Below are 72,089 nucleotides of genomic sequence, written 5' to 3'. Positions count from 1 at the left end.
GATTTAGACAGACACATCTGCCTACAAACTGCTTCATATTTCTAATGATGTTATGACACCCTCTGCGGATTATATTTACTCTGTGGTCCACAAGTAAAGTTGCCATTTGGATCACATGAGCCAAGTGACACCATTCCTGATGCCCAGTTGTCTGTAAGTTACTATGAATCAAAGGCTTTCAAGGTTCAAGTGCTTCCTGAAAAGATATTTTAACTTCACTTTTGAGAGTATTGAACATGGAACAAAGACTTTTTTCATGTAAAAGTTCCTACTCAAAAAAGGATTGCAAAAATTAGGTAAATATAAGTCAAACACATCTAAGAAAACCTTTTTTTCACATGCATCTGGGATTTTTTTTCCCTAAAGTATTTACTCAGCTTTTCTGTTTTTTTTTTCCTGATAAGTCTGAAGGAAAAATATTTTTTTTTTTGCTTTGCTAATTCTACAGTTTACCCACTTTTGTATTCACACCAGATCACTGTCACAGTAGCTACCTTTGAGAAACACATGTGAGCATTCTAGGATTTGTTTCCTTTGACTTCCCTAGCAGGAACAACCAGATGAGAAGGGTGCTCACAGCAGCTCCATGCTTCTGTCCTTCAAAAGGAACACAGCAGAGTATTTTGGATGCCAAGATTCTCACAAGTGCAGTGGAGGTAATGACCACCTCTCCCTGACCTTCTGTAGTGACTGGAGAGAGAGCAGGAAGCGGCAGACCCTAAAACAACAGCTATATAAATTCAGGCATACTACAAATCCATTCCTTATGCAAGTGCTCTCCATACACAGAACCTCTCTAGCTTGGACACAACAGCACAGAGTTTAGCTTATTTGCCTTAGCAGGAGCAGGGGATAAAGCTGACTAAGTACAATTTATCAGAGACTATTACAACCACTCTACCACATACGTACAGGCTAGGTCCACTCACGTACCATTGTATTCCAGACTTTTCTTCTGAGTCTATTGTGCATCCCAAAAGGACTAAGAAGAGTTAACAGCTCACAGAACAGCTTAGCCAGTCTCAGGACAAAGAAGGAAAGTGGCTAAATGAAGTTGCTTTTATTCCAGGGAGCCTAACTGGGGAGAAGAAACTCAGGTGCAGACAACTTGACTTAATTTCACAGTGAAGGCAAGTCCTCAAAGAAATGATGCACAGGTGCAGATGTTTCCCTAATGTCACACTTTTCAGGAGGCTATTCAAAGGCTCTTTGCACTTAAGATTGACTTTAGAAGATTAGCAGCACACAAGATCAGATATTTGCCTATAGTACACATACACTGGGATAATCATGTAATCTCTTTTCTTTGTTTTTTGAGGCAGATATGACTGTACCTGAAGGAGATACTGATCTGTCTACCTAGTAATCACAAATACCTTATAAAATATGTCTGAAATTAATCCATTGTGAAGGTAAGAAGGGAATACAGAAATATCCTCATTAACTCATACATACATACACAAAACTTTACATAACATACGGACTAGTTGGAAAGATGCCCACTGACATAATTGCATCTCTGTGTGAAGAGCATTTACACTCTCTCATCTCTGCTTTCCCCATTCATTTTAGTAATTACATGGAGAGAAGCAGCTAACACGCTTGTAATTAAAACCAGCAGTGAAGGATTTTTAGGTGTTTCGATACAAGAGAATTGACATGGAAAGCAAGCAGAGCTAGCAGGAGAGGATTGCTACAGTCATATACAACAACTCAGCCCCAGGAACAGTCTGCACTAGAGTGCCCACATGGTGCTCATGAGTACAGTGGGTGCAGGCAAAGCCCGGACCACGCACATTCTCCACATTCTGTGTTTGCTGAAAGATATTTGATCGCAAGACCTGGAGCTGCTTTTTGCTGCTGGAGACCTCTTGTTTCTGTCTGCTAAATTCAGACTGGAAAACAGTCACCTCGCACAATCTACATTGCTTCATTTTCTATCCATTTCATTTGGCATTTTATTGGCAAAGGCTGTAACAGTTATTTCGGTTTGGTGGGTGGAGCTGCGATGAAGACTCCAGGTCTTCTCATTTTAATGATGAATATTCATGACTCAAGAAATCTGCACCAGGCAGATTTTGTTATCCTTTCTTTCCCTTCCCTACCAACCCAAGTAATAGCTGTGCAGAATGTTATATTTGATGTGCAAATAATATTCTCTTTAATTTTAGAATGAAAACTGGACAATGTCTATGCTTAAGCTGGAAGGTCCTTGTATTAAACTAAAGCATGGCACACTTGCAGCCCAAGTACCAAGAACTCACACGAAGAACTAGATGGACGGCAGAAAGTGGGAACAATAATTGAGGAGTCAGATCTTTCCCTGGGAGCTTCTGCCTCAACATAATCCAGAAACTAGTTTTTGAAAATGTGTTCTCTGGGGCGATTTACGAAAAAAATCCCGTTTCCTCTAGGCTGTTTCTATGGTCATCTGAGCATTTCTGCAGCTTCCTGCCAACTAAACATGCAGGGAAAGATCTAAATCACATTAACACTTGGTGTTCTTCTAACAAGAACAGAAGCATTCATTCCAGAAGAGAGACACTTGACCAATACAAGCTGTCAGTGATATTATGCAGATGGTAATAGAAATATTATCCTGTGGTAAGTCACAACTGCAGGATGAACGCCGTGATAGGTGAGTGATTCTCGAGTATTTTTTGTGAAGTCTGTAAAATAATCTGTAGAATATCCAGCTGTATACAAAGCACTGAATAGAGAGAATTCCCCATTTTGTGTTCAGAGTTGCCATCATGAAGGGCAAGGGACCAACATTCTTTAGTATACCACACCATTTCGTATGCTGGATTTTAGAGTTCAAATATATTCTACTAGTAAAGGAAGAAGCATTCCACCCTACAACATTTCAAAGAAATGTGGCATGGCAGTTTGCACCCTATGAAATGACAATGCACTATACACTTGCATGTCAGTCCTGCAAAATTATACCTCTAATATTCTCGTAGAGGAACTCCACTCGCCTACTGATAGCTGTACAAAACTCTGAGATGTGGATCAGAGGGTGTATGCCAGGACAGAGACACTGAAAATTTTTTTTATCAAAACAGTTATACTAAGATAGATCTACATTAAGCCTGAACTGTAATAAACCCTTTAATGCTGCTCTGATGATCTGTTCAGCTAAACTGACCTTCATGGCTTTGTGAACTTCAGCTTGGTCAGACACTGTACGGAGAGAAAATTTGTCAGGAGGGACATATTGAACAGCATGATCAAGTCCTTACCTCAGATAAATATACTGAGACAAACGGAAGCTTATAAATACATCCAGTTTACCTGGTCGGCACAGCCCAAAGCAGCGGTTTTGGCTAGTATTCTTCCCATACAACTTTGTCAGAATAACTCTCCTTCCCTGAACTCTCAAGTACAACACATTTTGTACTTTGGACTGACCACAGAGCAATCAGATCTCCCATGTAGTGCTGGAAGGTTTTGGAGTGTGTATGGGTGTGGGGTGGGTTTTGTACAGATTCTTCTTAGCTAAGAAAAGCTTACCTTGCTGCCAATGTCTACAGAGGCTGGCTCTCATGATCCATATGTGGCACCAAGGCATCTGTAAGTGCACACCTGGATCACACCAGTGCAGGAAGGATCAAAATCGATGGCTATTTTCACCTGCTAGAAGTACCTGGTTGACCTGGATGTCCTTCAGCTGAACCCTCTTGGGGACTGGGAACAAGAACCCTTTAAAAAGATTTCTTTTAGTTGCCATCCACAGCCTGGCCATCTTTTCTGTCTTCTCAGTATGCTTGTTGCATACAGAAAGTTTCAGCCTGTTCTCTGACTGTGGAAATGATGCAGGCTGACCTGTCTCTTCCTCTGAGCTCTGGGCTAGCTAGCGCTTGAGCAAAGCACCAACCACCCTAAGGAAAGAGTAACCAACAGTCTTTTCTTTCTATTAAAAGTGATCTTTGATAACCAGTTTTATGGTTCTATTGTTGCCTTGCAAAAAGTTTGAGTAACTGCCACAGCAGGCTTATGTAATTAAAATAGCTAATGATCATTTTAAACATGAGCTCTCAGAAACAGGATTTCTATGGATACAGGGCTGCATCATCCTGACGAAGTACAAGATTTCATTTTGCATACTGAACTAGTTCACCTCCAAATCGTAGCACAAAGGGGAAAGAAGCCCCTGTGGCTTCAGCATGCCAGTACTGCTGAGAACATTCACAAGTGAGCATGCACCATACTGCATCACTGAACATGTTGGCAATGGGCGGCATGGACTGGAGCCCCTGCCTCAGCAGGAATGCATTTAACATACATTCTATGCAGCTACATAGGTGGGTAACATTTAAGCACAGAAAATATCTTTTAGCCGGAGAAGCAGCTCTTACATGGCTTTCGGTGGATTCAGTAAAATATCAGTTGGACCAATGTTCTTTAAGTCATGTCCCATGTTCTTTAAGTCATTCCACCACTTTAGATTTTTTTTGATAGCAGATGGCAAACAATCATGGAGCAGTTTTTGCCATAGGCTTCCTCACAATGGTTCAGAGCTGCCAAAAGGGTCACAAATGAACATCTTGCAACAAAAGCAAGGACCCAGCCCTTCTCCAAGTTCCTTGCCCAATTCCCTGATCCATTTCTCCCCTAGCTCCTCACCTTCCCTGCTCTCCCCTGTCAGCTTTCTTAGCTCTCCTTGCAAAACTAATACTGATGGGAACTGACAAAAATATTTTGTGTCGAGGACCACAGCAAGCATGAGAAGAAGAACAAGATCTGAGGATATTGTGAGAGCCATGTGAGAGTTGCTTTTGCAGGCTACACTGTATGAGGCCCAGTGCCCACTCCCAGCTTTTTTCTTGCCAGTTCTACAAGGTCAGAATAGATATTCCAATTAGTGCTTGCTATCTGGATACATAGGAGGGCACTGCTGAGGTGGGCCCAAAGCAGAGGCACTCAGCAATTATTCCTTAGAGACCAGCTAAAGAGGTTTATTCGATGGCCCGACCAGATGAGAGGAACAAATTGAAAGTGGGAAAAGAATATGGGAATTCCTACAGCTGCAGTAGGTATAGAAAACCCATAGAAAGGCCTACAAACACCAGAGAGAGATAACAAAAGGTGAGGTAATATGTGCTTTAGCAAATGTGGCTTCAGTGACCATTTTCCTTCACCAGATTTGTGGCTTGTTTACCCCTAGTTCTTTCACTAAAATATATAATTGGCAGTTCAATTAAAAGGAAAAGAAAAGTGTGTGCTGTGGCAGAGCCTCAGGGTACTCTAGCCTGTGCACTAACAAGGTTAGGGAGCATATTTATTGTACTATTCAATAGAGAAAAATGGAGGGGAAACTACCCTACACCACATACAGCACATCACACAAGGCACGGTGCCTCGTGACACACACTTGCTCAGACGCACGCACCCCAGCAGCAGCAGGCCACTGCAGACCTGTTTGTTCATTTATCTGCGAATTCACATTTTGGAAAGGGGTGCAACTGGGACAATTAAAGAGCAGTTCCAGCTTTCTAACTTTTCTGACAGAACCTTGAAAATACTCACCAAAGAAAGGATTTTTATCCTTTGATGCCCTTTTTAGTGCTCTTCCCAGAACAGGGCAGCTGTCTCTGGTGACGAGACCGGGCGAAAAAACAGCCCCCAGTAAGCATGTCTTTCCAGCCCCAGTCCTGCAGAAAATCGAGGCCAGCAGCTGCCTCGTTGTGCTGCTTCAGGAGCTCCACCGTCCTCTGCCCTACCTGCAGCAAAGCCATTGCTGCGGAGCTGCAAGGAAGAGGCAGGAAACCTCAGCGATTGTGCTCTGTCCTTGCAGACCCCGAGCTTCGACCCACAGACGCTGCCAAGGATGGGCAAAGCCAGGGGAGATGGCCCACGCTGTGCTGTGCTCAGAATGGCACCTGATGTGCACAGCCAAGCTGCCCAGCCCCGGAGCAGGACCTGACCGCATATCGCCCCAACAGAGAGGCTCCTCTTTGTCCCCATCTCCCTTCGCTGCTTCTGCCCTGCTTCCCCTGAGGCAAAACTGCCGATGGGGACAAACTTGCCTTCACTTCTGCGACTGGAGCTGCTGGCAGAGTTTGAATCCAGGCCTCCACGGAAGAAAGGTCAGATCATAGCTCACTGCCACCTTGCCATTGAGACCAAAGTCTATTTTTTTGCTGCAGAATCCTGCTGCACAGAAGTGCTGTGCTAATTTCCTTGGCCAACACAGAAGACAGGCTGCTACAAACTTATTTTGGCCTCTTGCCACTGCAGAGTGTGAAAGAGTGACTGAAACAAGCAGCATATAAATCGAGCGTGGGAAACATGGGGCAGAGAGAAATCCTTGTTTGCGTCACAGGCTGGTAGATGGACACTACGAAAACACACAAATCTTGAACTGAAATGCTGTATCTGAAAGGAAGAACGTGCCTTGCGGCTGCGAGAGTAGGTGACCTTCCCAGGCACATGGTCCCTACGGAGAGTCGAGGCAAAAGAGCAGTGCAGTTGTTATGTATGTGAAACGATGCTCTGAGTGCTGACAAAGCTGAAAACACTGCGGGGAGGAGGGCTTGTGATTTTATAATTCAGGTGATAGATATCCAGTAGGGAATTCATGAGTGTGGTTTGAAAGGGACCACTATGGTGATGGGAGGGTGCTCCCTGGGCTTTCTTTGCCAAACAAATTTTAAATTAGAATTTGGGATTGTTGTTTATTTTTCTCCAACAATGGAGGAAGAAAGGTTTTTTTTGTCCATTTTCAGTCTCTCTCCAACCATGCTGTAGTGTAATCTACCTGTCTACACTGCTGAATTTTCCATTCTTAAGGATTGTCCACCCAAGCCTAGTGCTGACCGGATAGGACAAAATTACTTGTCCACTATTTACTTGAATTTAAAGATCACTGTCGCAATACCATCAAGCCTGTAGTTTTGCGGCATATTCGTTTTCTGCAGATATCTGAGCCAAGATCTATAAAGTAGTTTTCATAGATTTTAAATGGGAATGCATGAGTAGGCGAATTAATTCATGGACCGTCACCAAGTTCTAAGCTGAGTATTTGGCAAAGAATTGGCATTTGCACTTCATATTGTGCTGCTGACTTGCATTCGTCTGCCCAGTCATGGAACAGGTATACTCTACAAAAGTTAAATAATCAATTAATACAAAGTAAATTTGAAAAGTTCACATAAAAAATTTACTACGAAGTATTCACAAACTGTTTTTGCAATACAAAAATATCAAGCGGGAACCTCATGAATAAATCTAAATAATGAGGGCATTTGAAATCTAACATTTACTTGGCAATATTTTTTTTAAAAAAAAGCAGAAAACAGTGAGACAGAGACAGAGAGAAAACATGGCAAAAAGTGAAGAGCTGTGATTACTTGTTTTGGTGCAGTGAAAACAAGAGCCTCACGGCTCTGACTCGAGCCTTACCCACACCACTGCAGACTGGCATCCGCTCTGCACACACGCACTCGTACACGTAGAGGCAGGCATCAACGTTTCTCAAAGCTCATTAGTTTCCCCGTGTCAGCAGCCAGCGCTCAGCAGATTCCCTGATAGCACCATGGAAAACACCAGCGCCAAGGCAGCGGACCTCGCACATCCCCATGCCAGCTGCGAGCACCCTCCCTCCTGCTCCGCAGGCCCGTGCTCTCCCTGGCCCACACACCTCTCCTCAGCCCCGTCCCTCCGACCCCTGCCAGCTCCGGCGCCGCACGGCGGGATGCAGCTGCTGCCCGGCCTCCGGCTGCCACAGGCTCGCCGGCTGCCACAGGCTCGCAGCCCTCCTCACCGGCCAGGGCAGGAGGCTCGGGCGGGAGAGCGGCCCTGGCTGTGCGGGGCTGGCCCAAGGGCAGCGCAGGGGCTGCCAGCTGCCGTGCAGAGCAAGAGGGCGACCACGGGAGAGCGGGAAACTTCTCTCAGCGGGTGACGAGCCTCCTCGGGGCGGGCAGCGGCATGCAGGCCTCAGCCAGCGCAGCAAGCCGTGCGGCACCAGCCCGTAACTGTGGACTCGAGAGTCGTAAACTCTCCAGGGACAAGGGTGCTGGGCGCCTCAGAAAGCCAGGCTCAGCCCTTCGGTTTCCAACACCGTCCTGGGCGGCCGGTGCTCTGCGTGCGCCGACTCCTGCTGCAACGATGGAGCAAGTGGGCCCCAGGCTTTCCACAGCTCACAAGACTCAAAAATATCTGCTGTATTATGACAACGTAGTTGCTGTTGAAAGAGAAATAATGTAAGAGTAGAGGACACAGAAGAGCTCTGCCCAAGGCAGCATGAAAATAAGCAATAGCAGGTCTCTCTGATGAGTTTCTCCAGTGTGCCCTGCCCCTCTCAGGAGACACATCAAAGGGAGACAGGGAAATCAGTCCACGGCAGCAAGCCTGCTGGAGCCCGCTTGCTCAGCACAGGCAAAATTAATTAAGAGAGAGGGAGAAAAAGAGCCAATACGAGCCTGATTCTGTCAGGGAGCACAGCACTGACAAACAGCAAATGCTAATTCAGGAGTTTTCCATCTCTCTCACACCTGCCAGTGAGAAAGAGGAGCACAATTCAGATTTGAAATAGACTGGATTTGGATAACTCTGATACATTGCACAATGCCACATCTACCCCTGCTTCCTGGAAGCCTACAAAAACTAAAAGTAGCTCAAGAGAAACTCAGCCCCTGTAATACAAGGTTTAAGGAAAACACATCAATGTGTTGGTTATGGCTGTTACAGGAAACAAAGCAAAGGTAAGGCCTCACACACAACAGGAGAAGCCACAAACAGGGACTTCTTAGCGTGCTATCAGTGAGCGTACCATCAGAACAAGACAAACATAACCAACAAACAATTCAGGAGGAATTAGTTCAATTTCATTTGACATAATAAGCACTAAGCCTTATTAATACTGCTTTTCTATGTACCAAACACTACAGGGTTGGAAACATGAGACACACACTAGCAGGAAGAAACAAAATATCAAATGGAAAACTCTTTAAACCCAGGATTTCCAGGCATTCAGGTGCTGTAGTAGGGAGTCCCTGGAAATGCTCATCAATTAATTAAAGACGTAAAGCTATCACTCCAGGGGTATTGTTGCTCTACTATTTTTTTCTTGCTCATAATTCAAAAAGGAGATGAAGCATCTGAGCCCAGTTTGGGACTAATAATTTCTAAATAAAAGATAAATACGACAAGGTTTCATAAATAGAAAGGAGAGCATGGCACTATAAATAAGCTTTAATATTTGTTTCATTGTAAAGTTTATCTGGATGAGCTCCTGCCTTTTACAGAATGCTCCTATTATACATCCGGGTGCATCAAAAAATTCCACTGAAAAAGGGACTTGCTTTATGTCCCGAAGAACTCCTGAACCACTGTTTATGGAGTACTCTCTGCAGCCCTGCAGCACAGCTCCACTGAGCCAACTGCCCATGAACATCGAGCAAACAGCCGTTGTGCTGCATCTGTTCCAAGCAGTTTTTCTGGACTGCGCAACAGGTGTGTTAATCTTTGTGTGTTGCCTTCTTTTTTTTTCCTGTTCATGGATATTATGACTATAGTCCTCAAATCTATACAATACAGTTAGTCTGAAGAGCTCCCATGATACCTTCTAAACTCACGGCCAAAGATGCGTGAGAACGATATCCCAACTGCTGGCAGTCCACTAGTGCTGTGCTTTCTAGGGGCAGACGAATGACTATCAGGCTACCATCTGCCCAGTAGTTAAGCATAGTAATGCCTGTTTCACCTAGAGTGTAAAAGGTGCTTTGTTCGAGTCAAATAGAATCATATATCAGCAACATACATTAATAACTGATAACACATAAATATCCAGTGCATTTAATACTATCAAACTAATTAGGTGTTGGTTTGCCAGGAATAAAGGCGAGGTTTAAAAATCCAAGATAACATGATTACCACTGAGTAAGACATTCTTGCTCATCCTGAACACAGGCTAAAAGCATAGGTGACTGAGACAAGTCACCAGGCTGGAAGCCAAACTTATTTCATGCACTAAATTTGCAATGAAAATTCTAATGAAGCCATCTTGACAAGCTAAAACAGTGCTACTCTGGCCAGAGGTCTCCAGCTCACTCTGAGGTAGATCTGGAAGCATTAACTTGCTGAAGGGTCACTCAGTGCATGGAGCACATGCTACTGCTAAAGCCAGCATTGCAAAAATGTCAAGACTGCCATGAAAACTTGGCAGTCCAGATGCAAAAAAAAAAAAAATCACTTGCCACCCTTACTGTAATTGTACTGAAGAAAGTGCTTATTAAACACATGTACCTGCTCCACTTGGGCAGAGAAGTTGTTCTTCTATGAGCCTGAAACACTGCATGTACTAGCCTTTCATTCTGTGTGAGAGAGCTGGTGTTAAATAGGGTCAGAACTACATTTGCTCTGGGGAGAAGAAAGGCTCACTTTGAAGACAGGCTGGTTACCTTGTTTTTCTCCCTACACCACAGCTTTCAGATTGCAGCTAGAACTTGAAGGGAGTTGTTCCCACAAGCTCTCCAGCCCAATGTCTCCACCCGAGAGGCTTGAGTAAATACCAGAAGCTCTGGATATGAATCAGATGGAAAAGATTCAGCCCTCTCTGCTAGGTCTGAGTTCAAAGGCACCCATGGCTGAACAGCTAAATCAAGATCACTATCTGCATGTGAGGGCAGAATGGAGCACTCAGTAATAATGAACTGCTCACCCTTACATGCTCGTTTTTAGATGTAGTGTAGCAGGTTGTAAGTGGAATCCAGTTGAAGACGTCCATGTACATAACACTGAGAGGTGGGGAAGTCTGATTGTTTTAGGAGGCCTTCTTTCCTGTTTCCCTTCTGCTCTTCTTCAGCTGCCTCCAGCTGAAATCTTGGACCTCACCTCTCAATATCAGCGCTCAGCCGCACTGCCAGAGGAAGACCACAGATGCCGCAGAACATATCACAGAGCAGAGAGCTCAGTCTACAGCACTCAGGTCCATGACAGACCTCCTCCTCCTTGTATGTGCTAAGACCCAGAGCAGCCTGTCATCACGAAGTGTGCAAGATCCATTCCCCATATGCACACATCAGACCTGAGTTTTGTTACATGACATTGTGCTCCAACACACAGGTTAGACCTATGCAGCGGTTGGCACCTGAGCAGGTACACTCAAGCAAATTCAAGTAAATATACCCATGCTGCAGCTACATCTCGCTGCATTACGCTTACAGAAAGCAAGTCATGCCATGATGAGCTTATGTATATATGGGCAGAAGTCAGGGACAAAGAGGATGCACAGAGGGAAGGATGTGTCCAGAGACAACAAAGCAGCTCAGTGTCAGCGCTTGGCTGAGAACACAGGTGCCTCTGAAGACCTACTGCTCAGTGACAAATATGTTCACCTGTGCCATTTCTGCAGGTGATAGCATCCATGTCTGTGTTCCCTTGTATACGCAGGCACAGCCCTAACTCCTCACCAGCAAGGGTACCCCACTTGTTAGCCGATGCTGGAATATGCCCGGACCCCACAGCTAGGGTGTGCCTGTACCTCCCTCTGTGAAGTTGCCTGGTTTATTATCTGTAGAACAGCACACCTGAGAAGATGAGCCAAATAAGTATTAGATATAATCAGATACTTTCTGTCTTCAGGTGCCACCCATGTGCACACCTTCCCTACAAGCTGTGGAATGAACCTGCTAACGATTCTATTAATAACGAGCAGTATAAGTAGGTGAACTGGATGAACTTGTGTGAAAGCAAAACCTCAGAGGTAGATCAGTTGCTCTGTTCAAAGCAAACAGATAACTATCCCAGGCTGCAGGCAACTCTCCCCCTCCCCCTTTCCCACCTCCTCCTTTGGGACATCTCCAGGCATGTCCAGGGTGGTGCAGCCTGGCAAACAGACATATAAATCAGTGATTTATACATTTTTAAAAAGAATCACAAAGCCACCAACGACCCCAGGAAATGCCGAGTGCCAGAACGTCCTCTGAGGACTCTCCTTTGTATTCATCTTCACTGTACATGACACTGTTAATGCACAAAAGTAAAATTGTTTGTTCCTCAGAGGGTTGTGTCCCCCTGCTTGTCACCTGCTATCTGAAGTCCCAATCTACCTGCAGTATCACAGCCAGCTGACTGCGATATCACACAGAGGGGACTCGGTTCAACTGAGAATAGAGCAGCAGGGGTGGTGAGCAATGCCTTCTTGCAGGCAAAGCTAGTCGCTGACCGCAGAGAAGAATACCACATCACGCTGCGGAGTGTCCACCGTTCCCTGGGGCCCTTTCACTTCTGATGCAAAGCCTGAGTTTCGTGTCAGTGCAGCGAAGAGCAAGTGACAGACTCTGGAGGCAGAGAAGCTGGCCTCAGGACCACAAGGACCAAGGAAGGACAGTCTCCTCAGCAAGATTTCAGGTAGCTTGAGCTACTGGTATGCTTCTGAAATGCATACACTTTGCCTGCCTCTCCTCCCTTCTTCAGATCTAAGGACAGGACTCAAAGGCACAGGCAGGGCTGCCTGAAGAAAATGTGGCATAACCTCTAGTACTGCAAGGAATGTTTATGATGAGGTACCTGATCTGAAATTCACTTGCACAAAGACCCTGCAAACAGCCTCTTAGGCAGGAACAAATTTAAGTGTTTGAAACCTAGTAGAAACAACTGGCTTTTTTGTCCTCTGGTATTTAGAATGCCTTTTTTGTGCAGCTTTTTGCTTGGCTGCACAAATCCAACACAAAGTGCAAAGTTCTGTAATATCCCAGAATTTTATTGAAAGGACCAGTTCAGTGACAGGAACTGGTCAAACATAATACTGGGAACATGTCATAACATGAGAAAAGGCTTCAGAGCCAGCTGACAAATTTAGTCCTCACTGTATATAAACAAGGATTCCCATTCCTCTTCTACAACAGATTAAGGTGTCCTTACAGTTTTTTTCTGAAGTCCTCTTCAAATGCGGATGCTACACTAGGGTCTCTCACTGAGATTCTTATGTCAAGCATGTTAAAAAAGGACAAATATTATACATGATATATATAAAGTCATTTAATAACACAGCTCTATTAATAATGTTAGTGACAGTAAACCCTTCAAAATTATAAGAATATTTTTCTTTCCAAGCAGGAGAAGAAAAAAACTGCTGCAATACTGGATGCTGAGGCTGGGGCATTGAAATGGAAAGGATAAATGATGCAACATTAGAGATACAGTTCTATTGAAAAGTGTTTTCATTCTCCAAATGGAGCTTTGTATTAAAATTCCAGATTCACCTGGTAATAAATTATGTTGTTTAAAGACAAATATTACACCTTTTGCAAACTCTGAAGGGAAAGGAAGTAAGGCTGGACAGGCAAACGCCTACTGAGTGCTGCTCTGGCTCTGTGCCGTTCGCTGACTGACAGCTGATAATTATCTTTGATTTAATGTCACTTAATGTTCTTCCTCAACCCTGCAAAACCTTGGCTATTCTCCTCCTGTACTGACATATACTAGAAAAAGGAGGGTCTTGGAAGAAAAGGCAAAAAGGAATATGCTGCTTCAGTAAACTATGGAGAAAAATGCCAATTTTATTTATTCCTTAAAAATGTTAAACAATCTGCCATCTAAGAAAGCTATAATTAAATTTTTAAACTTCAGAGAAGAGTGTAAAACATGAGTAAAATGACTAGCCCTAGATATAAATGAATTTAGGCAGGTTTTTTTTATCTGCAGAGCAGCGGCACTGAGCATTCCTAAGGACACGTTCGGGTGCTCTCCCACTTAGCTGGCTTCCCAGGTACTATTCCAAAGTCACAGATAAGAAGTACTGAAAAATCTTAAACCAATGCAATAAATATTATTGCTGTTTAGTACATACATATCGGGGTAACCAGAGAGAAGAGAGCAAAATTCATAGAAATGTAGCTTGAAAATAAGTTCCTTTGCTTTGGGAACTCTCAGAGAACACAAAGGAAATGAATGTAAAACCAGAGCTGTATTTCCTCTGTGAAAAAGGGACAGATTAAGGTACCATTCAGAGTATTTAAGTACTATTAAGTGCATTAGGAAAGGAAGGCAGGACAGACCAGTATAAAGCCATGTAGAGGGATCCCTTAATACTGCAGTAAAGCAAACGTAATTTGATTTCTCCCTTGGTATGCAAACCTCCTCCTTCCTTTCCCAGTCTCCTACCCTCATCTAACAGCAGTTTCACCTGGGGAAATGTTTGTGTTACTGCAATGAAGATGCTGCGCTCTTGCACTGCGAGGTGACACTCCATAAGGTTGATCAACCTCAGTCCTCACATATCCCTCACAATGCAGTTGGCAACAGCACTCACAGTGCTTTCGCCACCTATACTAAGCTCTTCAAAATAGTGTCTCTTCTCAGTGCAGGGTTTAGCATTCCTCTCTTATGTTAGGAAGTGATAACTTCTGACTCCATTTTCAGTGTTTTCCTGATCTCACCATTACACCACAACTCTGTCTTCTTATGCCAAAGCCCACATGGTGCCATAGTGCCGTCCTATAGCCCATTTATCTCTCATGCTATTCCGAGAAGCGTCCAGAAAAAAAAATTTCTTGTGTCTGTGCACTAAAAAAAGTGGAAGGCATGCCTGATTCTTCCTTTGCATGAGGATATATATTCACTGATGGCATCTTTTATAAACACATCATGTATTCCACCTAAAGGTGCTGTGTGCTCCGAAAGAGCCAAATATATTAGCATTCTTCATAACTTTTGAAGTCAGCATTTGACTATTTTTGCATTTCTTCCAGGTTGTAGTTAGACAACTCCAAATTCTATGGGGAAAGCAAAGACTATAAAATGCCAGAGCTCCACTCTGCTGAAATAACATTAGCAAAATATCAAGTCCTTTATGATGTCATGAGGGATTCCTTAATGTGACTATGGCCTCCTAATGACATCATAAAAAACAACTCCAACATCAGAAAACAGCCAAGGGTCATCAATCAGCCTATCTTCTCTCCTACTCACCAGGGGCAGCAGCCCAACTTGCTCCTATCTGCTTTTTATGAGTGGTGCTGTCCGCTGAATAGCACACAGAGAAGAGACTAATAATCATACAAATATCAGCGAGAGCGGTCAATCATCACCTGAAATGTTCAGCACACCTGAGGGAAATTCGGGTGCTGTAGCCTGAAGAGTCTGCAAGTTTTGCATGTAGAAGAGACAACATTACAACCTTAGAGGTCACCTGGCATTCTCTGAGCAACAGGCAACACCATCTGAGTAGACGACGCTGTCTCCGTCCCTTTTTTCAGCCCAAGCCAATTCTCTGGTCAGAAGGTCCCCAGCACGTGTCTCAGGAGAAAGTGGTCTCAATGGAGTCAACTGAACATGGGCTAACCACTGATGAGCCAAGCCCAGGGGACTGGCTGACCCCTGACTATAAATTTTTCACTTTATTTTTTTATGCCTTGCCATTAGCATTCTCTTAGTTTCAGTATTGTAGGACCAATGCAACTGCCAACCCACAAAGCCTGATGAGGTCAAATACTTTCAGTATTGCTGCTGCACGAACTCTTTTCCTCAAGGTTTCTTTCAGTTTCTCTCTCTTTTGTTCCTAACAGCAGTCGGTGCCCTCAGACAGTTCATTAGTTTAAGGACACCAGAGCCCAAGCAGATCGTTTACAAGTCAGCATGAAGTACAGAGAAAAGGAGGAGGCAGTGCTGCTGCCATTTTGGATAAATAAGACATTCAATAATTTTAATCTCAGTGTAAGTCTACTATTTCCAGATTATATAATCCCACTCTTGAAAGAGGGTTATTTGAGCAGACTGTCACACTAAATAAATGCATTTGCCGCATATGTTAATTGCAGTAGAAAGCTGTTAAGCAAATAAGCTTGTTGCACCAAAATGTTATTCTTTTAGCAGGTCTGTTTCTTTCATGGACCTCCAATTCACAAGCCATGATCTTTGAGAATGCACTTTTCAGTTTAAGGCAAAGAAATGTGTTCACTGAACTGATCAATTTTTTTATGATGTTGACTTTTGGTTAAATTTTAAGACATGCTGTGCCACAGAAGTAAATTTGTTTAAGCAGGTTTATTTCTACAGCAAGATTTCAATGGAAAGATTTGAAACTATATGTGGAGAAGGACTAACAAAAAATGTATTTTCTTAACAGACATTAGCATTAAAAAATCCTGCAGTGTACTGCTCGACACACCCCACTCTAATACTATCCATTTACTAAGTTCTTTTTATCACTTACTTCAGGGTCTATATTTTGTGGAAAAGCACCGGTGTTACAATCTAAGCACTGATCGTATTTATTGTTAGGTAATAAAAACCCCTTAGCTGCATGTTATTCTTAAAAAATGTCTGGGTTTTTGATCATGTATTTCTGATTCAGTGAAAAGAGGAGTATATATTATATGCAGGGAGGGAATACTGGTATCATGGTGCTTCTGAATTCACACATTTTAGTTTCTTTAGGCAAATGAAGAAGGCTGAAATGAAGGAGAAGCCTACACAAATCGAAATACACACAATCTTCTGACAATCAGAGTCTGCATCCTTCTTTTGTGAAATCTAGTAACAGCTCGTTCATTTCACATGCAAGGTAGGACACCAGTGGTGGAAGTAGAGAGCAGATTGGAAATGGACTGGTTCTAAAATGGTCATCAGCCTCTCTTCCTTCAGAGAGGTAGAGAGTATCAGCTTTTTACATACAAACCTAAACACTAATCAACAATTCAAGTGATACATTTCCAAGCCAAGAGCCATTCTGAGGTAGCTGATTGGCAGTTTTCAAGGAGAAAAGGAAGTTCTTCTAATAACCTCCGATTTTTGAAAAAACAAATCTCATCTTTGTAAGCCTAAATTTGCACATTCAAACTCATGCCCAAATTTTAAAAATAAACAAAAAATGTGGCCAAACACACGTCCCTAGGATTCTTCATGGGATTAGAAAAAAATTCAGAGGTGTATGTATGTGCACCACGCATCCAGACACATAAGAAATTACACGCTATTCTTACCTGTAACAGGTGCCAAAGCATTCTCAGTCCGTGTTTACCAAAGTTTTGTTCCATCTGTCACCCCAGCAAAATTCTCTTAGTTCTGTTTTTGGTAAACTTTTGCATCCATGTCATTTCACTTGCTTATCAGGATCTCAGTCACATTTGTGCAGTGCTGTCAACGATATCCTGAAGGCACAGGAGTGCTTGAGGTATTCCTGCAATTAGAATTTACAGGGAAAAAAATAATCTACTGATGATGCATAAAATCTCAAATTTAATTCAGTCTCTCAGAGAGTAGCCAAGACCATTCTGACAACAGTAACCACTCCGCTAATGTCAGCAGCCCTGACTCTCAGGGAGAAGATGAGCTAAGTGAGGCCAGGTCAAATTCACGTAATTACTTTTCAGAGCAGAAACACATTTCAAAAAGCATATGCAAGCAGTTTTAATTTCTCCTTTTGACCATTTCCATGTATTATCAATGTACGTTTGCACTTCATGTAGAAGTCAAGATAAACTGAATATAAAGAAACTACCCAAAGCAATCTCCTTTCACAAGCAACCTGCAGGAAAATGTTTCCTTAAAGTGCCTCTAAATGAATCACATCGAGAAAATAAAGAACGTTATGATCTGCAAAAGCAGTGCGCTTGCTAGCCATATACTGCTTAAGCACAGCATTCATAAAAGGGAAGCATAAAAAAAAAAACCAAACAGCTTTAGGGAGTGCCAGAGCCAAGTTAGAGGGAATAAAAAGGGACTAAACTTGCAGGTGAGGAAAACAGAGACTCAGGAAGGTATATGAGTTTCAGAAATTCAGCAAGGCCTCTTAGCAGGACAGCACTGTGTAGGTGACCTGTATGGTATCAGCCAAAGCACGAAATGCATGAATGACAGTTCTGTCAAGTGAGTCTCTCTGTAGCTGATCTTATCTTAGCTAGAAATCTTCCTCTTACATAAAACTTGGCAAACTAGACAGCTAATCCCACTAACATACCATGAGAAAGACTGGGAGATTGTTATCCATGATAAGCACTATCCACTTTGGGCTACAGAGCTTCAGAAGTTCATCTTCTCACAACTCTAAGTCTGGCCTTTGCATCAAAATCATGGGTTAGTTATGCTCCCCTGGCATCTTGCAGTATAACCCTAAGCAACCTGGTCAAACTTCAGAGCTGGTCCTGCTCTGAGTCGGGGGGTTAAACCAAATCCATCTAGAGGTCCCTTCCAAGCTGAATTAACCTGGTTTTCCATGATTCTGAGGTGGCTGAACACAGATGTTCCAGAAAAAGGGATGGACCAATTTGTGATGCTAGGTTGCTCCTTGCTCAAGGGGGAGTTTCCTCATGAACCAAGCTAGTTATCAACTTACAACCAAAGGAGATTTGATTATTAATATAATTTAATAATTTAACTGATGCAATTACATGTGCAACTAACATATGATCTCTTTATCTTCTCCATACAGTCCCACAGCCATGGTCACATTTAGCATCAAGCGACTGCAGGATTTAATTGCAACCCCCCCTTACTCTGCCTCAAAGCAACATGCTTAGAAACGTGCTAAAAACTTGTCCTGCACTGCCAACCATAGCACTGGCAAGGTCCCATCTTCAGATGTAACACCACTGTCTGCTTCTCAGCCAAAGAGACATAATCTCTTACATGCCACTAACTATGCATCCAGGAAGCTGAGGGAGACAAGTGAAGCCAGTTTCCTTGTAAACTGGCTGGCAGACTCCTGTTTCAGAACAAATGCTGTCTGCATTTGCAAACCTTGGAACACCAAACCAGAGTAGTGGGGCACTCCAGTTAGGAAAGGATTTGCTGTAGTCAGGGATGCCTGGGTACTAAGCTTCATTATTTATTATGTTTGGTAAGATTTGTGGGGATGTCTCCCTGGCTACCCTTCTCAGTCTTTGTTCAGCTGTGTTGAGCATTGTTTCAAACGCATAATTTAAAAATGAAAAATGCCAGGCAAGCTCCATGAAATAGTTTTCAGAAAGTTTTCCAATGCTTCCCACCTCCACCTTATTCTGTATTTTTAACTCCACATCAAACTCGCTGTCAAATGTCTGGTGGGAATCTTCTCAATACTGTGTAGAGAGCCTGGCTATTTACACATGTATCTAGACCCTACCATTTCACTCAACAGTTCCCAGGAAATTGTTTTTTTGAGGTCATTCTTACACTATTTTCCCTCCATATGTAAAACTCAAGTTAATGATATCTGGGTCTGTGGCTCTTGTCTCAAGAAGGCCCAGTGACTCAGATCTTAGCTGGATGGTGCTTGAATTTTTGCTCATGCTCCTAGGTCCCAGGTAAATATGTGTAGTTAGTATAGCAGACTATGCAAAGTGCTGAGTTGAACTCCTGTCTTGGGTACTACATACATTAGAGCATTGTAGTAGCATATCTACTAGCAATAGGAGCAGATGTGTAGAACAAAGCACCTGGTGCTGAGGACCCGACAGCAACATTATAAACGTTTGAGGGTTTTTTTGGGTCTGTTTATCCGTTTTAAACTTTGGCCTGGCTCTAGTGTGATCCCCCATGGGCTAGATACCATTTGCAGCTGTAGCTCATCATGAGCATTCCTGGAGTGCATCTTCCATTTTAGTGTTATCTGAAAGGAACCCAGGTCATGCACACCAAGACTACCTCAGGATGAATACCAAGACACAGCAACTGTAGACAGCTAGGATATCTCAGTTGAAAGCCTACTGCTGATCCCAGCTAAAACACTGATGTTGATACAGCATCAGAGACCAACAGCTTTTGTACCTAAATAAATTGCAAACATGGTTTTATATGCTTCTAGGGCTTGTCCTCTGACAGCACTTTAAAATCTGGATCATCCAAAAAGGCTTCCACAGCTACAAACTACTGTAATGCCAGGAGTACCGCACAATGTGTAACTGTGGACATTAAGGTGAGTAGCTTGCGATCTGAAGCTTTCTCATTGCAATACTTCCATCTTCCTGCTCAGATAATGTATTAGTTACAGGTTGGAAAGGACTCATTACAACTTTATAAGTAGAAGGAAACTAGGAAGAATCTTCACATAAATCAATAAACTAAAATCCCACTGGCAATACTAGTGCTTACCAGAGTTCACAAGACAGAGAGATATCTGAAAAAGCTAAAAGGACATGAACTAGGGGCAATGCATATCCAGAAGAGAAAAAAAACCCCACAATGCTAAAATGTGGAAGAGTATCTGAATATGAATTCCTGGTGAGAAATACATTTTTATTTATAGGAATAATATGTTGCCAAATCTTCCATATTCTTCAGAGATTGTTTCCAGAGCAGCATGTGAGGCTGAGGATCATTAAAAGTTTCTGCTGGCAGCAGGGCATCTCCTGTTGAGGCGCAAAATATAAATTGGTCTGTGACAGTAGGAGAGGCAGCAGGAACTGAAAAACACACTGCTCGGTGTTTGAAATTCACGAGTCTTGCACTCCTGTTCTTGACTTGTACCATCTTTTTAGGGTTTTTTTCCTCTGACTTCTCGTTAAGTTAAGCCGTTATTTGTGTTCAGAATCAAAGAAGGAAAACTGAATAAGAACACAAAATATTTTATGTTCTTGTACTATGTAGGACTGCAGAGGGTGCCAAGTCCTTGTATGCACCAGGTGAGCAGAACTAAGGCTGGACTGCAAATTTCCTCTGAGATCCTACTGGTACAAGCCCTGCCAGCTGCTTCTGCTCTACCTACAAGCAAAAAGCACAATCCTCCACTACACCAGAGATCAGAGAAACACAGCTGTATGTGGTTAGACAGGATTTAAGGTCTACAAGTATATGTTAGACAAATATGTATTTTAGGGATTTTTTTCTCTCTGCTGCCACTAAAGGTTATTGCTGACAGCTGTATGTAAGAAATTATAGAGTCTGTAGCAATGTTAAGGACATCACATTAAAATGCATTACATCTGTGATGGCAAAAAAATGATTTTTTTTTTTTGATGAAGCCTATTACACAGGACTTCAAGTCACTTAAAAGAATACTGGCAGTCTTAGATTTTCCTGTTGCTTGAACCAGTAAAAATCTAGCCAAACTAAAGGAACCAAGACAACAGCTGCAGTGATCCTGAAAGTCTGTTCTGGAAGGGAAAGTTGCATGCTCTTGTAATGCCTATTCATATGCCCTAAACCCTTAGTTCAGCTTCTATGGTAGATGAAAAAATGGGGCATGTGATTTTTTCTGGTTTCCTTGCTTTTTATTAAGTCAGATCCTCATGTGATTTGTTGACAGAACTGAATGATACGATCAAGAGGTAACACTCCCTACACCTCAACTGGAAATGTCTTATTCTTGGGAAAACTCCTAAAGAGAAGTGTGTATTGCGGGTCAAGAGAGAGATTCTACTCAGATGAGTGGTTTGTTTCCAGTTCACATAAAGATTCTCTGTATGCTGTTGAGTATCTCCAGGTATCTCAGTTTCCCATTCCTTGCTCGCTTTGTCAAGCTCTCACTTTGGCCAAACACTTGACTTCGCCTCAAGGCACTACCGTAATAGAAAATAAATATTAATAACAATAAAGAGTGCTTGGACATGCAAGGCTAACTGTGGCCTGCCTCTGGCTGTCATGAACTTTGCAAATTTGTCCACAGAAACTACAGTTGTGTAAAACTGTCATAACCACCACACATTTATCGAACGCAGAGTCATGCAGCAGCAACTCCATCGCTTTCCCAGACTTGTAACTATTGTTCCAGCTTTGCAAGGTGATTTCTCTCCATGCACTTTGTTTTGTATGTTAAAAAAATGGCCAACACTAAGGTATAAAAGTTAATGGGAATGTCTCTGTCAACATATCAGTTTACGTCAAACAAAAACCTCTGAATTCATGCCAAATATAAAGTCAAATGTTTTAATGGAGATATTAATCATTTGTGAATACAAGTAAAAGCTAATGACATTTGCCTTTTATTGGTGTCAGTAATCAGTATTCTCTATATGCAGATGGCAAAACCCTGATAAGCCTTTATTTGATCATTAGTGAATCTAGATTGGATATGGGCATCTTATTCAAAGGAGTATATAAAATTGTTGATACTGTCTGCCCTTTTCTCCCTATAAACATTTGTAAATTCACTCGCCATCTGCTGTTCTGTGTATACACATGCCCAGGCTAATGTTAGCTGAGGCTGCAACATAGCTATGTTAAATAATTTTATCTGATTTGTTGGATGATGGTATTTCTAACGGAAAACAACATGGTAATTTCAGAATGTTACTGATTAGATGAAAATGATATTGCATCAAAGTTACTTCCTTAATTTATTCTGAAAAAAACAAGAAGGATTTCTCTATTAAGATGCTTAATTAAAATCTATCTCTCTCCATACAAAATCTATACTTCAGGTCCTGCATGACATGTCTGAAAATAACAAAGGCTGATTAGCATCTTTTACACTCTGCTTTTCTTTTTGTCATTTATACATTCATTACAGCAATTCCATCCAGGTTTGAAGGTCTGAGAGAAAGGGTGCTATTATAGGGGCTGGCTGAGCACAGGCAGAAGAACAAAAGAATGCAGCTGAGCTTTTAGGTTTATAGAGAAAATGAAGGGAGTGGTTGGAGTCCAGATGGGACTGGGGTTGGGGGGTGATGGGGAACAGTTCCTACTTCGAGGGAATCTGTGAGAAACGTCACGCAAATAACGTCACAGGAACTGATGCTAAAGTCAAACTGCTCCATCACCCTACCAGAGTTTCAGAGTTCCCGCCCAAACTTAGAAATAAAACAGGAAAAAGGCAATCTGAGCACCAGCAATACGGCACACACACAGGTGTGCAGAGACACAGACAAACACACAAACTTATGCACTCTCACAAACAGGCTGCAAGAACCACAAGGGAAAAAAACTAAGTTTCTTGTTGTGAGGGGCCCAAAACTGAACACAGTATTCAAGGTGCGGCCTCACCAGTGCTGAGGTACAGGGGGACGATCCCTGCCCTAGTCCTGCTGGCCACACTAGTGCTGATACAAGCCAGGATGCTGTTGGCCGCCTTGGCCACCTGGGCACACTGCTGGCTCATATTCATCCGGCCATCGACCAACATCCCCAGGTCCTTTTCCACCAGGCAGCTTTCCATTATGGTTTGGTTAACGCACAAAAGAAGTCAACAGGGATTTCCTGTGAACAAGGAACAGAACTGCAGTATTCAAAATGCTATGCTAGTACTTCAAACATTGTCTCAGACTTCCCGTGTGTTTTAATTTCCCCTCCTTTGGCATTTGGAAGCAAGAGAGAAGAAAGGCTAGCAAATTGGCCTTCAGGTGCCAGCAAAAGTATTCTGGGGCAGAGACATAAATACTTGTCCTGGGACAACTCCTCAAGAGCTCCATGTTTCTTTCAATAACAACAAGGGAATTTTTTCTTATTGATTGCTTTTTGCAATCGAGCTTACCAAATAGAACTTCCCTCAAATGATTCTTCCAACTAATCTGATAGAAAACTAACCTTGTAATATTTATTGACAGAACATTGAAATAAATATTATAGGTCTAGAGGGAATGTTACAGTTCATTGATTTCTTTTTTTTTTTTTAAGGAAATAACAAACGCACTGTATTCCCCTTGGCATATTATGCTGGGAATAATCTCGAAAAATGCTTACCATGTTCAAAATGCAACTCAAAAAAACCTCCTTCCAGTCCCCAAAGAGCAGGCACCCTTTTGAATAAATCTGATCTTGAGCAAACAAGAAATTTGCAATTTTAATTGTTTGCAGAATTCTCCATCTGTGCTTGTTCAGGAAATTAAAAGAAACCAGTTCATGCTTTTATCTGCAGCAGTGAGAAGACGCAAAGTTTAGGGGAATGTAATTTGTTTCTTAGGGAATGAGTAGGGCTCAAAATCAGCTATTGGTAGTTTAATATATTTCACTGAATCTTTCGGTATCCTTCACCATTTGCTCCTACTAGACTGCTTCTTCCAAGGTTTGTAGTCAAAACAGTAGCCTAGGCAGCATCCTTACTGCTCATGACTCTGCTCTGGAACCTTACAGCAGGATCATTCATTTAGCAGAAAGCGGGATGAACAATAAGTAAACTAAAAGAGTTTTGGGGCCAAGGAGGAGGAGGGTACAATGGAAAAGTGCTGAGGGCCCTTCAATGTAGGGGAATCACAGAATGTTAGGGATTGGAAGGGACCTTGAAAGATCATCTAGTCCAATCACCCTGCCGGAGCAGGATTACCTAGACCATATCACACAGGAACGCGTCCAGGCGGGTTTTGAATGTCTCCAGAGAAGGAGACTCCACAACCTCCCTGGGCAGCCTGTTCCAGTGTTCGGTCACCCTCACTGTAAAGAAGTTTTTCCTCATATTTATGTGGAACCTCCTGTGTTCCAGCTTGTACCCGTTGCCCCTTGTCCTGTCAATGGATGTCACTGAGAAGAGCCTGCCTCCATCCTCATGACACTTGCCCTTTACATATTTATAAACATTAATGAGGTCACCCCTCAATCTCCTCTTCTCCAAGCTAAAGAGACACAGTTCCCTCAGCCTCTCCTCATAAGGGAGATGTTCCACCCCCTTAATCATCTTTGTGGCTCTGCGTTGGACTCTCTCTAGCAGTTCCCTGTCCTTTTTGAACTGAGGGGCCCAGAACTGGACACAATATTCCAGATGCGGCCTCACCAGGGCAGAAGAAACTATCTGAAAAATTAGAATCTGAAAAAATCTGAAAAATATAGAAGAAACTATCTGAAAAATTATGCATGTGTCTGAAGAAAAATATAAGAAGCAGAGCAGAATTTTGCTTAGTGTTGCTAAACATGGTGCTTGATACGAAAAAGGTTTTCACAAATAAGGCAACACTCAGTTGCTTAAATGAGATTGTCTCTCTTCAACAGCATGAATTGAAGAGCCACCACACACAAACAGCCAAATGGCCTCTTTTGCAAGATTTATAGGCAACACACCAGTATTCGGTCAAATAACCTCCTAGGGCAGGTTCTCTGACTTCCTCAAGACAGTAATTTGAAATAATATGAGATGATAAATGCAAATGTATTACAGTGCAATGCCATAAAGCTCCCCCAAACACTGTCACTTTCATTATACAAACAGCCTGACATTATCTATTTCACTATGAGGACCTAAAAAGACACTAATTATTTTAGAGGTTTTAAAACCTGAAACTAGACCTCAGAACAGCAACAAACAGAAAAAACCCCAACCCAAACAACCGAAGGATACTACAGTTAAAGTCTATACCACACGTGAAAGCACACTGCAGAAATGCTAAAAACTGCATCTCAATTTTATTTACCTTGAGGGTGCCTCACCGAGTCAAAAGCATTGCTAAAATTGTGAGGAAGTTTTCTGTGATTAGAAGACCAATGCCTAGTTTGACCAGAGATAGAATATGATCATATTCCTCCCACAGGACCAAGCATGAACCTCATCTGTATATGGCTTCTAGCTAAAGAACATTGCTACTGAAAGTAACTTATTCCTTGCCAGGGGTTACAGCCAGTGTCTTTTCTGTGGACAGTATGTACAGAGACTTTGTATGCTGCTGAAAAAAGAGACATGTGAAGCCTTCTGGATAGTATCTGTTCATAAAGAACTACAGGATTCTTTTCAGCTCTGTTCACTGTTAGAGCTTTACTTACTTATTGAGCACGCAGACTCATAATTTTTGCCATAAAGAATTGTTTTGTACCGTTTTGCAGCAATAATCATTTATTCTCAGCATACTGTGTTCTGACTAACCTTGGAGAGTATTTTTGAATTCTCACTGTCTACAACTGCGTTATGTGTACATTAACATCAAAAGCCACTGCTTTTGATGCAATTTTTCCTATTGTACAATAGTCATTGTACAACTATTCGAAAGAATAAAGACTTATTAAGAAAGGAAAACAAAAAGTACCTCATTGGCAAAGCTGGTCGTCATTTGGTGTTCACGGTTCCTGGTTACCCACTAACTGTCTCTCACTGGAGATGCATGTGGGTTTCCCATACACTGGTGAAGGCTCTTTTAATGGTCCCAGTGAAAATGTTTTGGAAACAAACATGATCATAGTTTCTTTCTGCTGGCTGCCTTGTGTCTGTCTGCCCGGTATGTGTGTACACACACACGGACAGGGGAATGGCCTGTATTTCTCAAACATTTCCATTTAAGACAGCACGGTCTCTTCGCACTGTCTTATTTGCACTTCAGAATGTGGAGGGTTAGTATAGGAAGAAATGGAGAATAGTACAGTCACTGTTTCTAAAATCCTTTTCTGATCCTTAAGTAAAGGACTGCAGTCCTTCTCACGAGCAGTATTCAAACTTGCTTCATCAAAATTTTTGAGCACATATTGACTACCAAAGGATAAAGTATCCTTTGTAAAAACAGAAAGCCTTCAGGAACTATGCATGACCTTTTAACGTCTATATTTACTGGAAAATATAGAATAGAATAGTTACAGTTGGAAAGGACCTACAACGATCATCTAGTCCAATTGTTATCTGGTCTGATAACAAACTTGAAGTAAAAGGGAAGTGGTGTAATCAACACATACTTTGGGCCTTGCACACCGCCACCTCGTGGTAACGCAGACCCACGTTCCAGAACTACATGAGCCCCAAACACTAAACATCCTCTTAAAACTTGAATGTGAAAAGGCAACAATATTTCCTGGCATCATTGCCTAGAAACATCAATGAGCCAAAATAAACATGTAAGTTATACAAATCTTAGCGTTGCTTTCTACTTTAAAGGAACTGCTCTTGTTGCATCATGTAGCATCTGCCTCAAAAGACCAGCTCACTAATTTCTGGCTTTTCCATACACAGACAGCATGTGTTACATTGAGGGTCTATAAATTCCTGCAGCACCATTCATGACAGAGTTATTAAGAGGGCTGTATACTAAAAGGTAGATCATAATTTAAAATGCCATTTTAGATAAAGCTAAATTGAAGCAAGGCAGTCAAAAGACTTTTCCGAACTCCCAGATGGGTAGAAATGGAAATAGGAACCACTGGAGCTGACGATGGCAACATTTACACCAGACCAAACCTGCATTAACTACAGCGAATTTGAAATCTTCACGCTGGAATAAGGACAAAACACATGCTTGTAAGGCTTGTGAGGAAAAAAAGAGCAGGAGCACCTTTAGGAAACTGAAAACCAAGCATTGCTACATCTCCCTGCACATGTTGAAGTCCTTCCGAGGTAGTGCTAACAACCTTTTGGTTGCCGGCATGCTCATCAGTGAAAGCACTGTCCCTACAGCGGAGGGTTGAGTTAGGCTGATGGCTAACCCATTCTCCTACACTGCAGTAGCAGCTTTGGAGCAATACTGTACAGAGATGCAGTATAGTGGCATCTTTAACATTTATGTTGCCTCTGCAAACTGGGGACAGAGGAAATAAGCATGTTTTATCTGCACAATGCTGTGCTTTGTATCATACCAAGTCAGATAAATCAGGATGTGGATTTCACTCTGCTTAGCTCCTCAGACCATACTCTACACCACTGTATCACATGTACTGATTAATGCAGTCCCTTTGTACATACGTAAATAACAGCTGTTGATGATGACATCTTAGCGATATCTTCGAGAGGAGCTCTTAAAATCTGTGAAAATATGAAACACGGAGACTAAAACTAATTAAGTAGACTGAAGAACTGTTCAAAAGGGGTCTGTTCTAATACCAGTGCCAGTAGCCATAACAGGAAAATCAGAAAATACATAAGAGTGAATATACCAAGCCAAACTAAAGCTGCATACAACTCATGATTACATGTCTAACAGAGACTAATAGCACACACACAAGAAAGACTGCAATAATCACAGAAACATCGCTTCCCCATGCTACTTCCTGACCTCCAGCAACCTGGTGCAATTCCTTTCCTTCAGGAATTGGTCCATCCATTTTTGAAAACACATGGACTTTGAATTGAGGTAAAAGAGAACAGAGGGATAGGTTGCCATTTGGTGTGAATTGGCATAATTCCACGGACTCTGCTGGAGACACAGAGGTCTGCAGCAGGTAGCGAACTGGATCAGTATGTCCAACAAAGAGAATTCGCACTTTGTGTGTTTAAGAAAGACCAACATCTGGGCAACAATATCAACTTAGGTATGTATTTACCCAAGTTTTTCCGTAGTGTCTTGCTCCTCTATAACTCAAAGGTAATTCACAAGAGCTGTTCAAATGATAAAAAAGACAGCTATTGCCGCTTTTTTATGTTTTGAAAATGCAGCATTGAGTATAAGTCAAATATTTTTTGCAATATTTTTTTCTAATAGTGGTTTTGGGGTTATGTGAATTTCTACTTGCACATGGACTTAATCACATTGCTGCACATTTTGCTTTCTAGAACCTCGGATAATTGGCAGCACAAGGCAACCCTTTACAATGTAATACCTTATGCTGGGCCACCATACTGTGAGACCAGAGTTGATAACTCACCTACCAGGAGTTGACAGCCTACAGTAAAAATTGGAGAGTGGGGAAAAAAAAAGAAAGAAAGAAAGAAAGAGGGGGAAGGAGACAGAGAAATACATTTTTAAAGATAACCTGGAGGCAAATATAATATTTATACTTATTTATCCTCACAGCACAATCATAAGCCCCAAAACATGTCTAATGAGGTGGAATTGCAAAATGGCCATGAGTCCTACTTACTTGGCTTCTCAGTGGTCTCTTAGCAGTCACATGGATCCATATTTTTCAACTATGTGACTGCTGCAGGCAAAACTCCTATAAGTAAGAGCAAGAGTCACAGCACGCCCTTAACTCCCAGTGGTATTCATCCACAAAATGCCAACCCAGGAAAAATGAGAAGATAGACAAAAAAAGTTGCAGGGGCAATTAAGCACTGCAGACAACTGTACTTAATGCTTGGTTCACATCTGCAGGGCATCCTCTGCTCAAATGAACTTTCATTCACAGCTTCTCTCAGCTCTTTGAATGGACTCATCTCTTCAAGCCTTCATAAAGAATCAGAAATATGAAAAAAATTGAAACATGTCAGAGAGTTCTTCAGTGTCATCACAGAGGAACACGCCCCAGCCCGGTCAATATTGTGTCTTCCAGCTGCCATTTAGCAGATTCCTGCTTTATTTCAAGCCTTTTTAGAAAGTATCTGATACTTTGTAAGAACTCTGTATTTTTCTACTGATGTAATCTAACCTGTACATTAAACCAACTGTTAGAGTTAGAACTGTTAGAGGTCCTAAGGTGAACAGGTTAACCATCATGGTTTCCAAAAGATGGTCCCTGATTCCTAATGTGCTGAAAACATTTCCTTTTGTCTGAATATCTTGATTCTTTTGTTCTTTCTTAAACGTCCATTTTTCAGATGTCAGATTTGCAGCACTTTAGAACCAAAAAAAATTCCCACAAAAAAAAAATCCAGCTACCTATAAGACATTATAGAAGTATGAGGGTCCAAGCTGAGCCAGCTAAACACCACTTATTTGCTTGGACACCAAAACATTTTGCTGTGGTTCTGAGGAGCTGTGCCTTCCAGCGAGAGCAGAGAAAATTCAGTTTCTTCAGAGCATTTGGAGGTAGTGACAGACATGTCGAACTACCTCAACATAGGCGCTAGAATTGAGAAAGTTTGGCTCAAAGATTAGTTCCGTAGGTTAAATTAGCTCTGTAGTGACTACCTTCTTCTCTCTCCAAACATCTAAGAAATTCTAAAGATTCTCACCTATTTTTAAATGAGTTTTCAGACATGTTTTAGCTTGGCAATTCAGATACTCCATGCATAGGTACCACCCAGCTGATCAGGTGATGGGTACATATGTGCATTCCCAAAACGAACTTTCAAATGAGGAAGCAGAGCCAGAAAAAACGGGGAGCAACTTTCAGGATCACACATAGCCCCCCAAAAACACACTTTGTAAGCTGAAATTAGAAGCATAAGGGAAAAATTTAAACCCACAGCTAGAGAAGTTACTGACAGTTTTAGTTGTTCTGTTTAAGTATCTTCAGAAGTGACTATCAAGTCTGATCCTGCCATGACATCTGAGACGTCCCAAGAGGCAACAGTTCTGACAAACTGTCAGAGCCACGAACACCCCCAGTTCCATCTGAAGTACCACAGGTGCTAAGCACCAGTGCACGCAAAAGTAGCACGTCTCTCAGTCTCTGCCCTAAAGGGTTTATCTGCTTATCTTCCTCATTGCATTGCAATCTTTGTTGCAAGTTCAGATATATAAAAAATAGAAATTAATACCTACTAAAGGCTGTAGAAGACAGTGTGAAGCTACTTTTCAAACTATTATATGAATAACTCATTCACATTTACTTGGAATAGACAGCCTGAGATGATAGAAATAGATCCCCAAGAGGTATCATGTCATAATGCTGTGCACTGAAAAGATGCATTCTAATCTCCATTCATACTTGGCATCACAATTAGATTTTGTAATCAGTAAGCTTAATATCTTTTAAACTTTCTCTGACACTGCAGATTTCTCTCTGTTTCCCATCTAATTTATTGCCCTTTTTAAAGACAGTAAGAATAAACTTTATCCTTTCTCTTTGGAAAACAACAAATATGTTCTCCTCCTCTTTGAACATTATTTTTTAGATATTTATGTAACTTAACAATAAAGATAACAGAGAACTTACATTATTCTGATACAGAACTGATTTGGTGTTGGCTTGAACTTCTGTGAGGTACGAGATGACCTGCTGTGCAATATAACAGCCTGAAACTGGATGCTGTTCTATGATGTTTATAATAAAGAAATATTTAACTCTTTCATGGGATACGATAAATCAGCCTTTTACATTTATTTGTGATCTCCTGTAGAAAACAGAGTATTACAAGTCTGCAGCCAATAATTCAGCTTAATCTGCTTGATTCATTCACTGTCTTTCTCTTCTAAGACTTAATTTCAAATCTAGCCCAGACCAAACTGACAGAAAAATCTTTGTGATCTGAGTCACGGGAAAGGTCACAGTTAAAGAATTCCCTAAGCTTTATTCTGGTTTGAACCACAGCAGCCCATAATGTGGAATAAGTAAGAGTCACAACTCAACACCTACAGCCATGAAATCTCCTAGGATCCTCAATCTTCCTATGCAACGTAACATTACTGACTGGGATCCTAAAAATCTTCTAATGAAGAAAATACGTGCAGCTCCACTACAGACGCAAGCCTGCTTGTCCTCAGACGCCTTTTCCGCTGGCCCCGTGACAACTGCATGGTTCGGTGGGGTTAGATGTTTCCAACGTGCTCTGGAGGCCCTCGTGTACTTAACTTGTGACATGACCACCCGTGCCGGGGGAGCTGACCTTTTCAAGCCAGAAGGGCTGGCAGCTGCGACACAGGTTACATCTCCTCAGTGCAAAGTCTGTGACAGTCACTTGACCCTCCTTAGCAGTAACCGAACGCATTGTCTGCGGACAGAAAGGGGAAAATGAAGCCTCTCTGCTTTATGGATTCCTCACCCTATATGCACTGAGCCATTTATCTTCGCCCGAGTGCCCTACGTACAGTCATATTTATGTACCTGTGGGGGCTGTAAGGAGCTTATTTATTATTTGTTTTCATTTAATGATCTCTGTCATTCTCCCCTAGGAATACCCATACGCACTATGCAAATCATATTAAGCCCCTGGCAATAGTGAGAATGCCTTGAGCAGTAATATCTGGTGCATTAGCTCTTTGAATGTAGGCAACTTGGTTGCTGAACTAAGTCCTCCCCTGCACTTTCCCCCCCAGCCACCTTCATTTCCCAAAAGTGTCATTCCCCTCCCTGACCTAAGTCTTTTCTAGGAACTAGTCAGGGCTCGCTCTGGGCCCCCTCTCCCCCTGACTGTAGCACTGAGGCCAGGGGTTTCTAAACGCCTGTCTGTGAACCCCCACACCGCTACAGAAAAGAGGCCTTTTCGCACGCGGAGAGCTCAGCGTCACACCAGAAGAAGAAAAGCAAATCAAACACTTTTCTAGCAGCTATATTTAATTTAGGCAATAACTTTGACTGGATGATGTGGCATTGTATGATCAAATATCTGAGGCAAGATGGTGGAAGAAGAGGTCAACAAATCATAACTAACCCCTATGATAAAAGAGCATCAATAACATGGAGAGAAGGTGTGGGAATTGACAAGAATTCCTTCCCTCTAACCACAGCATTACAGAAACTTAGGGACAGTGGATTGATCCTGAGACTTAGAAATGTGTTTTCTTCGCAATGACGACTTCTATAACATTTGCCAATTCACTTAGCTTTTCTAAATCAAATTTTCATATCTGTGATAAATCAGTTTAATCAGGGATAAATCAGGGATAAATCAGGGATAAATCAGGGATAAATCAGGGATAAATCAGGGATAAATCAGGGATAAAAATCATGAGTCACCACTGTAAAAATCAGGGAGGTCTGAACTGCAAACAAAACCATGATCATAGTAAGAACCACTGCTTTTGTTAAGGGAAAAATTTGATGTTTCTCATAACCCCTTGTCACGAGCTTTATAGTGCCCAGAGTGTGACTGCCGAGCTAAAAGTCAGGTCTAACAAGTCAAATAGCACTTTGAAATGCATTATTTTGAAAATATATACTACATTTTAACTTATCCTTCATTATACTTATCCCTGTCTCCTTTTATCTCTCTGCATCACTGCTTTGCTGTTCTAGTCCACATGATCTGCACTTTGATTAATTAATTTATTCTGATTATTTAACTCCTTTTTCATTTTTCCATATTCTTCTTCCTTGATTTTTATTCCCTTATCTTCCTGTCAGTCTTTTCTTTGTATCTCTTTCTATTTCTGCTCTCAAGTAATTGTTTTTCTTTTCATCTCTTCTTTTTCCATTTATTATCTTCATATATGGAAAAATATACACTAATACCTCCAGGGAAAATAATCCACAATGCAGACACTCAGTGAGAGAGAGAGAGGAGATCCAAAGAAGCTGCAGTGCTGAAAGAGAAGTAGCAGAGACAGCAAACTGAAGATTAGATATGGTTTTGTAAGAGGATGCTGCTTTAGTCTGTTTTGATGCTCAAAGAAGGTGAAATTTGATATATTTATCACTTAATGGGGCTATGACACAATTGCATGAGGAAGTAGGGAGCAGGAATTGATGACATGAAAGGTCCTTCAAGTCCTGTGCCTGCTGTTCCTATAAGTGTTAACAAGCTGGGTTAATAGACTGAGAGATTAAAACAAACAAAAATAATTGCAGCTGTTCAGCACGTTCTTCTGTCGTTACCTGTCTAGTTCTGGCTCCCAAGGTTTTGGGGAATTACACACTTCTGTGAGGATTGTTCTTGTTTACTCCTATGCGGTCACCTCAAAGTGCAAGGATTCCAGAGTCAAGAGCACATCTTGGGGAGACCTTATCACCCTCTACAACTACCTGATAGGAGGTTGTGGTGAGGTGGGGGTCGGTCTCTTCTCCTGGGTAACCAGCGATAGGACAAGAGGAAATGGCCTCGAGTTACGCCAGGAGAGGTTCAGGCTGGATCTTAGGAAGAATTTCTTCACTGAAAGAGTCATTAGGCATTGGAACAGGCTGCCCAGGGAGGTGGTGGAGTCACCATCCCTGGAGGTGTTCAAAAAACATCTAGATGTGGCGCTTCACGACATGGTTTAGTGGGTACGGTGGCATTGGGTCGATGGTTGGACTTGATGATCTTTTAGGTCTCTTCCAACCTTAACAATTCTATGATTCTATGATATGGCTACAGAAAAGGCTACTGAAATCTTGTTAAACATATGCAGAGGCATCACCTTGTATTACAGACCAGAGAGATTTAAATTGGGCTTTATAGGGATTTCTTGTTAGCTCATATGGAATACTGCATTAGGTTGTATGTAACGTGTTGCCTTAGCAATACACCCGTCTATCCAGGTATTTATATAGACTGTATCACCAATATTCACTACAGAACCGACAACAAACTAAAGGGAATTCAAAGAGGATCAACAGAAAAACAAGAAGCAGCTAAAAGGACAACTGCAAAAAACGCTGGAAAACGCTGAGTAGCACTCTTAGCTTGGTCAGGAAGGGGTTAAAGACTGCGCCAAAAAAAGTGGCAAATATAGAACACATCCGATTATCAAGGAGGGAGAAATGCATTTTCACACCATGCGCAAAGAGGTAAAATGACAACAGGATAACTTAGGTTAAATTTAATGAAAAATTTGAGGCTGTGGAAGAGTCTCTCAGGTGAGAGGCATGTAAGAGCCATCGCTTGCGACTTTATGGCAAGACACAGATTTTTTTTTTTTTTCTTTTTTTTTTAACTGTCCCCAGACACGTGCTAAGATGCTACACTTAAAGAAATGTCTCTATTAGTAACTTTTAGCTTACTTGCACCCAGATATTAGAATCTCTAAAATATTTAAGTCAACAAGCACCTCTTCCAGATTCACTCTCACAGAAATTAACACAAGATAAAAACATGGAAGTTATCTTCCATTGAGCTGCAGTAATGTTGTTCGAGATGCGTGTTCAACCTTGGAGCATAATAAGCTTTACCTGCTACTTGACCATGCTGTAAGTCAGTGTTAATAAAAATATAATATAAATAATTAACAGTAATTTAAATATTCATATGTTGTTGGGGGCAAGGCCTTTTATCAGACAGTTGAAGATATATTAGTGAACCATGATATATTTCACCAAGGTTAACTTTATCCTAAAAATGCTACCCTAGTGCATAGAGTAATAAGATATCAGAATGGCCATCAGACAGTTTGCTAATATATAACTACAATATTCTTACTTAATAAACTACAATTTCAGAAATGGTTGATTGATATGAGCAAGCATTAAAAAATATTGGAAGCATTCATTTCATTTGACTAATGCTAATATTATGCATTTATATATTTTCTTTTTTTTTTTTAAAAAAAAGCATTCTTTCTTTTTTTTATCCAGGAAAGTGATTTTTTTTTTCCACAGCATTGGAAACATCACCTCAAATTGTCACTTGAAGGTAGAATTGCTCTTGAGCCAAATGATGCTGCATGTAACTGCAAATATTAGCTCCTAAAGTCACCTGAGGGAGACATGGTTTTCCTTTTCTGTAAGTGTTCAGATATGTAGCTTTGCCTCTGGAGCTGAACAGAAAGCCAGTATTGAGTGCATGCTCTCCTACCCACATGCACACATAACTTGATGTTAACTTGATCCATACCCACACAGTGATAAAAATAAACAAAAAAGTCTTAGTCTAAGTATAGAGGTGACACTGGAAAAAGCTCTACCAATCTCCCTCTGCACGTAGTCTTACTAAGAGACTCCTCTCCCCGGGTGAGCATGCAATACTGACAATGAATTGGATTCAGTGGTGCTATTAACCCCCTACTATGAAAATACAATATGAAAACATTCCTACGTGCTTTGAAAAAAACATGAGTTAATAGTTGTTCTTTTTTAATCTGAAATACATAAAGTAAAATTTTATAAATGTGAGAAGTCAATGTTCCAACAGAATTGCTAGTTTGTTTGTATTTCTCATCTGTAGTATTGACTACTCAAGCTTTTCTCCTTACAGAACGGTCTGCTGCCTTTCAGTTCATGTTAAATTTATTTACTAAAGTATACAAGACAGACTTAGTAGTTAGAGAAAGGAGGCATGGTTAGCCAGGCCACCCTGTGATACCATTGAACACTTGGCTTTTGAAAAAAAAAAAACCCCAAAAAACCCAAAACCAAAAACACAACCAAATACAGAAAACCAAACTCAGTTACTGAAAGAAATAATTTCACATATTAAAAAAAAAATTTCTTCATAATACAGTTGCAGAGGATGAGCAGTGATAAGTGAAATCAGGTTTCCAACAAGGAAATTAATCACAAATGCCATCTCTAATTGATTTGGCACGAGTGGTCCAGTGCAGTTCAGCAACACCACTCCAGCCCTTGGCATCTCATGGCCATGTATTCATGCCCTACTCCTGCACATGAGGACTGACGGCCAAACTGAAAAGTCTGCAGTTCTCACTTCATTTCAGGAGGGACTTTACTCACTTCTTTACAGTACATCCTATTTGCTTTAATAAGTTAAATATCTGCCGTTAATGCAGGTATGGCTGCCCAGTGTCCAAGAAGAGGTAAAATGTGACTTGTCATAGTTTATCTGTAGGAAGATTTCAAAACAAAGGACTTCTGTTAAGCTCATCAAAACAGCTCATATCAGGAAGCTTTGGGTTTGCTTCTTTTTCACATTTTTTTTCCATAGTAAGACCCTAAGTGCTATGACCTTCTGCACAGAACACAAAGCATTGCTCTTGCAGTTCATTTGCAAGAATGCAACACTGACAAACAGCATTCAAAGCATCCTTCAGGAATTGGGTCTTTTTTTCCCATTATCCTACAAGTAAGTCAACAGAAGAGCTCATACAGAGCAAGCAGAAGGAAGAGCTCACTGTAGAACAGCTGTCTCCACTCATATGTACCTGGGTTCATCCCGACAATTTGGCACCACTTCATATAAATGCTGACTAGGGACATCAGCTCCTATTCAGGAATAGAGACAAATCTTTTCCCCCTTTCATTCTTGTTCTTGCATTTCCGTCAATATTATTTGCTCTAAATTGATCCAAAGCTAATCAACAACTTAACAAAGGAACAACATACCAAACAGCAGGTTTTGCACTTACTTCCTAATCCTTATTCTGTTTCCCATGACATGTAATAAATGTGCATGTGTTCCATATTTGGGGTGAACGATTAGTCTATGGTTTGCACAAAGGAAAAAGAGATAGAAAATCCAGATTTCATTCCTGAGTTTGCTACACTAGTGGGCAAAGTACTGTCCGTCTCAAACAGTCCACCCATATAACAGGAATAATTAAACTAGCAACTGACAAAGTTGAACTTGTAAAGTGTTTTGAGATCCCTGAAAGACCAACACTAGGCAAAAAGAAGTGTACTACTGCACAGTGAAAAATCACAGCCATATGGATACAGGAATGTCATTTTTATATTAAAAACAAAAGAAAGAAAGGAGGATTATGTTACTTCTCTTGAATGGTTACAAGATATTTGTTACCAGAGCTTATGCTGGAAGGTCACAGCTGTCCCCTGAGCTAGTTTTTAAAAAGTCGGTGGGTTCAAGAATCACTTTTTAAAATCAGGTAAGGAGTATTTCCAAGTTCATCTCCTGAACCTGTGACACACTCTTTAAGTCACCTTCCTGGTATTCAAAACCTCTGATAAGTCTGCCCTGTTGTAATTACCGGGCAGCCACTGCCTCAGGATAAATCTAATAGACTTTTTGGCACTGTCAGAATAAAACTTACCTATCAACTCACTGCAGTGCTTTAGCTCCCCCTAAATCTGTACTTGGGAGAGAATTTATGACCAGGAATCACATTTTGCAAAATGATTAAAGTTACCAAACATCCATAAAAAGTTGCAGTTGTAGATATCATTTTTTGAAAGTCTGCTTAATTTATGAGAGGTGAAAGGTTTATTGTCATTTAGAGTCCACAGTGATGCAGCAATTTAGCATTTTGCTGAAGCTGTACACAGCTGCTGTCTCATTTATGATTTTTACATGTTTTTAAATTGCCATGTTTGTAACTGGGGGCGTCTGTGTACTGGGAAGGGGGGATGGGGAAACAGACTTTCCTTATTGTTCCCTACCCTACTGTTAAAATGTGAAGCAGGTCATGTTCCTTCTAACAAGATTGTGAACTATGCAATGAGCTTCAGCACTTACTCTAAATTAGACAGTGCCCCAGTGCAGGAGATGGGCATCACTGAAGAGAGCCTAGCCCTGTCATCTTCACATCCTCCCTTGAGATACTTACTCATTGATAAGAGGCCCCCCAGCAGTGGGGCACAGTGCATCTCTACACTCACGGGTCTCTGAGGGTAGTATTGCCCACGGGGATAAGGCACCAGAGCCATCCTGTAGTCAGTGCCAGCAATGGCTCTCCCTTCTAGGCTAGAAACAATTCCTTGTCAAGTGTGTTCCCCAGAACTTTGACAGAAACCTGGAGAGTTTTGATTAAACCATAATTAAAGCTACCAACACTGTGTTAAAGACAGACAATGACAATCAAAATTGAGTCAGTGTAAATGCTGGACATGGAAAATGTGCAAATGCCCATTTGGAAAATGTTTATTTATCGTCTATTGCTTTAGAAAGTTTACTCCCATTTGCAAATTGAGCCAGTTGTAGACATGAGATTGGACATAAGATGTCTCGATCACCATCCACGTCCTTACAGCCGCTCTCCATACAGTCTCTGCAGCGTGTTAACAACTGAGGTTCTGACAAGCATCAGCACTGCCATGAGCTCATCAAAATTGAACCATTGATATTTCCAAGGTCAACTAGTGCAATGCACAGATCTCCAAGCTGAGAGGTGTGCAACAGAGTATAGGGATGCCTCACCTATCTGCCTATCCTGCTATTATCAATAATTCCTTTATCTTATTTTGTGTTAGTTCATTTTTTTCATTTTTCATTTTACCAAGCTAGACTTGTGTTTATAACTGAAAACTAATTAAAGACATTTTATCTCTCTAAGAAATCCAGTCTCTCCCCCTTGAGCATTATAATTTTCCAGCTTAACTGAATTCTACATTGCATTTACGATGTAATTGTAAGAATCCCTAAGAACAAACTCAAAAGGCTCTTTTCGTTACTTCTGAATTTCTTTTGCAACAGGCAGTGTTTTATCTATGGAGAAGGCTGGAGTTCCTGTCAACTGTAATAAAATCCAAATGCTTCTTAATAACTGGAGTGAAGTCAAAAGGAGCCACAACAATGAGGAATTAGAGATTAGCAGCAGTAATCATGGACTAATTGAAACAATAATCTATTAACTGGTGTCTTGACGGTCCTTGCAGACACAGGAAGCTACATGTAACTGAAACTAGCATTACTAAGCATATAGACTTGTCCTTCTTAATGAAATCCCTGTATTGCCACGAAGAGACCTCACACTTTCCCTTTCTGTGAGAATATAAAATGCTAATCACTGGCATTTAGTTAAGTTTCACAATCAGGAGCACATTTCATGCTAAAGAACTACAAATCAGCTATTTTTTTAAAAAATACAGTTTAGCTCTGCAGCTTTACCATTAACAGTCACAGAGAGATGTAAACTCTTGCTCTGTAAGCAAATTATTTTGTTGTCTGAGTTTGTTTCCAGAGTAGGTAGATACCATTAAGACATAGCATGTTTAAATAATTAAATCAATATTAATAGAGTGAACATTAACATGTCAGCTTCAGCTACAGGGAGTGTTTGGAAAGGCCACCCCTTTGAGGACGCCCAACAGCATCAGTCCTTTCCAGCTTATAGCACAGGGCACTTTATTGTATGAGGAAAGCTGTTGCCATTGTGGAGTGTCCACCGCAATGCGGGGAACATTTCTGTCACTTGACAGAAATTGAGCATCTGCCCTTCTTTCATTCCCCAAGAAAGGAGGAGGCAGATATTTGATGAATAGATAAGGCTAGGGCCCTTAGCCACATCAGCAATCCATAGCCAAATAACCCACTGCAAAACTCTATCTACCTGTGCGAAACATGGTACCTGTTCACTAATGCAGAAGACAGACCTGGCAGAATTTAACCCTTCAAAAGAAAACTATCCTTGGAAGCAAAAAGTGGGGGAAATTGTTAACATTTACCTCAATAATTCCAGAAAGGGACCCAGCAACAGCACAAGCTGTCCTGCAAAAAATCTGTGCCAGAGCTGACAGGCTAGCAGCCTAGAATCTGTAGACCAGAGCAGTATATGATGTAAATGTTGTCCATCATAAAAATCAATGGTTCTTTTGCTAAGTGGTCAATATTTATTTAGCTTTAGCATTGTTTAATTCAATGCATTGATTAAAGATAGTGTAATGTCTGATTTGGTCCCAAGCTGCTGTTTCTGTTTGTCGTTACCTCATCTGTTTGATATCACTCATGTCTTTAAGTCTCTGCTCCTTTGTCCCCTTGCATAACTCAAGGACAGGAGTAATTGACGTGAAACTTTTAAAAATTAATTTCACCGCATATGCCACTAACAGAGAGTGCAAGTCCTCAGAATCATTTATAACTTCACGGTGATTGGCCCTGACAAAACAATACCTTAAAAACTCACGAAAGTAAATTATGGTCCAGGCAAATGGCTGAACGCGAGCTGGGCCCAAGGCTTGGAGCGCAGCCAGGCAAAAACAAAGTAATGCGCTTTTGATATTAATAACAGAGATGATATTGATCCGTAAGCCAGTGTCACTTCTATGCTCAAGCAAGGAGATTGCTTCAGGCATTTAGTCCACTGAAAACCACTTTCCATATAGGCCATTTAATTCTGGGAGTCTTTAATTACATGAAATGGCACGCAGTTAAAGGGCCAGATACCTATTTACTCATCTTAGATATGGGCTGTGATTCAGGAAGCTGTCAAAAAGGTATATAACTCAATTCTTGGATTTCAAAATGCAGCCGTCTTTTTATATGTTTATTTCATCTGTGTATTTCTTTGGCTCAGAGCCTGCTGGGAATTTGTAGGTACATGGACTCAAATTATAGGATGATATTTTTCAGAAGACCTCAAGCTAATATTCCTTTTTTTGTTGTTTTTTTGGTTTTTTTTTTTTTACACAACAGAAACAGTAACTCAGATAAGAGAGTCAACAGCTCTTACTAAAACACAGGATGCACTAGAAAAGAGACAGTACAGCTTTACAGTTTGAAAATACCCTCTGTCACATGTGTGTTTGCACATACCTGAAAAAAATTATCCTCAAACAAAAGTGATCAGATTTGCGTAAATAAATTACTTGCCTTAAATCTACTAGAACAGGTTGTCCCTTAAAAATTTTTCCCCAGGGAAGGATACTGAGGAATGCCAGGGATTGTTCATATTCCTTCTATGTCCTTACCTGCTCAGAGGACAGAATTTGCTAGGGCTAAGGGAACGGGAAGTGGAGCGCATATGGGACTGCATAAAGGGGAAACCAGGGTAAACAACGCTGATGAAGGTCTGCTGCAAAACTATACTTCTATTTGACTTCTACTTATATGTTGCTGCTGACTTTCAGTGGATGATGATACTTTCATTTAACAAAAAGAGAAAAGGCAATCCAAAACACCCCCCCACCACCCCGCATTAGGCTACTTTATACATCACCTCCTCACTAAAAGGACAGAGTAGACCTAGAGAAGTACAACAAAGTGACCAAGACGTTCAAGAGGTATGGAATAATTCCTCCCTTCTTTGAGATTAAACAGATTAGGATGCTTAGCCTGCAGAAACGAGCAACTGAGGACAATGACAGGAGTCTGTAAATCAGTTTGAGGAAAATTAATTATTTACCATTACCCCAACACAAAAACTAGTTGTCTTCCCCCTTACCTGTCCAAAAGGGTCAGGGAGAGCATTTGTGAGAAGAAAAGAAGCATTTTTTTACTAAGAAGGGATTAGACAAGCTCACGTTATTTTCCACATACAACTTGATGCTATGGAATCCCCCGAACCAGAGAGTGTAAGAGGGAAAAGACCACTTCATAACTAAAGTCATACAATCATTTAGGTTGGAAAGAACCTTCAGAGCTCATCTGATCCTACTTCTGCCCGAAGCCGAGCGAATTTCAAAGTCAGATTGTTTTGCTCATGGCCTTTGCTCAGGCAGAATAGTCTTGCCAGCCTTGTCCTGCTTCTAATACATTTCCCCAGCATCTGCTTGCTGCTGATGTCAAAAGTAAGATACCGGCTTAGATGGACTCTGCCTAGTGCACCAGTCATGTAGAGCAGAACACGGGCCACTGAATCACAGTGGTCTGCTAACTAACAAGAGGAATGTGCAGCAGCCTCTTATAATTTAATACTTCTCATAACATGTTTGAGGATGAAAAGATGAAAACTTGTTTGGTAATAATTCCAAGGCACAATCTGAACAGTATGTATGTAATTTCAAACACTTTCACACTTCTCATTGACACCTTGTAGTCTCAAAATGGCAAAGGATTACCAAAACTACTCACTTCAGACTCTCAAACTCATTAACCTCATGAGTTCAAACTTCTTTTATGTCCCAAACGAGAAGAGTTTAAGAAAAATCAATGTTATTGCTAGTCTTTGTATCACAAAAATACATTTTTCTGTTGTGAACAGCTGCTGTAGCTCATACAGCTGACTGAGGAAGACTCTCTTGCACGTAACATTTCTCCTGTAACTTTCAACAGTTTGTCTGTTGGGCTGATTCTAAGTGGAAAGCTTTCAGCTCCTCAGTCAGCATGGAGGGTAAGTTCAGCTCTTGAAGACGGGCAAAATAAGGGTCCACCAGCTGACACGTTAAAAGACTTAAAATTATAAATTTTGCCATGTGGTGGTGGAATATTATTGTCATTCTGTACATACTTGGGGTCAGAGAGAAGACAGGAGCAATCAAGATCACTGAGAAATGACTAATTGTTTTTGTTGATAAATTCAGACCTTAGAGAGGCTACAAGAAAGGGAGTCTGCTGATTTGTCTGGAGGGCACCCCTGCTGCATTTCTCAAATGGATATATTGGTACAAAATGAGCAAAACACCAAAAGACAAAATGTGTCTGAAAACAGAAAAGAACAACAACATTGTGTTGCAAATACTACCAGCCAAGGGTCCACAAATATACTGTCTGTAGTCAACATTCATTCAATTTAATGAGTAGCTGGGAAGGAGAAAGGTAAAAAGGATTTGGTGCTATGCCAGCATACAATTTTCCTCTGTAATCTGTCATGTTTCTCTCTTAATTTCTGTAAATAAACGAGGCTGGCCATCTGCCTACTTTAGGTGAGGTGTTTGCATGCCCTCTTACATTCTCTCCTGGTTTTTGACTGGAAACCTCCCAAACGAAAGAGTTAACTCACTTTCTATATTAAATATTTACATAAAAATGTTCAGGAAGGTGTGTGTAAATTATAAATAATGTAAGGCAGGACTAGTCTCGGTTAGAGCTAAGAGACCCAAATTGTATCATCATAATACATTATTCACATATAATGCATCTATTCTCCTCCATTAGTGTTACTAGAAAAAGCCCCTGAGTGCTTAACTTGAATTTGGAAGAGTGTAATAAATGTGAGATAAACAAATAGCAGTGGGGATGCATCAGTAGTTAAACAAGTGTAAATTAGAGCTCAGCCATATTCCTCCAAACTACACGTAGGACAAACATGACGCTCTCCAGAAACAAGAGATCAGCTACAAAATGCAAAAGAAGACATAATAAATTCAAATTATTTGATATAGTTCCCTCCCCCCTCAAAAAAAGGTTTCCATGGAGAACAGCATTCTGCTGAATATTCTCCAGCAAAGTTACACTTAAATAACCTTCATGTTGTGACAGAAAATGACAAATGTAGAAAATATAAATTTAAAATCACACTTGCTTCTAATGCCCAGCTTGTGTGCACCTTTTATTTACACAAGAACAGAATCATGCTCCGAGTACTTTTCTCCTGCTGGCCTATGCTATACAGCTCATATCATATAAATGGATTTTAAAGTAAGTGACTTATAAAAATGCTATTGGTTCTCCTTTTAATATAAACCACAAATATATGTATGAAAATGTGAAAGTACCGTGAGTGGGCTACAGGGCATAGGTATTTACTCAGGACTATATCTGATCATGCCTAGTTTATACCCATTTATCTTTGTACTTCTATTTCTGTAAGCTTTAATAGGTGGCTTCTACCCCATTCCTCCTCCCACCCTTGGGACGGACAGAAATTCTTCTCTCCCTCCCACCAGTGGGCTCAGTTCCTGCAGCTTCTACCATTCTGAGATCCTCAGAATTACCTGATAATTTTGAGATCCTCCTACTTTGTGCGGTGTCAGTGAGAGACATGTACAACTGAATATCTGCCCTCTAAAAAAGGTCTGAGGCGCCAAGTTCAGTTTTCCAGAACAGAGGCACCCAGCATCTCTGGTCACTGTACTAAGTTTCAGTTAACAGAAATACCACTTGCATCAACCAGGTGAACAGAAACGATCTCACCTTTGAAATACTTCCTTTGTTAGTGCAATTTAATCCGTGTCTGTTCTCAAACCATGCAACTTCTAGAAACATACTCCGATCAAATCCTCTTATTTCAGTTTTGTTTTGGGTTTTTTTGTGGGTTTGTTTTGTTTTTTTGTTTGTTTGTTTGGTTTTTTTTTCTAATCTTTTGAACAGAACCAACGAGATGGAAATTTTCGTCCTCTAAGCAGCACTCTGAACAGTGGACATTGGTTTGGGAGTGAGACTGGAAGTGGGCAAACCCGTGAGGTAACAGTGAGTGTTCCCAGAGCGTAGAGAGCAGGTGGGAATGAGAGGTTGAAGCAGCTGATGATGAATTGTTGTGTCTCCCCATGCTTCTACTTACAGCTTCAATATACACATCATTACAAATCACCCAAAATTCTTCACCTTGGTCTTGACAAATATAAAGCCAAAATGCAGAATAAAAAAACCTAAACTGCAATGTAAAATTATATATAAAAAAGTGTGTTTAAAAGTTATCAGGTGAATGCACTACTACAGGAAAAACTCCATTAAAAAGCACATATGTAAAAAAGTCCCATTTCCAGCAGGCCCCACCAATGACTAAATCCCCTGCAGAACTGGCCAAGGGTGCTGGGTACAAACACAGCCCTCCACCCAGAAATCAAAGACTGTAAATAGGCTCCCTAATACCAGACAATCAAATCCTGACGACGAGAGAACTGGGGCCTGAAACACCACAAATACTGGTCAAACCCTGGATCCCCCTGCTCGGCCTGTGAACCACATGGCAGCGGTGAGACGGACAGTCCCAGGCAAAAGAAAAGGCAAGAACAGAGCCACAGCGTTCCCGCGGCCTGGGGCGAAGAGGGAAAGCAGACGCAGCCAGTCCTTGCCAGAGGGACGCGGTTCTGTGGCAGGCACTCGGCAGACACGACTTCAGCTCCTGCAAGCTCAGGAGAGCCATCCCTGTTGCTGTCTCACATTTTCTCTTCAACTAGAGAGCTTCTTTTCCCCAGGCCCAGAAAAACATCATCAGCTGCTGCTGAGAGGTTGAGAAGTGATTTATTAATTTCCCACTTGCTTTCAGCTTTGGAACATGACTGTACTCAACACCAGTCACCCGACTCCTTGGGCTAGTTTTGCCAGGTGTTTCCTGGTGCCTCGAGCCTCTCTGTTTCTTTTTGACATGGGTTTATATTACTGCAATATACAGAATTGTTTCAGTAGTTCTTGGGGCAATTTTTTACTCTTGTGGTATTTTCCTGGAAGAGAAGTAAATAAATGACCTCTTCCCCTCAACAACACAAACATTTCTGCCTGTTTGGAGTTCTGACACTTTTCTCTAGGTAACACTAAAGTTACTTGTATGCGAAAGCAACTTTGATTATGGAGCCAAGCAGGCACAGGGGAGTACCTGTTGATAAATGGAGAGCTTCTGTGGCCCATGACTCAGGTTCTGCTGACTAACACAGCAGAGGCCTATTTCACATGGTGAAAGTGTTACTGTACACAGAATATTTTCATTACTAATTATCAGTACACATTAGTGGAATTGCAATGCAGTATGTTTAGTCCAGACAGGAGATAATAAAAACGTGTATACATATCTATGTCTCTAGGTGAGACAACACAGGTCACAAGTCCCAAAAAGGCAGTATCGTAGTATTGTCTGATTAACATGACTGTCCAGAGAACTCGGAATCAAGTGCAACTGCAAGGTCGTGGGTCTTGGGAACGCGAGGAATAAGACAACCACCACGGGATACAACCAAAGAGGACAGAAAGGAAGTGCAGTGAAAGATGCAAATCATGAGCAAGTCAGCCTTAGGGACAACGTTCTCCAGACTGGGAGCCAGAGAAGCTCTGGTTTGTGTGGTCACAAACCACACAAAGAGCTGATTCTGCAGGCACCTGAGAAGTGATGATTACAAGTGCAGATCCCATGACAGAGGTCACAAATTCATAAGGGTGCCAAGACAAAGACTCCAACAAAACTTCAAGAGATAGCCAAGCATTTCTGACTGGCAGTAAAATCAAGAAACATCAAAGAAAATGACTGCCATCTGCATTGAGAAATAGGGATTACAATTTAACTTTACATGTACTTGAAACCTTCGCCTTATCCCTGAAGCAGAGAAGGGCACGCTTTCTGCTGTAACATACAAATATGGCAGGGATGCAAAGTATCAACCAGGATTGCAGCAACAGCACCTGCAGCATTCCTTAGGAATCAAAGGTGAAGACCTAGCTGGGTGGCTCCCACCAAGAGGGATCAGCTTCCCAGAAGCTGCAGTATTGTTGCCGCCTTCAAACAAGTAAGAAAATGAAGTCTTATGAAGTCCAAGTTCTCAGCCGGTAAAGTAAACCAGAGATCAAGAAAGATTCGTGGCTGAATGCAGCTCTCATTTGCACACTGACTCTATTCAGTGTCTAGTAGCATGAGTTCTGAGGACAGAAAACAGAAGGTAGATGAGGAATGTCTTGCAGGTATGACAGGAGAGGTAAGGGGGGGGTCCCATACTTAGGCATGCATCATCTCCTCCATGCCTTTCTCAAAAATCTGTTGGATGCTACATCAAAAGGCTTTATATGTCACAGAAAACCCTCAGAGCCAAGAAATGTCTCTAGAATTCCTTAACAAAGTTAAAAACATTGATGTTACCTGAACAAAAGAGCAATAAAAATAATAAGAAAAAAGTGCTAATAAAGCTTCCCAAACAGCTACTGCAGAACTATATGATGGACTCAACCTCACCATTTTTTTTGGTGTTAGACATTGTTTTGCTAGATACTTTTAAGCTGTATGTTCCTCACATGGAGTCAGACATGCATACCTTGGTAAATGTCCAGTACAACAAGACCCAAATTTCAAGCGGGCAACATGTATGTTAATTTAAATATTAGGTAACAATTTTATGATATCCTAGAATACATCCCAGGCAAAACCTACAAAAAACACTTGAGAATCACTAGAGAAAGTGAACTTCAAATAGCAAACATTTCCCCCCCCCCCGTAAGGTATTTATCCTTCTCCATTCATTAACATCCAATTAGCTCCTGAGCCCTTTCACCAGTGCTGAGGGTTTCTTTTCAACAAAACAAAACAGTATTACAAAACAAAACAAAGAACCCTGACCCCAAACAAAACCCTCAGTGTAATTAATTAATATAGAGACAGATTCGTAGAAAAGCCGAAAGCACAGTAACAGCAACAGAGAAAACCCCATGCAAGCTACTAAGACTTACAAGAGCTGCTGTAAGCTGAGAATTGCAGCCTTACAGCCCAGAACAGATTACTTTACGTGATGATGATGATGACGACAGCTATCACACAGATGTATTTGGCAGGACAAAGATCTGGCAGATCCACTGTCACAGCTTCTCTTGCTATTCCACAGGATTTCCCTGGCATTCATGTGCTGATTGAAAAGTGTGCATGAAATTAATGCATGTCTGTATGCCAACATGTGATACTGTGTGTGTAGCTATAGAAACATTACCAAAATGTCATTTACTAATATAGTTTAAATAGTCAGTTAGCAAATTAAGCAGCATTTTCTCTATCAGCATATTTTCTAAATACATAACTCTGTGTTGTTTTCTTCAATCTTTTTCACGGGATCTCAGTCTCTCTCTTACTAAGAATTTCATAAACAAATAACTGGAATTACTCACAAGCAACCCGATTTAATAAGACATGAGGATGACTACAAAACCACTCTAGTTCTAGTATCACACTAAAATCCACTAAATTATTCACCAAAGATAATTACATTAAGTGAATTTATAAAGTTGCATAAAATAAAAAGGAGAGGAAGAACCAGACAGATCTGAGGACCTCATATTTTAATAGAATTTCTCCTGAAAAAGACTAGGTTAATCTCATTAAAATGTTCAGTTTTGTTTATGTTCTTTAACTTACAACACCCATCATTAGCAAATATGCTGTTTTGGCCACTTTCCATAAACAACTCACCAGAAATAGAACTGTCTGGTTTAAGCCCAAATGCTCCCTTACAATATTTGCATCCCAGTCTCCCACTGGGGCAGCACACAATATTCAGACCCTGAATGCTGACTAAAAATAAACAGTAAAATAACTGATTTGTTTTCCTAGCTTTTGAAAAGTGCTGTGTAAAGAACAGCCTGAAGTGTGAAAAATGATGTGATTTTCACAATTACTGCATCGCAAGCAGATGAGAGTGTTAACTAATGGTACCAAGATAAAACATTTTTTCCAAAATTTCAAGAGGAATAATGTTACTTGTGGGTATATTTATACCCTTATTTAATGTGATAGTGCCCCTTTAAGTAAACTTGTCACAGAAGATTTATTTTTTCCCCCCTATTGTCTAAGAGTATAGCGTAAGGAGTACAAAAGGTCCACTGCCCAGGACAGAAACCCTAGAGGCTTAGGCTAACAAAGCAGCTGACAAGGAGAGACTGGGTGACACAATGAATGAAGTGTCCACAAGATCCTTTTGTTACACATAGCAGAAATACAAAAATAAATGATATTTGATTGAAAGAAATTAGGAATAATGTTAGCACCAAAAATACTAAAATTGCAGTGTTCAAGCACTGCAAAAGGTAGTGGATATCAACTATTTAATTATTTCCAAATACTTTATCATATCTCTAGATGTAATAACTCAATTTTATGCCACTTTCATGGAAATCTGTTTCGTTATTTTCTTGCTTTTTTTAGTTTTTCCATCATTCTGTTCCATTTAATGAATACATGGATTTTGAATATTAGGTGAACAGTGCTTGCAACTGAACACAAAAGGGAAATGATGCAGATAGCATTATGGTCCCGCTTCTTCCTCTTGCATTAGGTTGGAAATGATATGCAGTAGGGATTATGCTTTGTTTAAAGCTGAGCCTCTGCCTCTAAAAGAATACATTATACAAATCTTCTAATGTTGTTGAAATTCCCCAAAACTTGATTGTGTCAGACATAATGTGGCAATGAGGTTCTTATCCCTACCTTATGCCGAATAAATATCTAATATCAGAGAGTATAACCTTGGAAAAGTATACACCAGGGAACATCCCTCACGTCAATAATTCATAGTGCTGTTGGTGGGAAGGTACATTCAGCTAGCCCCTAACATTATACAGAATACATTAATGCCACAGCTCTGCCGAGAGGCGGTGGGGGAAGGGGAAAGCACAAGAGGGGACTGGCTTCCTTTCAGGCCCATTAAAAAAAAAACAACTCAGAATTATTCAAAGTAGCACTCTGTCTACAAAAAGCAAAACAAACAAGACCACCTCCTCAACAAGTCCATAATCAGAATTATTTGAGGGAGAGAGCATGTGTAACGTATATCTTTACACATGCACGTGCTACAGAGATTTGTCTTACATTTTTTAACTGTAAGAAACACGGGGTTAGCTTCCCTGATTCAGTGCAGTCGGAATTATACTGCCAAGAAACTGGTGTATTGCATTGATGAATGAGGCCCCCAGGAGTCCACACATTAATTCTACTAATGTTAATCCAAAAATCAATACATTCAGGTTCAGTGATGTTTCTATAGGCAAAAATACAGGTGCCATTCAAATGAGCTCAAAATAAATAAGACATTATTCTGATAGTATATATCTGCTTTAAAGATGATTGCAATTTTAATTAAAGACCAAAGAGCAGATTTTAATACAGTTTGGGGTCTTTTGCATTCCTATTTGCTCTTTAACTGTTATAGTTTAAATGATTTAGGAACTAGAAGAATAACTAAGAAACCCAACAGTCATTACCTCAAATAATGAGACTTCTTAATGCAAAATCAATGTTTGTTATAATGAAAATAGATTCCTCAGCTCCTGCACGGTGATATGTACAATTCTTTTTTGCTGTTAAACAGAATGTGACTGTTAATTTTCACCAACACAACGAACATTTTTATTCAGGATTAAAAATAAAATGTCAGAATTTATACACTGTTACTAAGCACATATATTTAACCAGAAGTTCCCACCATATGACTGAAGCTGAGGAAACTGGGAATAATTTTCTGTGCACTTTCAGAAGCTTGAGCAAAAAAATGCAAAATGTCCAATAAGTAATGAAAAAGCTGGGGAAAAAATTGTCTGGTTGCATTCCAGCTTCTGTTCAAATGGTTGACCAAACTCTTCATTTATTATGTCAATTGAACCAAACTCAAAAGCTAATAAAAAATATCTTAAGCAGGCTTTATGAAGGAAAATAAAATGCTTCTTCCATAACAACATATTAAAACTGTTATCAATGCTGAGCAAATTATTATGATTATGATTTTGATTATTATGATTTAGAGTCGATGCATGTATTTATGGCCATTTTTGATCTCTGAACATTAGCAAAAGCATTCATATTAATACTTCAGAGCCATATTCTAGTAAGAGTCCAGATGATCTAAAAGAATGCACAGAAACTCGTGGGCTTAAATGCTTCATTTGGAAACACTGTGTATTTCTCAATAGTCATATTTGGCTTGTTTTTCATGCAATGCCTAAAAGGTGTAAAATCAGAACACGAAAAAGAAGAAAATGAGCAGCAAAGCTGCCAGTATCCTTTAAAATGCTTTCTTAGGTTCTCGTTTGAGTAACAGGTGAAGAACAAGTTCTCACTAGAACAGAACTACAACTGGCAGCAGATCTGCATAGGAATCTTCAAATACTAATCAGCAAGAGGCGAGGGGTTTTTATGAGCTCAATTTGCATTGATTATTTTGGTAACACTATCTTGAATAATACGCTCTTTTGGCAGCCGCAAACTCTGAAGGGTGCCTTTTGCAGAAATGACAGCATCAAAGCGTGTCATTCAGACATCTATGCATAGGAGGAATTTTTCTTGTAGTGATACAAATGTTTAGGAAAAATGTCCTCTGTCTTGACTGAGTGCCCAGGCAGGTCTTGGAAGCCTTGAGAGCACAAACAAACACAGACAAAGCAGGGCTAACTAGAGCAGGTTGCACTGGGCTGTGTCCAGTCAGCCTCTGTTACTGGCTACTTCTATGTTATATATTAGAACGTGCTCATGCGGCACACCACTGTTTGAAACAGTTATACTCTTGTCTTTGGAAGTTTTAACTGAAGAAACACTTAAGGATAATTGGTGTGAAAACACTGCAAATCCTACTTTTCAGTAACAATAAACGTGAAGAAAACATGCACATTTATTCCAAACTGTTAGCTGCGGCTACATCCACAGGCAGAAAAGTGCTTCTGGACTTGTGTACACTTCAGAAGCAATACTGTTTATTAACCAGTTCAGCCTTAGTTCCAACCCAGTCACTTAATGGTGAAGACTCAACAACTACAATTATACAAGAGTTTCCACAAGGACTTTTTTTCCTCCTGTGATTTGATAAAGCTGCGCCTTTCCTTCTTACTGATGTTCATTTTTTATGAACATTGGAGAAATGGAACTTTGAGTGGATCACTTATTAATGAAAAACAAATTGCAGTCCAGACTGAGGCATTTGTGGAAATCAACATAAGAGTTCCATGAGCAAGAAACTCTTACTGGGAACTATTTTGTGCTTATTCAGTAAAACACAGCAATAATTTTATGACAGATAATAATTTCAGCCACAGCTAAACTTTACAGGTCAAACTTGATGGTTCATTCTCAAGGCTGATAAAAAATATTAGCAAAATATTTTCAAGGAAGGTTGTTACTTACACATCATTCTGAGTAAATCCCGATCTGCTCATAGGTATGATGCAGACAGAAGCCTGAATTCTTTGAGTAAATTGCTCAGTGATGCATTTTTTCATTTTCAAAGTAACTGTGGTTGACACTAAATAGAGAACAGTCATTTTTGCCTAAAATGGCAGAATTCAGATCATTAAAATAATACATAACTAACCAAGAAATGCAGTTTATGTAGGAACTTTCCCTAATTTACATGTTCTTTGTAACAAAACGTACAGAACCTCACATTACGGAATCTGTACGCATTTGCATAAGCTGTTCCGTTGTGGTGCATACCTATATGTGCCTTTCTGAAACAGGTTTCAGAATTGAAAAGTATTTTATTTACAGCATACCAGCTACTGTGTTGCACTACATCTGCCTTAATTATAACATAAAGAATATTAAATAGTTAAATGTCTCTACGCCATATGACAGTTTTGTTAACAAATGACATATACAGAAGAATTAACCCCATTGAAGTGTTTATGACAGCATGGCATCGTCCAGAAAGTGCCACAGACTTATGCAGTATTTCAGAAGATTTACAGCAGCTTTCCTTAACGGCCAGCTGCTTCCTGACTAAATATCTAAAATAACTTAAGAGTAAGTATTTCTTAGAAAGATGAACAATATTGAAGTTTCAGGATGGGGCTACTTTCAGTGGAGGCGTTTTCCTAATATGATTCATCTTTGTTGTTGAAATCACACACTCGAGTAAGAAACAGGACAAACCAAGAGTTACAACCAGGAGTCATATTTGCAATACAATTTCTGGCACATGAATATATTCACTTCAGAGTTAATACTGAGTCAACTTTCAACAGAGCTTGGAACAAATACATATATGAAAATCTGAGCCTTTCTTGAAACCTTTACTGTAGTGGAACAGCTTTTCATCTCTTCTTTCTTTCTTTCTCTTTAGCATTTAGGAGTTTGAAAATCCATAATGCACCTTTTTCAACATGCAGGTGTATTCACTATCAGCTAAACTGAAGGCCCAATCAGCATACATAAACTCTGCCCCTAAGCAGTCTGTACTGGTTTATACAGAGATTAGGATTGCTTTGAATTACACATGCAATCAGGACATTTCATAGAGCAAATTGTGGTCATTTTGACAACTATACAGCAAGCTTAATTTCAGGCCCGAGTATATATGATATTCAGAGATACAATGAGGCAATTTAACATTTAAAAAGGGGAGTATGTAGTATAAATTAGTAGAAAAATCATGGCACTTACAAACTTGTTCTAAAGATGTATTGTTCCTTTTTCTTCAGAAAAAAACCACCAGTTTCTATTAAGAATAAATTAACCACTAAAGAATTCCATTGATGGCCATTTCATACTGGAAATCTGTTTTAAACTTGGAAAAGAAAGGAAGGGAAAAGAGGGAAGAAAAGAAGGAGGGAGAGAAGAATGCAAATATGTGCAGAATGCGTGCAGAATGCGTGCAGAAATACTGTACTTCTAGTATGCAGTCTGCAGAACAGCAGCCCACACAACAGCAAACTATCCTTCTCAGAGGATATCAGCTATTCTTGTTACAGCCAGTTTTTCAGAAAAAAGCAGACAGTCCTCACTGTAAATATATATATGTGTGTATATATACACACACATACCTACCTATGATTTAAGAAACCTGTTCTATTTTTTGAGGTATGGGAATCCTAAGCATGGAGGGGATCTCCCATGAGGGCTTGCTCCTGCCCTGTAAACCAGACTACAAAAGCTGCAGTGATCAACATAATATTGACCAAATGTCTCTAGAGATCTAGACGTTGCTTATGCCTTTTATCCCAAACCAGTCTGCTATGTAATAAAAACCAACCAAACAAAAAACCCTGACATGCATTTGAACCCTGATCTCTTTGAAATAACTTTTTTCTCTCTGTTAACTTTACCAGCTTCTTCAGAATAAAAACATCTCCTCTTCAGTCAGGGACTCCTTAAAGCACGTGAAGACTCTGTGTGTGCACATGCACGCCCATGTACTGAATCAGGTATTCTGAAGACAAATGGCTAAAAGCTGAATTTACACGAACTGAATTCCTTAGCTGATACAGTAAAAATTCCATCTGTAATACTTATACAGGCTTGGAAGATTTGTTTTAGTCATTTTCCCCCTCCAGCTGAGTGAACATCTGTTATAGTTCAAACGTATACTACACAAGGGAAATTCTTAGGCTTGTGTGTAAGAACTGGATTGAATATTCACAGCAGTTCATCCTGTTCTTAACCTTTATGACTCTGTATAGCCCTACTTCAGCTCCCAGCTTACATGCACCACAGCAGCTCTTTTTGACCAAAAGATACTTTGGGCTGAAGTTACACACCATCAGCTGGCGCACTCCGTAGGTGTGATTTTTGCCTTCAAAACGCTCAAGTCCTCTGAATATTTGATTAGTACCACAAATACTGGATCAGTAAGAGATCAAATACCAAGGGAAGAATATGTAAGATAGGAAGTATTGATTACTAGGACTTACCACGGCCTTTAGCAAAGATAACGCTGCTCTCAACTACACAACTCTCGTATTAGAAGCATCAATGTTTTTTCATTAATTTCTGCTACAGTCTGTCATCCAGTACACTATCTCCTTTCAATCAACGCTTTGTGTTAAAAGGCATAAAAACTAAACTTGTTTTATAAAACTTGTTATTTGGAATTATGGAGTTTTTTTCACATTTTGATTGATAGCAACATCATCATCTTTGTCTGATTTACCATCATTTTATACTCCTGCCAAAAAGGGTTAAAAGCACTCCGTTTCCAAGCATTTAGTACCTGACCTTTACATGCCTAATTTTACTACCTTGACAGAATTTTTAGATTTCTGTATTCCTTAAAATGCACCATGATAGCAGCTAGAATCTTCCAATTTCTTCAAACTGTGTCTTCCCAATTATTTATTTAAGAGCTGTGTAGATAAGCTCTCCATCCTCACCTAGATCAGTGATAAGAGAGGAAATGGCCTTTTTAGAGTGTCTCTGCTTTTTAAAGCAGATAGAAATAATAAGGTTGACAAAGGGAAAAGGAAAATTGAGCATTATGAGGGTAATAACTTAGAAAGTGTCAGATTCAGAATAATTGAATCCAATGACATTTAATGCTATGGAAAACAATAGCAGCAGCAGCCCAGCCGCCCATCTGATTCATGTCTAGTTCATGTTTAACAAAACAAGGCTAAGGGTCATGCAGTCATGAGTCCCATAAATAACCTGTTAATGGGATTTCCAAACAAGCTGTCCTCAAAATGGTTTTTTGTCTCACAGAAAGAATATTAAAATGCAAATGGATTCGGGCTGTGTCCTCATAAACAACCATGTTCATTTAACCTCTGACCTCAACGTTTAACTGCCCATTCCAGCAATTTGTACAGTATTAGGCACAGCATGCCACTCCAAAGTGCTAACTTTGAGAAGAGAGGACTAAATGAATGGGCTAGTAGCTGTGATGCTCAGTTAATCATGTCAAAACGACTTTATAGGAGTAAAACTATTCTTTTAAGACTTCCCTTTAGTTGGTTGGCATTTTTGCTAAGGGAAGAAAAAACAAACAAGCAAAAAAAATGATGAGCAAGTGTCAAGAAAGGTATTTTGAAACATTACTGACTGCACAGTGCTGTGCTCCAGCTCAACCAAGGAGCAGCCAGAGCATTTCAGCAGAGGCTGCCGTACGGCGTCACTTGCCTTCGCTCACCCTCCCATCTGGTCGGAATCCCTGCCTTCGCTTGCCTGCTCTCCTGGGGTAGCAGCCGGGACCGCTCGCGTGAAGCACTCAGTATCACTGCCCACAGCTCTACAGCGCTAAGTCCGGAGTTTCTTTCCCCTTTTCTGTATCGGGATATTCCAGGCACTCCCTGCAGCATTTTCAGTCGCATCTTCAAAAGAATGTGGCTCTTTTTCTTACAATATTAAAAAAAGCCCACCTGCCTGGCATTAATAATATATAAATCAGTCTTTGTCCAAATTCAGCCACATCTGTCCTCCCTGCTACTCCTCGCAGGTCTCAAGGAGAGCCCTTCAAAAGGCCTACAGGAGGTTGTCTGACCATGGACAATGTCAAATTAAAACAGCAACAAGCAAAATATCTGGTAATTATTCCCAGTTATAAGTATCATGAAAATCACAGTAAATACTCACTCAAACCAAATTAAAGTATGAAGGTTGCTCTTAACGACTTGGTTTTGAAGGAAGCAAATTAGATTAATCTTTTTTGCAGGCACGTGACTTCTGAGAACGGGCAGGTTAAGAGTCCCTTTGCAGTGGACTATATGTTACAGAAGGGAAAGGAGTAGTTTGGACATCAGAGCACTCTTACCTGTCAGGGTGTCAGTTATTTTTTCATCACAGAGCTACTATTCTAAAATATTCTAAAGAACTTCAGAGTTTATTAAATATTTGTAACTTCTAGAGAAAACTGCCACAGTTGATACTAGATCTCAAAGTTGTTTCAAAGTTTGTTGCACAATTAAGTGAGGAGGAGGCAGCGATCTGAACTAACAGTGTTTAGAAAGTAATCGTTATTTTAATGGTTTCTAACATCAGACCATGCCTGTACTCTCAGTTGATTATTCAAATAGGCTGATTTTTCATGTCAGTTTTGGATTTAGACTTTGTCTTAGTAAGTAAATTCCTTCCCATAAACAGCTCTTTGGGGGCACAGTTTCAGGTATCGCTCATTGCAGGTAACTCATTTGTCTTATTTTGCTCACACTGATTGGCAGTAAAGTCTCTGAATTGAAAACTTTCTACATCCTCCGCTTTTGCTTTTTGTTCCCAGATTCTTCAAATATAAAATTTGCATGCCAAGATCTGAAGATGATGCAGACTAAGATGGCAGCACTAATAACTGGTTTAACAAATCCAGGAATGGCTAGGTGAACCGCACTGAGTCTTGTGCTGAAAAGGAGTTTTTCCTGCATATTACTGACTGTTTAAGCTGTACCTCATGGATTAACTTCTGATTTTTTTTTCTATGCTAAAAACCTAAACGTATTTTTAAATCCAACATCCTTTTCACGTATCTTAAAGGCAAAAAACAAACTGCAGAACAGGCAGTACATGGCAAAGCCATGCAAATACTATCCTGTCTAGGAATAACATTACAATGCTCATGTTCTAAACACGGTGGAAGGTAGATTTGCCCCACTATTTGACTAATACACAGTTGGAAAAAAAACTTTTCAGAAAAATCTAACTTCGGCCATGAGAGTCTTTACAGAGGCCTTGGACTGCTCAGTGACTCTACTCACACAGCGTGTATTAAAGATTTATGTTTAGTTAGCTGCAGCATTGGCTTACAGAAGACCATTCCTTAAAAGTTAAATCTAAGCCCAGAAAAGTTAGAGCTGGAAACTTTTTTTTTTTCTGTAACAGGCTGAAAGCAGAGTCATTAATGCTGCGATCGGTCTAATCCAGAGCATTTGTCACTGCTAATTATTACGGACAAGTCTCTTTATTGAACCACATACTCTTATCGACATTAGGATGCATGAGCCGAGGCTGTTGTTTTAAACGCACTCATTAACCACACAAATCAGCCCTGTTGACAGAGCGCTTTTGAATTAAGCTTCAGACTGCAGTCATTGGACAAGGAGCAATTTATAATGCCATTAGCAACACTTGCGAAGGTTACAGGCATCAAAAATTGTTCAGCCGTAATTATTCTTAATGGATACAAGGAATAAACTGACGCAGGACAGCTTTTTCATTAGCTTTCAATCAAGGCTGATGGCTTTGAGAAATGTACAGTAAGTGCGTTTTGGGGAGAAATAATGATGTTGCAGCACCTTTCATTGAAACATGCTCTCAGTTCAGAACTTAACTTTTAATAACCTTAATTTGATATAATTAAAAAATCTGATTTGCTTTGAAGATCTTGCAATGAATTGTTTTGGCTGCTGTTTAACCCTTTTTCAAGTATTCATCCCAAACATGCTAAAAAATAAAAATAAAAGTCTTCAGATGCTTTCTGTGAGAATGCCAAGTATTAGACTTTTAATTTCCTACACCCCTAGTAACCAGTACAGATTTTTAAAGTGAACTTGGAGCGCTTAGACAATGAAGGGAATTTTAGAAAGTTTATCTACCCCCGAAAAAGTACCAGCACATACACAACATTCTCCATAAAATTCAGTTGCAGATTCACAGAGAAGTGATCTACCGCTTTTGTTCACCTACAAAGCAATAAATCCTGAAACCTTGCGCTCACTCCTCTTCCAGAGACATGAGGGCAGACACATATATATTCACATGCTGTTCTAGCCTTCATCCACTAGCACCTACTCTTCGTCCCTGTTAGCCAGGCTTCTGAGCTATGTGGACTTCTGGCCTGATGCAGCATCTGTTCCTATGTTCCCTGTCCAGTGTCCCCTTACTATATATACTGTAAACTTGTATGTGAGATGATGTAATTTATAGAATTCGGAATCATTGCAAGTATGGCAAAGAGCCCAGTAAGTGCCATTTCTCTCTGAGAAGCAAACCAGCAAGAATGACTGATTATTTCACTCCTTTTTCTGGTACAGCGAGGTACCAGCTTTTGGTTCAAATATTTATAATCATTGCACCTAATGAATCAGCTTGGTGCTTTATAGGTTAAGAATAACATTCAAACCATAAGGGCTGTGAAACAAGCACAGGGACTGCTACGAAGTGTGCTTTCTGTATTGGGACATCTTAATCTCATTGTTACAGTTGACTTCTTATCACTCAGCCCCTTTGGGTCTCTGGATACTAACAAGATGGACCACAGAGTCAGAAGGGTAATAAGCTTTGTTTCAATCAAGAGATGCTACTGCTCTGCACTGAGTGAGGGAAAGAAGTCTTGAAAGAAGTCCCAGACAATAAATCTGAGAAAATGTACAGCTGGTGTATATGCTGCCTTGTTGGTTTAGAGAAATGTGTGAAGATACAGCAAATAAAAGGAAGAGTATCCATCAAGATATAATTTTTACTCAGCTCTGCTAATCCTGAAGGCAGAACATAAGGAAGAATGAAGAACTTTCATTTCTTGAATACTTACTCTACTTACTAGAGTCCAGTGTGACCAGTTAAATCACATGCCATATCCCACTGTTAGCCAAGCCATCTCATTTAGCTGTGTACCATTGTTGCGCATTTCAAGTTGAAAAGAAACAGACATATTAATTACTAATGTTACAGAAGTCTACACCGATACTCTGTAAAGAAACCAATTTTGAAATTTTATCAGTGAAAGTGTTAACGAGATTTACTCAATTACGATTAGTAGAAAGTTAACATGAATAATGTCTGACTTCATTCAAATTAAGTTTCTAAACCTAGGAACTGCTAGTTAGATCCAACATTCAGATGGCAAGACCACATATACACAAGCATATACAAGAAAAAACAAATATTCATCCTTATTCCTTTAAAGCACAGCTAAAATGGTAAAACAAACAAAAAAAATTCAGGTTTTAAACTGAATTTGCTTCAGTTAAAATCACATTACCTTATTCGTGAAAAGTAAAATCCTTCATAAATTGTCCTCATTTCATATCACATCACAGCTGCTAATGACAGCCCATGTTTCTATCAGGAATACCTTCTTTGTGACACAGGGAGCTTTTTCCAGACAGATTGAAGCTTTTGGCCCTATGGCCTATTAGCCACATCTGGTTCAAGCCCTAAAAACAATCAGAAGTTCTTCTGTTCTTTAGCACTACACGTGTTTTTAGCTCATGTTCCCATACTTTTACAGTATAAGAGATCTCTTCACTATTCCTTCCTTGTACTTATGCAGTTCAAAGAAAGAGATAATGAAGAAAGATAGTCTAAGAGAAGGCAAGACTGTGGTTTACTGTCCTCAGTCATTCTGTGCTTATCAGATTACAGGTCAGGACAGAAACACAGCAGCAGCTTTGCTTCTAAAGCAGTCTAACCGTAATAGTAGCACCACTTTGCAGGTGTATAAGTCAAACAGAACAATGGAAAAAAGATGCTTTTAAAATACGCTGTGCAGGGAGCTGCTGAGAGTACAGAAAGTCTGACACAAAGCTAATGAGAGGAAATAACCTGATCCCAACCAGTGTGCTTCGGTTTCAGTCAGGAAATGCAAAGAGAGGCCTTGAAATCAAATTTGAAATTGGTGGATGCCAACGCAAGTAACAAACAAAGCAGAGATGTCAGATTTGGTTTGCATCAACGTGAGATATCAATGGTGACTTCATCTACAGGTGAACGTCAGCAGTAGTTGTACCAAATTTTATCATGCAGTTTTTCATATTTTGTGCTTTGTTTAATCATAAATACTGGGACCAGATTATTACACAGAGTAATATTCCTTAAAAGATGACGTTTTTAGCATGCACTCGTGAAAACAATGAAAAACATTAGGTGTAAATATGGGCAGTTCAGAAACCAGAAAGCAAGCAAGATGTCTAAATTTGTTGCATTTTAAAAAAATATACCTATTCCCAAGAAATCTTATGATTTTGTTATCTAGTGCTTAATGTTAAAGCTAATCTTAGTCCAAAAAAGTTAGATTACCCTTGCAATGCTGTGCACCAGTAGTGATGGCTACCAAATCAGACAAAAATACAGAAACTGTAACTGTCTATCAGTTATAAATTACTACCTTACTAAAGGTTAACAATACAGGAAAATTATTCAGTGCTTCTTATTGTTATTTTATTCATATTATCATAATTCTGAGTCTCTTCCTCACCTGTATTAGGAAACAATCGGGATCATAACAGTGTTGTAACAAAACAACTTTTTTTGACTGATTTTCTACAGAAAAATCTATCTGCTAATTAACTACCTGGCCTTCATAATGACTTCAACACACTACAGCCCTTCTGAAAACATTGGTTCGATTTTTTAGCAAATTGAAATTGAAGCTCAGGAGAAAACGGTCTGCATTCTTCCATCATAGTAGTATGAATCAGAAGGGGCTGTTTTTTTCATTTTGGATGGGGTTTTTTGTCTGCTTTTTTTTTTTTTTTTTTTGAAATGCACTACTATGAACGCAGTAATCAAAACTCAATCTCTAGCTCAAATCTCTAGTTACATTTTCAGAAGATTCAACTAAAATAAAACAACTTTTGATTAATAATAGAATAACTTTCAATTATCATTCAGAAATTAACATTTACATATATATCTCTTGCAGTGGATTTGTCTTGCTTTTTGAAAGCATGTATGTGCTCTCATTTCAGAACTGTGAAAAGTTCTTTTGGAACTAGCATGCAGACTTGCACTTTTGGGAGGGGGAGGAGTGGGTGGTGTTACAAGGTTTGGGGTTTTTTTTAGCTATTTTTGCATTTCGGGGGGGTTTTATCCCAAAAGTGGAGTAAACTTGATAGGTACAGCCTGTAGGTCAGCTGCCAGCTGAAATCCTATCAATATCAGTGATCAACCTCTGTTCTAAAATTCTTAACATCTTGAAGCATAAGTAACATTAAAATATTTTAGAAAATGGGAAGGTCGCATTTGTGTTCAGAACGGGTTATGAAACAGTTCTACCCGATACTCCAGTGGTAACATTCAGCCAATCTGGGCTGCTCTACAGGGATGAGCATGGCTGGAGAGATATCTCAGTTAGGAAGAACACAAATACCTTTCAAGCTCTTTTGGCGATTAAGGTGTCATAGGTCATGTTTCTCATATAAACAAATGAACTAAGAGGTGAGATTTAAGCCATTAATAGTAAATTTGACCAACACTGCTGTCTACATTTAGCCCATACCCAGGGCTAAACAATAAGCAGTGGTTCTATCATCCAAGACCCCTCCCCAGACGAGAAAGGGAATTGGGAAAAGGAGGGAAACTTGTGGGCTGAAATTGAAACAGATTTAATAAAGCAAGAAAACCAATATCAATGCTAATACAAAATACACAAAGTTATACTTAGCCCATACAGTAGTGGTGAAACTCTCCAGGCATGGCAAGTGTTGTCAGGAAGAAGACCAGGGGAAAAAGCCCCACCTATTCCCAGCAAACCTTCCAATTTATAGTGAATGTGACATTAATGTTATAGAACACACCTGTGGGCCAGCCTGGGGCAGCTGCCCTGGATTGGGCTTCTCATAGCTTCAGCACCTGGCTAACTAAAAACTGCTAATGGCCTTGATCACCATGGAAACCTGCATACCACAGCTGGCCACAAACTAAAACAAAAGGTAACAGAAAATTGATTCCATTATTTCATCCCAGCAAAACGAGGACAACTGCAGACACATCAAGAGAGCTCAGCAGAGGAGCAGCAGTGGTGGAAGCAGACAGCATGAGACAATACCAGTTACCTTAGCATTTGAAGAAAGCGTATCTTTTGGCCTCCATGAAACAAAGGGCTTGGAGAACAGAGGTAGAAGATCTTAGAATTCTGAGTAAGAAAGGGTTCAGCAGAAAGACATATTTCTGACGGGGGGGAAAAAAAAAGTCCTTTGAGAACCTGATTTTAGGATGCAGTAAATCCAGGCACCTTTAAAACAGCAAGGAGTACTTAAAGATACTGAAATTCCCTGGCGATATAGAGAAAGAACATGCTCGTACGCAAGCTAGGAGGCTATAGAGGAAGGGTGTAACCTATAACATTAGAGAGAATTCAGATGACAAAGGCAGAATTTTTAACATCAGCTGTAATCTTGCCTCCCAGCCTCTGTCAAAGCAGTAGTGAAGAGTGCAGTATAAGCCAGCAAGCTGGCTTTATCAAGTAGACTACATGGTTATAATTTAAGAATAGCCGTCATCTCTCCGCTCTATTCAACAAAAGTGCACTGTTCTACAACATTAGCAAAATGACCAACCAAGTTGTATGGAAGTTTGCCATTATTATCCCACACAGCAAGCTAAGAGCCCTCTACATCTCTGCAGCACCTGAACATTTTAGCCTGGTTATCCAATTCACCCTTGTCAGACTCCTTTCCTCTAAGGATATTTTACTGTCATTAATTTTCATAAAAGGGCCTGCAGTACATTCAGACTTTGTGACTCACCCATGACAGCAGATGATGTCCAGCATCTTCACATTTGTGGAATCTGGTGTTCCTGAATCCCAGCCCGGTGCCTGTGCATTGAATATTGATCCTGGCAGACACGGCAGCACTGCTTGAGTCCGCCTTTAAGACAAACAGAAAACAAAAGCCCTGAAAAAAGACAGGTAATGAAAGAAGATGGGATCAGCTAATGATGAAGGAAATGAAAGGGGAATCAAGCAATCTGACACACAGATTTGGGATGATTGTGCCTGCATGGTATGTTAGTACCTCATTTAAAAAAAAGATTGATTCACAACTTTTTAAATCCTTTTTTGTACTGGTTAAAGTGGTCAAGCCTAGAGGATTCACCCTTTTACCACCATGCATTCACGTTACCTAGCCTGTTCTCTTATACCTATCCTCTTTTCTATCCTCACCATCCTATTCAGCTGCCTGAAAAAATGGCTACTGCTGCCCATCTCTCTTTTGCACGTTAATTAAAAGACAAGAATTGAACACGTAGCAACAAGACTGCTACAAACCATTGTCCTGGTTGAGTTTATCTGGTAAAACTGAAGATGACCATCAGTGGAAGAGCTAAATGGTGAGGGATTTAGGGAGTTCTTTTCAGGTTTATGCTATGAGTTTTAAAACATTTCTCGTTTTAATAAAATAAATTCTGATGTCCAGTTGAAATAACAACATCTCATGTCTGATTCTAATGCTATCCTCAACTCCAAACAATGGATGGGATAGAGGTCCTGCTCCAGTCTATTAGAAGAATTTAATGACCATTAAAAGGCAAGCAGAGATTTGTATCACTCAATTGTTCAGTGTCATTGTCCCAGTCTTCACAGTGGAGAAGCAGCACATTTCTTTTAAGTAAAATATTGCTGGGAACTCACTGCTTCAGCAATTACCTCTGAAACACATTGTTTTCTCAAAGCCATTAACATGTCAGATCATGGCAGTGCTTGACATCCAAACATGCCTTGGAGGGCTGCAATTCAATTTAAGGATCACCTCCTCTGAACAGGCCAACCTGCAAATTTCACAAAATCGGAGAGAAATTCTCCGGGCACACTTCGATCATGCTGCTTCCTAAATTAAAAACAAAACTGTAAGTGTTAAACATCTTTAACAAGACATTAAACCTCAGCCATAATCCAGGAAGGATCTCTTAATGAGTAATGACATATGTTGTGAAGGCAGTTATCTCCTAATGTTCAATGCTGAAACAGTACGATGGAATGGCACAGTGTTCAAAGGGGATGTATCATCACTAATGAGAGGATAATTTGAAGCTGCTCTTCTGAGAACCACAGAGGAAACTTTCCATTGCTTCAGGATGGCAAAGGATGTAATACTCCATCTTATCACACACTTTAAAGAGGAATGGGAAGTGACAATATGATAGAACAAAAGCTGAGACAGACAGGAAATGGGCTAGGTCAGTATGAGAGTCCCGAAAAGAGCTACTTGCCATTGCTCCCCAGAGTAAGTCTTAGTGCAAATTAGCCATATCTCTTTACTCCTCTTCACCCAGCTGACCGCTAACAGCATACGAGAGAGTAGAGCACTGCCCTAAATGGGAGCGTGACATTGGTACAGGCCTGCTGTGGAACACACAAAATATTGCAAAAGATGAGATAGAGTAGTCTGAGAGGTGACAAGCGATGGCCAGGCAGGAAAGGAATCCAACTCCTCTTTTATTAAAAAAATAGAAAACTCTTCAAAATTAGGTTTTGACTTTCTTCCTCTCATTTCTTAGTACTATTGTCTCCTAACATGTTATAGTCAGCGTCACGGTTTAAAGCTGGGCCGGCTATTAAACCTGTGGCAGATGCTCTCTGTTAACCCTCCACCCCCACCCGAAGGGAGAGAGACTTACAGGTTGGAAAGTTAGAACAGTTTTAATAAATTATAATAATGAAAAAGAGTAGAATAATAATATTGGAATAATCAAATATATACAAAACCAAGATCGAGCTTCCCTGGTGTCGCCCACGTCACCACCGGCACTGCAGGGCAGGCTCTGGGAAGGCCCAGGCGGGGCCCAGCAACGGTCGAGAGCTGGATTCAGGGATGCTCGGATCGGGGACAGCAGGAAAACGGACAGAGTCCTCCTTGGACACTGGCCAAAGGCTCAAGCCGCAGAAGCAGCCCAAGCAGGCAGAGGCCCCCAAAAACAGCAGGAGCCGCAGGAGGGCCAAGACCTCGTGGAATTTAGCAGTGACCTTGGTTTCTCTAAGAATAAGTACAGCAAGAGCCTTTCTGCATAACATCCCTACCGGTGTCTCAGTGATAACTACAAACTTCGAGCGTTATCAGTCCTAGAAGCAGACACTGTCTGCAAAACATGCAGCCAGTCTCAGAAAGTGCAGTTACTTAAAAGAGACTTAGCTGAAAGTAAAAATCACTGAAAGGAAAATTGGCCTGGTTTAGGCCAAACCAGGACAGTCAGTCATTGTGTTGGGAAGACTACAATCGCTGCAGGGTGAAAGAGAGGGGTCTTGCAGATAACAAGCAGACCTTACTGGTATGGACAGGAAGACAGAGGCCACACATCAGAATGGAAAAACAGAATGGCGGGGGGGAGAAAAGAGCTTCCAATCATGGACAGCCTTGGGTTTGTTGGCAAGGACTTTTGTGGGGTTGAGGAGAGCAGGGGGTTTATGAAGTTTCAGCTGTTAAGTTTGCCTTCCCATTCTTACCTAGAGATGCACCTAGCCAGAGGGAAGCATCGTAAGGTGTGACTTAGTCGCAAGACAGCCCCTCCTGGCTCCAAGACAAACAGCTGCAAATTCAGGCAGGTTATTTATTCCATGCTGCTTTTCCCTTCTGCAAACTGTGACTGACAGTAGCAACGACTTTTCCAGGTGACACAAATATTGAAGGCTAATAACTGTACAGTACCCTATAGAGTATATTTTTATCTATCTTTGCCATGCCCACCCTTCCCCCCCGCAGGACATGAAGGTGTCTATTTATTCTTGACTATTTGACTTAGTGGGAAATTCCACTTCCAAGGTTTGAGCATAAAAACTCTTGTTTTCCAGCACTGAAAAAAATCTGCTCAGGGTTGTTTTTTTCTGGGGGGCAGGGAGGGGAAGTTGTTGGTGTTTGGGTTTTGAGTTTTTTTGCTGTTAACAACAAAGCAAAATATACCTCAAACAAAAATCTCCATGAAGCAAAGAAAATTAGCTCACTAGAAATGCTCCAGCACCACTTGGGTCTGGCCTAAAACCACAAAGCTGAAGAAGTCAGTGAAGGCCATGCTCCTCTCCCAGTCCCACGGCCACGCACCGTTCCAGGGGACCTCGCTGGCAGCTGCAATACCAGGCACGTGCACAGCACTGTAAGAGAAGGGGAAATGGAAACTGTAGCTATCGCATTGAATTTCCTAACCTGTACTCATTTAAGATAAAACCTTCCTTAAATTATCTTCCAGCTCTTCCTATGGAGTTTGAACACCAATTTAAATATCAAGCCACAGGATTTAGTTTAGAATAGGAGCTTTCCTCATTTACATACGTAGGTAACCTTATAACCAAAGGACTGTGTATCAGGAACTGAGCCATGGTTTAAACAACTAAAGGCCATTAAAAAAAACCCACTCCAAAGCTCTGGGAGCATAAACAGAGCGCTTTATGGAGAATAAAGGTGGAGAGCTTGCAAAGATGGTGAGAATGCAGAAAGAGAAGGCTAGATTTTTGTTTTTACTTTTTTAAAGAAAAACAACACAAAACATTCTTCCTTTCCGTTTAAAGAATTGCCTTGGGAATAGGAAGAGAGAGAAGACACCCTCGCACAAGCTTGTCTCATCTCTGCTCCACATCATTGCCTTCAGAAGAAAGAAATCTAAATATTTGTGACAAAGATGTGCTGCTCGGAAAATGAAAACAAACAATCCCAGAACCAAAGGGCAAAATGCCTAACTTCACACTTCCTGACTTGCCAGTTTGATACAACTTTAACATTGCAAGCACAAAGGTAGAGCAAAAGGGAGGGAGCTTATTTCAGAGATCTATCTTGCAGAGAAAAATGAGAAGTTTGTGAAGAAGGAAAATAATTATGAAATAAAAAATTATAAGAATTTCATAAGGAATGTAAATATTTACTGGGCTTACTGAACATGCATGATTAGCTTAGTTCTGGCTCACACATGGTTTACCAGTTGTATATGATGGGATCTGCCATGTGCAATTTATAGACAGACAGAGTCACTCTTTATGAGCAGAATTAACAGGGGAAAACACAATGGCCCTGATAGTTTTGCACACCATTTCTTTATGTGAAAAGCTGTTAGTTAAAGTCCACAGATCCAATTAATCCCCACACATTCTATTACTAGAGTTTTTACAGAATTTAATGAGTTTATCTCCTGACCAAAGGAACCAGCATTCACTAAAGCAGCACACTGCTGGCATCTCTTTAGTCACTAATTCCTTGCTCTGCAAGACAGTTTTGCATACTGAGGAGAGACATGTCAAAATGGGCTTTCTGCTCTCACTCTCTGATTTAAGGCAGAGGAGCTAGCTGTGCTCCTCTAACAGTGAAGGAACACATGGCTGGGAAGGGACAGGGGATTCAATTGAAGACAGCAGACACTCAGGTCAAAGCCTGCCTATGATTTTATTGGTACTTATGCAAAATTGTCATTCCCTGTCCAGCACCTTTTTTACTTTGGTATTTTTTGTTTGTTGTTTTTTTTTTTTTTTTGGTTAGTTGGTTTGTTTAAGGCTTATCTCCAGAGATTTAAAAGGCCAGCTGCTGGAAACCACTTGTAAATGCTTCTTGCTTTACTGAGAAAGCCCCGATATGGTGACAGAATAGTATTTAATAATCATTGATATGAAATGTGTAACTCAGCCCTCCTCTCCCTTGACCCTTCCCCTCATGTAAAGACATATGCAAATTAAGTGAATAACAATCAATTTGAGATGTTGCCATTTGCTGAAGCAGGCATTACTGGTTTCTACCTGATTGTTCCTGCGTCTAAATCAAGGGAACTGCTTCCAGAGACAATGATGACTTGACACTACATTGCAAAGGTTATGACAGGCATCAGAGCTTGGGTGAACCTGTATTGTATTTACTAAATTACATTTGTTACTTCTGCAGCACCCCTGAGCTCTGTAGAGAAGGACTTTTAGATGAAGACCCAGCTAGCCTAATAGCCTGTTCCTGGCAGTGGTCAATAGCTTATGCCTAAGGAAGAGCCTAAGAATAGGCATACTCTATCACGTTTCCTCTGATGCCTTTTCCTAGCTCACTCTGTTGTTTCTCATACAGAAACAGTGTAAAGCCCACATCTATTGTTGTTGTCATTCGCTGGTTCATTTCCAGTTCTATTGTCCTTTTTAGAGATGGGCTCTAGAAATGCGTGATACTTACTGTGCAGGAGGCTACAGACTTATACACTGTTATAGCAACCCTTTTCCACTTTGCTGTCTGTTTCTTTCCCAACACTTTTAAGCACTTGGATTCCTTTTTTTGGCTACTGTCAAGTGCTGATTTGACATTTTCTCATATGCACCTACGACAGCTTCAACATCTCATTCCTCGGCAACAGCAAGCAGCTCAGAGCACAACATTTTTTATGTGGAGTTAGGATTGGTTTTTTTTTTATTAAAAACATCACTTTGCATTCATTTACATTGAACTTCATTTGCTGTTTTAATGCTTACTCAGTCTCATAAGGCCCGTTTGCAATTCTTCATGGTTACTTCACTTCTCTTTACCTGAATAACTTGGTAGATCAAAAGAAATATTTTTCAGGAGTGGTTCAGAGGAACCTGGTTCTTAAAGGCAGAACCTCCGCCATCCTTTCAGTCACCTTTCCTGACTTTTCTAGTCTCCCTTAACCTCTTATTCTCCTCAAAAAAAAAACCCTAAAGGCCAAATCTAACATCGGTGTAGAGATGAACATGTAAACCTTCAGTGCCCTTCAGGTAACAGCCATTTCAGCAAGCTTTTTGCTAGAATGCCAGTCTGTGCTTTTTCCTCAAAGAAAGGCAACAACGTCATAGTCAGCTGTAATGCAATGCTACCTCAGAAACCTCTCTGATGCAGGACTTAACAAGTTTCTACCAAACTCACTAGTGTTTCTCATGTGCAGATTCCAAACCACCAGATAACAGCCAAGAATCATTATGCTTCCATATTCAAACAACGGTGGTCTTGCACTATAGAAGTAAATGCAACCAAGGTAAAAATTGCAATACCTAGGATTTGGGATGATTACGTGGAATTCAATCTCCAAACTCAAATTATTGACCAAAAGGTCTCCACCTCTGTTTGGTTTTGGTTGTGGTTTTTTTTTTTGGTTACCTGATCCCAGTTTCCTAGATGACTGCCCTACTTTAAGCACAGGAGAGTAACATCTTTTTTCACTGTGTAGTGTACAGCATTCACTCTCCTCCCAAGTGGAGAAACAGCGGGGGGGCTTAAACACTCACAGGGGCAGAAAAAAGGACAAGAAAACAGTCTTTGTTCCAGACAGACAGTACCAGGTCACGTTACTATGGCAGCATGAACCATTTCCCCTCATTCTAGCTAGTAGTTCAACTTTGCCCATAGTTTATTCCCTGGGAAGCCTAATCCAGAGTTGAGGTTTGTGTATGTGGGGTTAGAGGTCAACAGCAATGTGACAATGGCCTAGTCAAAAGAAAAGCAAGCTATGATATAGCACAATCAAAGAGTTGGTTCACCAATCACTGGGGGCTGGCACAGACAGAGAGTTTAGAATTCATCCTCTCACTTTAGCCTAAAGTTCCTGATTTAGCTATTTTGTGCTCAGCATACAGAAAGCCTGAATGGTGAACAATAAAGATAACACTGGAGCAAACAGGAAAAGATGACCAGACAGTGCCGACAGAAAAACTGTGGATCATGTGCCCAGTGCTGTGTTGTATTTACTAGCTAAATTACTGTTACATTTACAGGCATCTTAGATTAATGCAGTTATTTTTCCTGCATCATTCCTTACAATTGTGAGCCACATACTAACGGGATATGACATCTACACACAGAGACTACAAGAAGAGAAGCAGGAGTTTCTGAATAAACACATGAATGTATGCACCTGTGTGTATGTAAATTCTCCAATAAAAACGGACAAGTGTAGACTCTAAAATATTTTTTAAAGAGCAAGAGGTAAAATGTGCACGTCAGTTAAAACACTCATTTCATAAACCTTAAAAGAAAATGAAGAATTATCATTGGTTTTCTTTCACTCAGGATGCCCAGGTACTCAGTTTCCGTTTAGTTCACCGTATTCTTTTCTCATACAACTTCTATTTTGCTTTAGAAATGGTACATTGTCTCATGTCCCAAAGAAGAGGTTTCAGAAAAATGAGTCCAAAAGTAATATTTCCTTAGGCAAATAACAGAGAAAAGGAGAAAATCCAAGATCAATGGACACGCCCAACAGGCAGTTGTGTCGTATTTGTTCCTGTTATCATAGTCCTACGCTACTTGCTGGACTGGAATTGCTTTATTAAAATGTCCTTTCATAAAACTCAGTATTTAGGGTTTCTTTATGGTTTATTTTCATTTAGATATGAAAAGTAACTGTTTTGTTTTGAAAAACAGAATCTCAGGAGAAAAGTAGCTTAAATTTAAAAGTCACTTATAATCAAAGTGTGCTGCTCCTCTTTAATTGAAAACTGATCTTAGTAAAAGCTGCAGTATTTTTGTGCAGAATTTTCCTGAGGATCTCCCATGAAAACCAAGTGCCATTTTAACAGCTTTGATCAACATAAGGGCCAGGCAGCTGGATTCTAGCTCTCAAGTCTCCATGTGGTTGTACACTTCACTGCACATTCATGTAGTACAAGGAGAACACAACACAAAAAAAAGGGAGACATGAGAATAAGCCCCAAAAGGCTATTGGTTCAGTCCCTGGGATGAATTCTTCTTTAACCTGTCAGAGTTGTTCAGCCGTCAGAACAAAACCATAATCAGAGGGAGCTGTCTGGGTTTTTTTGAGTTCATCTTGCGTCTCCACAAACCCCACAGCCACTGCGTGTCCTGCACTCATTCCTTTCCATTCCTGCTTCCCACCTACAGGTAATGTGGGAAATATGGAGGGAACATGAAAATGGTAGTTACCAGAAATATATTCTGTCCAGAGCTGATAGATAGGTGGGGCCCGTTCACACAGACCGGGGGCCCTGTTTCTCCAGATCCACCAGAAGAGTTGCGTTTGTGTTTCCACCAGCAAGAAGTGAAGGTGGCACAAGACAGTAAGAGGCAGGGAGGCATAAGGTTGAAGGTCAAACTGTGTTTATTGCATCACTTAGTTGGAACCTGCACATTATGCTAGTGATAGCAATACTGCCTCTCACAAAGCGAGCCCTTGGGATGGGGAAGAAAGGAATGGACCTGGCAGTCCAGGGAAAAAGAAAAAAATGACACACAAGAAGGTAAAGAAATTCACTATTAAAACAGGCTGCTCAAGTTTCACTGGTCTTTCTACTACAGTCCTAAGAAATATTTATGAGGAAACCTGGAATTCAAACAGCAGCACAGGAATTGCAAATGATTCAGGGAAAGCAACATGTAAAACATCAAAGTGGACAACTGTTTTCAAAATATTCACAGGCATTAGTCCAAACCAAAAGATATACTTTTTTTCCTACACAAAGCTACAAATATTTCCATGATCCAACTAAAAGGTCTGAAATCTCTTTTAAATCCAGCAATAAATGCTTACCACCAAATGGAAGCATTCCACAAAGCGTTCCTTTTTTTCTCAGGCTGTAGGACAGGCACCACTTTCCTCAACAAAGACTGAAAAGATTCATACATATGTATCTGCAAAAGAAAGAAACTATTTTTCTTAATTCTCTATTGGAAACTGCTACAGAATTGCCATTTTTCAAGTAGAAAAATATTGAAACTTAACTTCTTAAGCACGTTTTATCAATTTCTGTAGTTACTAAAAGCATAACAGAAGGATTAAATTGGCTGAAACACTGTCTAAGTTTTAAATCTCTCTCTGGTCAAGCCATAAAACAAAGATAATTGATGTAGGTCTGGGGCCAAATTATCTTCAGGATTGGATTTATTTACTGAACATGCCAGATGCACAGAGGTCAGCAGGAAGCATTTATAGATTAGCCATCGACAGCACTGTGTCACCTTCGTGTGCCATATTATTGATTAGGTTTACTCAGTCAGTGTGCATCTCTCAGCTATTGTCTCCTACAAGTGAACAGCACAATGGCTTTTGAGGAGAAGCAGGACTGGAGAATACCGAAGACATAAAAAGTCTCCATGACAAAAGGCCCGGGGCAGCTATGCTCAATTCCTAGACTGAGAGAAGCAGAGATAATCCACTAATCCTGAACAGAGAAGGGTAGAGCATGCCTGCCACCCAAGCTGAGTTCCAGAAAGATTTCTGTACAAATAAAGAAGCACCTTTCCCTTTGATATCAGAGGTCATGGGTGTTATTTTGTCTGGCATTGGCCGGGAGTAGTAGTTCTTTTCATCACGATCATTCTTTTCCATTGCAGGATGAGTCTGCTGTTTTCAAAGCAATTACTGAGAAGGATGTACTTTCAATTTCTCTCTAATTTTGAGGAATACAGGATTTAGATGAAA

At 40.4% G+C, this 72,089-nt stretch overlaps 1 long non-coding RNA gene across 2 annotated transcripts; it reads right to left on the bottom strand.

The window, feature by feature from the left end:
• Window positions 1–16,937: 16,937 nt before the first annotated feature.
• On the bottom strand, window positions 16,938–62,610 carry LOC137673315 (uncharacterized). 2 transcript variants are annotated; one of them, XR_011049714.1, is made up of 3 exons: window positions 62,498–62,610; window positions 61,805–61,919; window positions 16,938–17,128 (listed from the first exon to the last, which is right to left on the bottom strand). It is a non-coding gene; the product is annotated as an uncharacterized lncRNA (long non-coding RNA). The 2 variants fall into 2 exon arrangements; XR_011049715.1 differs by lacking the exon at window positions 16,938–17,128 and adding an exon at window positions 59,050–59,185.
• Between the last annotated feature and the right edge of the window lie 9,479 nt (window positions 62,611–72,089).

This window comes from Nyctibius grandis, chromosome 24 (assembly GCF_013368605.1).
Source record: "Nyctibius grandis isolate bNycGra1 chromosome 24, bNycGra1.pri, whole genome shotgun sequence".
Taxonomy (NCBI): Eukaryota; Metazoa; Chordata; class Aves; order Nyctibiiformes; family Nyctibiidae; genus Nyctibius; species Nyctibius grandis.
The sequence above is the reverse complement of the archived record's forward strand: the minus strand, read 5'-3'. Positions and strand labels throughout refer to the sequence as shown.